General features: G+C 24.0%; 11 protein-coding genes across 11 annotated transcripts; 6 read left to right on the top strand and 5 right to left on the bottom strand.

Moving 5' to 3' along the window:
- Window positions 1–1,714: 1,714 nt before the first annotated feature.
- On the bottom strand, window positions 1,715–2,950 carry LOC128958431 (dehydrogenase/reductase SDR family member 7-like). The gene is made up of 3 exons (XM_054304284.1): window positions 2,340–2,950; window positions 2,196–2,242; window positions 1,715–2,109 (listed from the first exon to the last, which is right to left on the bottom strand). The coding sequence occupies exons 1-3, from the start codon at window positions 2,920–2,922 to the stop codon at window positions 1,738–1,740; spliced, it is 1,002 nt and encodes a 333-aa protein (XP_054160259.1). The 5' UTR covers window positions 2,923–2,950; the 3' UTR covers window positions 1,715–1,737.
- A 2,062-nt stretch (window positions 2,951–5,012) lies between these two features.
- On the bottom strand, window positions 5,013–10,449 carry LOC128958283 (long-chain-fatty-acid--CoA ligase 4-like). The gene is made up of 5 exons (XM_054304098.1): window positions 9,927–10,449; window positions 9,761–9,818; window positions 8,282–8,550; window positions 7,248–8,201; window positions 5,013–5,390 (listed from the first exon to the last, which is right to left on the bottom strand). Exons 1-5 carry the CDS (start codon window positions 10,413–10,415, stop codon window positions 5,013–5,015), a joined length of 2,148 nt encoding a protein of 715 aa, XP_054160073.1. The 5' UTR covers window positions 10,416–10,449.
- Window positions 10,450–12,441: 1,992 nt separating this feature from the next.
- On the top strand, window positions 12,442–15,136 carry LOC128958986 (putative phosphatidate phosphatase). The gene is made up of 5 exons (XM_054304955.1): window positions 12,442–12,637; window positions 12,768–12,919; window positions 13,847–14,263; window positions 14,359–14,716; window positions 15,085–15,136. The coding sequence occupies exons 1-5, from the start codon at window positions 12,556–12,558 to the stop codon at window positions 15,111–15,113; spliced, it is 1,038 nt and encodes a 345-aa protein (XP_054160930.1). The 5' UTR covers window positions 12,442–12,555; the 3' UTR covers window positions 15,114–15,136.
- A 771-nt stretch (window positions 15,137–15,907) lies between these two features.
- LOC128958308 (3-oxoacyl-[acyl-carrier-protein] reductase FabG-like) lies at window positions 15,908–17,246 on the bottom strand. Its single transcript, XM_054304146.1, has 5 exons — window positions 16,987–17,246; window positions 16,500–16,775; window positions 16,333–16,439; window positions 16,228–16,256; window positions 15,908–16,148 (listed from the first exon to the last, which is right to left on the bottom strand). Exons 1-5 carry the CDS (start codon window positions 17,170–17,172, stop codon window positions 15,943–15,945), a joined length of 804 nt encoding a protein of 267 aa, XP_054160121.1. The 5' UTR covers window positions 17,173–17,246; the 3' UTR covers window positions 15,908–15,942.
- A 968-nt stretch (window positions 17,247–18,214) lies between these two features.
- Window positions 18,215–19,940, top strand: LOC128958763 (dipeptidyl peptidase 1-like). The gene is made up of 4 exons (XM_054304688.1): window positions 18,215–18,480; window positions 18,551–18,941; window positions 19,024–19,306; window positions 19,390–19,940. Exons 1-4 carry the CDS (start codon window positions 18,249–18,251, stop codon window positions 19,879–19,881), a joined length of 1,398 nt encoding a protein of 465 aa, XP_054160663.1. The 5' UTR covers window positions 18,215–18,248; the 3' UTR covers window positions 19,882–19,940.
- A 453-nt stretch (window positions 19,941–20,393) lies between these two features.
- On the top strand, window positions 20,394–21,430 carry LOC128958282 (cathepsin C-like). The gene is made up of 3 exons (XM_054304097.1): window positions 20,394–20,653; window positions 20,757–20,875; window positions 20,948–21,430. The coding sequence occupies exons 1-3, from the start codon at window positions 20,422–20,424 to the stop codon at window positions 21,428–21,430; spliced, it is 834 nt and encodes a 277-aa protein (XP_054160072.1). The 5' UTR covers window positions 20,394–20,421.
- Window positions 21,431–22,028: 598 nt separating this feature from the next.
- On the top strand, window positions 22,029–23,805 carry LOC128958569 (dipeptidyl peptidase 1-like). The gene is made up of 5 exons (XM_054304448.1): window positions 22,029–22,306; window positions 22,387–22,768; window positions 22,848–22,966; window positions 23,086–23,249; window positions 23,323–23,805. Exons 1-5 carry the CDS (start codon window positions 22,075–22,077, stop codon window positions 23,803–23,805), a joined length of 1,380 nt encoding a protein of 459 aa, XP_054160423.1. The 5' UTR covers window positions 22,029–22,074.
- A 702-nt stretch (window positions 23,806–24,507) lies between these two features.
- LOC128958568 (dipeptidyl peptidase 1-like) lies at window positions 24,508–26,323 on the top strand. The gene is made up of 5 exons (XM_054304447.1): window positions 24,508–24,750; window positions 24,830–25,217; window positions 25,293–25,411; window positions 25,517–25,680; window positions 25,768–26,323. The coding sequence occupies exons 1-5, from the start codon at window positions 24,513–24,515 to the stop codon at window positions 26,257–26,259; spliced, it is 1,401 nt and encodes a 466-aa protein (XP_054160422.1). The 5' UTR covers window positions 24,508–24,512; the 3' UTR covers window positions 26,260–26,323.
- Window positions 26,324–28,961: 2,638 nt separating this feature from the next.
- On the top strand, window positions 28,962–31,473 carry LOC128958567 (dipeptidyl peptidase 1-like). Its single transcript, XM_054304446.1, has 5 exons — window positions 28,962–29,326; window positions 29,850–30,246; window positions 30,325–30,443; window positions 30,496–30,659; window positions 30,735–31,473. Exons 1-5 carry the CDS (start codon window positions 29,083–29,085, stop codon window positions 31,242–31,244), a joined length of 1,434 nt encoding a protein of 477 aa, XP_054160421.1. The 5' UTR covers window positions 28,962–29,082; the 3' UTR covers window positions 31,245–31,473.
- A 67-nt stretch (window positions 31,474–31,540) lies between these two features.
- LOC128958281 (prolyl 4-hydroxylase subunit alpha-1-like) lies at window positions 31,541–34,094 on the bottom strand. The gene is made up of 4 exons (XM_054304096.1): window positions 34,090–34,094; window positions 32,906–33,258; window positions 32,448–32,842; window positions 31,541–32,359 (listed from the first exon to the last, which is right to left on the bottom strand). The coding sequence occupies exons 1-4, from the start codon at window positions 34,092–34,094 to the stop codon at window positions 31,541–31,543; spliced, it is 1,572 nt and encodes a 523-aa protein (XP_054160071.1).
- Window positions 34,095–51,983: 17,889 nt separating this feature from the next.
- LOC128958279 (tachykinin-like peptides receptor 86C) lies at window positions 51,984–59,644 on the bottom strand. The gene is made up of 6 exons (XM_054304095.1): window positions 59,045–59,644; window positions 57,613–57,644; window positions 53,936–54,151; window positions 53,297–53,469; window positions 52,996–53,170; window positions 51,984–52,353 (listed from the first exon to the last, which is right to left on the bottom strand). The coding sequence occupies exons 1-6, from the start codon at window positions 59,642–59,644 to the stop codon at window positions 52,089–52,091; spliced, it is 1,461 nt and encodes a 486-aa protein (XP_054160070.1). The 3' UTR covers window positions 51,984–52,088.
- Between the last annotated feature and the right edge of the window lie 776 nt (window positions 59,645–60,420).

Raw genomic sequence — 60,420 nt, 5'->3', positions numbered from 1 at the left:
TAAAAAAACGTTTTTATTAATATCTAAACTATAGTATTGTTAAAATATCAAAAATATGTTTATTTACTATTTTGATGACACAGTTGCTCCAAATAATGCCAAATACGATATCTAAGTATTGAGTCGACACCGACTGTCGGCTCATCCAGTAGTAGTAGTTTTGGTGAATGTATTAGTGTTATGGCCAGCGATACTAATCTTTGTTGTCCACCACTCAAACTATCGACTCTTTCATCCAGAGATGGCAATTGAAACAATTGATTTAATTCATTAATACGATTATTAATAGTTTGATTATCCAATTGATATATGAGTCCATAATAATGAATCAGTTGTTTGATATTAAATTCATTGAATAGTGATATTTCTTGCGGCATATATCCCACATCAGGACTACTCGTATTTTCCAATTGATTTCCATACAGTTTCCTATCATTTCTTATAAATATATTACCGGATTGTGGTTTGAGTCGACCTAATATTAGTTTCATTAATGTTGTCTTTCCCGACCCATTACAACCCAATAGGGCTAATATTTGGCCTAAAAAATCACATAAAATAAAGCAAACAAAAAATTTTACTAAATAACATTATAAATTATTATAGATATTTATATTAGAATTATTAATATATTTTTTATGTTTATCAAGTATTTTCTATATAAACAAAAAACAATAATTTATAATAAATATTTTTTTTGATAATTTATTAATATTATTATTAATTTGTGTTTACCTTTTGTTACATTTAATGATAAATTATTTATAACTTTATTTGTTGGACTGTATTCAAACAATACATTTTGAATATCAATTACATTATTCATTATATTTTTCAAATTTGTTTCACTATTATTATATTTAACTTTTCAGTTCAACAGTTTTTTAAAAAACAATTTAACGTTAAGACTTTTTTTCAAAAATATTATTGCATTTATATTATTATTAAGACTATACACTACTGAAGTAATTTGTATTAAGTGAACATTTCTATTAATATTTATTACTTAAGTCATATTAAAACTATAAAAAGAAGTAATATTTTATTTTTTCAAAAAAAACATTAAAATAATTTGAAGATCTTTCTTATCTAACATAACTATAATAAATATTTTGAAAATATAAGAGAAATATATATATATAGTATAAAAGTTAGTAATAGATTATACAAAGATTTTTTTTTCAAATATATATTTATTACTTAATTATTTCATATATAAGAGATTTGTATCGTTATATTTAGTGAAAGTCAGATAACTGGGCAATGACTGGATTATTGGGCCAATAAAGAGATGGTTATAAATGTTTGGGAAAGAAATTATACTAAATAAAAGTGACGGCAGAAAAATCAATTAATACTAAACACAAAATACATTAATTACTGAATAATTACTTTTATTTTTTTTTAAACATTTATAACATCTCTTTATTGGCCCAATAATCCAGTCATTGCCAAGTTATCTGACTTTCACTAAATATAACGATACAAATCTCTTATAAATTATATGAAATAATTAAGTAAGAAATTAAAAAAAATTTGTTAAATAATTTTTAATAGTAATTAAAATAAAAATATTAATTTATATATTTTTTATATCTGCTATTTAATATTACAGATCACACATTAATGTCATTCAAAATAATTAATAATTTATTTATTCAACAATATATCATTTCATAAATATTAATACAATATTATGATACAATGCTAGTTGAGATACAAATGTTAAAATTAAGATTATTTTTCAGAATGATGGCCAGTGGTGCCCTCCCGGTATCTGTCCACTCGTTTTTTGGACATCAATCGGGGCAATATCCTTACTGCCAGTGCCGGCATATACTGGTTAAGATAGTAAAGCGATAGTAACGGCTGGTCACAGATCCAGACTTCCGCTAAACGATTGACAGCAGCAATGGCCATAAGATACGCGCACCGGGAGGTTTCCATACGGTCACTACTACTGCTGTTGTCTGCCATACGGTTAACAGTGATACCCAACCTATTGGTATACATATTTTCTTGTATACGTGACTGTACGGGTCCCGGACAGGCAATTGTTACGCCTATTCCTCGACTGTGAACTTCATTGCGGAGGCAATCAAAATAACCCTTTAAAATTCCCAACAAAAAAATAAACAAATAATTGTAATCAATAATTACTAGTATAATAATGACTGTCCTCATAGCATACATACATGTAATGCATATTTAGATGCTGTATATGAAGCCGAGTTGGGAGCACCTAAAATAAAATCAATAATTAGTAATAATATTATAAAATAATTTTTTTTTGTATAATTTTTTTTAATACATTACTATTATACAATTTATTCAATTACCTAATTTTGCCGCAGCACTGGAGGTTACCACAAACTGGGCGCCAGTAATATTGTTGGCAATAAAATATCTTAAGACAACACGTGCGATCGACACGTGTCCAAACACGTTACAATCAAACATGGCTTTATCGACATCCATATCAATGTCTGCAAAATCAGATCGTTGAGTACGTCCAGCATTTAGAACCAGTATATCAAGTTTTTTATGGTGAACCAACACCTCCTGGAGCTGATGATTGTGTACATCAAAATTGGTAATATCAAAGTCGAGGACTAGTATGTCGTCTGGATCTAACTGTCCAAAAGTCTGGCACCGAGACTTGACTTCGTCGAGTCGCTGCCGGTTAGTACCCGATAGTACCAGTTTGACACCATTGGTGGCTAAGACATAAGCCAATGCTTCGCCAATACCACTGCTGGCACCGGTAATCCAGCAAACCTTACCGCGCAAATCGTGCAACGAGTGACCAAACTTAGAGTAGATGACCAGTTGTAGATCACAGTCCAGTCGGGACAGTAGCCATACGGTCAGTGCTAGGAAAACAATTGTCAGTAATGCTAATCCTATTAACAATTCCCACATTTTCTGTTTGTTTGGTAAATGCAATCAAAGCACCGACTGATTAGTTGATAAATTACATTAATATACTGTAATATAATTATTATTTAATAAATAATAAGCACTTTTAAGTACATTTTTAAGTATACTGTAGATGTAAAGTATTATTTAATTATTATCATTGTATTGTATTATTATAACTAATTTTTGTATTCAACAAAATTTAATTAAAAATAATTATTAAAAAAATAAATCTTATGACTTAGTATAACAATTGACTTATAGTTATAAAAAAATGATGCAAACATTAAATAATATTAAAAATTTTAGTAGACTAGTTGAAAACTACAATAAATATTAAGTAAACTAAAATTATTAAATTGAAATATTATTAGATTTTCTGAATATTATTTTTAAAAATTTATTATTATTTTTATTTTTGCTTTATATTTCTCACAGTGTGACAAATAAAAAATTGAATTTTAGTTTAATTTTTATAAAAATGAAAATTTAGTTGAATCATTTTTTGACATTTAAAAACATATTTCACATTTTACTAATAATATTATAAAAATATAAAATTACATTTAAAAAATAAATAAAAAGCAAATCACTGTTTTACTAGTGATGTTACATCAATGGATGTGTATTTTATTTAATGAGTGAGTGAGTGAGTGAGTGAGTGAGTGAGTGAGTGAGTGAGTGAGTGAGTGAGAGAGAGAACCAGTTTTTCGATTAGACTGTTGATGAAGTTAATCAGGTATTCAAGGATTTAGACAAAATTCATAATAATGTATAAAATTATTTTTATAAACTTTAAATTTTATTATAATAATAATACATTTACTAAAACTGTAGTTAAGTTTATAATATAAATTTTAGAATTGTATTTATTTTTTTTTAATTTTTAGTCATAAATTTATATAAAATATAGTTAAATAAAATTTTGTTTGTGGACATAATAAATATTATACCAAATTACTTACTATAAATTTTTATTATATAAAAGTTATGATTATTATTTACTATTTAATAAAAAATATAAATATAACAATAAAGAAGATTGTTTATACTCAAAAGTAAATTGAAAACTAAATATAGTTAAATGCTTTCAAAACATTTTAGTAGATTTAATTTTATTAAATCATATATTACAGTATAAAAACTTTATATAATATTGTTAATTGCCGTTTAATTTTTAGAAATTAAATATAAATTTATTGTAATTTTTAAATCTATGTAATTTTTGTTGTTTTATTTGTTTTTTAAATTTATAAATTTTAAATAATAATAGTTAGGACATTTAATATTCATCAAGCATAAATACACACTAATTACAATTGTCATTTATTTGAAAATAGGTTTTTTAAAATTTAAAATTCAATTATTTACTTTACTATTTAATTGTAATTTAATTTTTGTTAATTTACTACGAAATTATTTTTAACATATATTTCCTTCAAATGTCTTAAAAACATAATTATAAGCAAAAATAAACAAAAAAATTGCCAAATAATTGATTTAATTAGAAATAAACTTAAATTCGTGATTTAAGTTAATTAAAAAATGATTGCAATTTATTTATTTAAAATAGTACAGTAATATTATAATTATAATATTATAACAGTATAATTATGATAAATCTATTTATACAATGAAACGCTATATAATAAAAAACTTATAGTTAACATTTATTTATAAAAAAAATCAGATTATTCAAATCATTATATATATATATATATAATCAATATAATATATTTTGCCAATGTAATAATTACTAATCAAACCATGTTATTAATCAATAAAATTTATAATCGTGTATTATTGACATTTAAAATTTAAAAACATACTATAAAAATATAGATCAATTATATTATGTATCATATAATTATAATAAATAAAATCCATAAAAATGAGAAAAAATAACATAATCTAATTACTAAAGATTATATAACAGACTATATAACTAAGATATATATTTATAACTTTTTAATTTTTTATATTTATTTTTTAATTATTTTTAACTTTCTGAACGTTATCTATATATACAGCTAATAATAATTAAAAACAAATAATTTATTTTCAACAAAAAAAATCTAAATCTAAACTATTTGTTATAAAACACCAAACATTGTCTCAATATCTTTGGCATATCTGGTGGTAATCTTCAAGCGCTTTAACTTCATGGCTGCAGTCAGCATACCGTTATCGGGTGTCCACTCCTCGGAACAGATCATAATTTTTACGGGTATTTCGCGTTTGTTGAGCTTATACTCGCGACCCGATTCAATTATGTCCCGATGGACGGCATCGACAATCGCACTGTTCGTACAGAGATCAACGTCCGACAGATGAGATAGTTTAAGGTGTTGTGCCAATTGTTGCAATGATTTTTGATTAGGTATGACCAGTGCGATCAGGTAGTCTCTGTAGGCCTTACCTACAATGCATATGTTGTCGACTAGTGTACAGTTTTTCAGACACGACTCAATCTGATAGTAAAAATTTTTTAAAAATAATAATTAATTATTTAATAGAAGAAAAATTAATTTCAATTACTTGTTATTTGTTTAACTAAGTCATCAAAAATTATTGATTTGATTTTTTTTAAAAAGTTTAATTAATTAATTAATTAATAATTATTTCGCACAATTGATTATTACATTTTTGTCTCTCCAATTATTTTTATTTATTTGTGCGAAAACTTTAGTTAAAATAATTAATTAAAACTTTACTAAAACTGTACCATATTTTCTAATAGTAATTATTATTTAGACTAAGCATTACAACATATAATGATAATTAATTTAACAAATAAATTTTTTTATTATTTATAATTTTTGAAATTTGTATGCGCATAATATATGAGAAAATTAAAAATAAAAGTAAAATAAAAATAAAGGTTATTTTCTACATTATTAAATAATTAGAGAAACTTTCAAATCAAATCAAATTATATTTTTGTGTGTGTTTTCATATGGATTATTTGTAACAAAATTTAATTATATAATTTTATTTTATATTTCATCACATAATAAATTTGTATTATTCAAATATTCAAATAAGATAACTAATGATTACATATGATTTATATTTGAATTATTAAATACATGTTTCACTAGAAACTACTGTTTTATTATACTGTATATCATAATACTATTGCAACGATAAAAAAACAAATAAAATACTGTATATAATAAATTGCGATATGATTTCTAACAAATTGAGTCAATATATTTAGTGGAGTTATATTCATTATTCACAACAAAATAGGATTATACTCTACAGTATATATAAATATATATATATACAGTATATTGAATAATATATTCTGATATTATTATATAAAAAGTACGATATATGTGATAAAACAATTACTGTAATGATTAGACTATTTCACAATATGTATGATAAAAAATGATACTGTACTGATTTTTCTATAAATATATATAAATTTATAAATAACAGAAAAAAATTAATCATTTATGCGTCAAAATCAACAACAAATTACTGATTGTATAAAATATTAATGTATTATTGTATTAGAGTAATATTATTTATACTATATATAAATAATACTGTATTAACATTTTTGTAGTGCAATCATTATAATCGGTAATCTAATAGTAAATTACTTTTAATAAATGCAATAAATGTAATCAACAAACATAGCTATTAATTTCCTTTTTAAAAAACATCAAATTTGTTAATATAAAGATTTTTGTTAGATTTTTGCAACAAATAATTTACTACAATTAACTAAAATATCAAACATACACACAAACAGATAACTAATCAATAAAGCTGCGTTCACACGGACAAAATCTAAGTAGACTTGACTTAAGTTTTGGTGTTCACACATTTACTTACTTGAGTTACCTTGACTTAACTCAAGTACAGTAGTGACCCCTTCTTAAGTAAGTTTACTTCATTAAGTACAGTGTGAACACACGAGACTTATAAACTTAGCCAATCAGTGTTAAGTATAATATGTAAATATTATTATGTTTTAAATGCCTGCTTCGCTGTCTAGCAAAAATATTACCTTTAAATTGTTTAATAAATAAAAATTAATTATTTTTTGTCTAATTTTTATAATTAACATCAAAATTAATAAAATAATTTCAATAATTTGATTAATTTTTATAAAATTAAATAAACTTAAGTGTGGCAATGTGAACACATGTTACTTGAAACTTGACTTGAGTACAAGTCAAGTCTACTTGGATAAGCATTAGTGTGAACGCAGCTTAACTATAAAATTTAATCTTAAAAAACTAAAATCAAGCAAAAAAAAATTATTTTTATATCAATATATTTATATAAAATAAAAATATTATATAACTTACTTTTCCCAATGAAAAGTATTCTCCATTTGATAGTTTAATTAAATCTTTTTTGCGGTCAATAATTTTGACGGTTCCGTCGGCAAACACTTCGCCGATATCTCCCGTACGAAACCAGCGGACACTTGAATCGTTGAGATCATCAATAAACGACTCGGTTGTAAGTTTCGGGTTATTGAAGTAGCCGATGGCCACACCACGACTACCGACAATCAACTCGCCGCGCGGATTAGGCTGATCGCTGGCCGTATAGCCACCTTCGGGCCAATCGTCTAGTCGGACGAGAACGTCCTTTAGAGGAGCACCGCATCGATCCCATGACAAGTCTCGATCGTCCATACAGAGGACGGCGCCAAAAGTTTCGGTAGTGCCGTATCCCTGGACAAGGGTTATGTCGAGCGCCGACTTAATCATACGCTGCAAATCGGGCGACAGAGCGGCTCCGCCGACCACCATATGCTCCAGTCGATCACCAAACTGTACCCTTACTTTAGGACACACCAAACTGTTAACAATGGGACAGTCGTAACCTTTTGCTGTCCAATAGCTTTTGTATTTCATTAGAAATGTGAATATAGGGGCTGACACTGGTGTCCGTGCTCTGAGTTTATGGTATATCTCCTTTCGCATGCGATCCAATACTAGCGGAACAGTTACCATAATTGTGGGCTTCAGTAGCTTCAAGTCGCATGTTTCGCCCGGTGCCAGACCCGGTGCTGAATCGTTCAAAGTAAACGGTGTGGCGAAACCGATAGGACAGCCGCCCATAAATGCATACAATTCGATGGACAACTCGAGTGAATGCGATTGCGGCAGATAAGCAATGTATATATGTTTTTCTGGCTCATCCATAAATTTTTCCATCACAGCCGATGCCGATATGCCGGCGCTTACCATCTGTTTGGATGTCATTTGTATGCCTTTCGGTTGGCCAGTAGTTCCCGATGTATAGGATATCTAAATCATTAATACGAAAATGTTTTTAAAAAATAATTTTTTTTTGTATTTTTAAATATAGCAAAAAAATTAAATAATACAATTTGCAACTGATCAGGATCCAGTAGCCAAGTGCTCAGATCCATAGTCAAGTGTAATCCCTGTGCCTGTAATCTGGATATTGGCCATAGTTTGATATGTGATGCAAATTGGGTTTTATTATTTGTGTTAATTGTCTGGGAATTGTTATCAACATATATTACTGTCGAAAGTTTCCGACAATTTTCTAAAAGTTTTCCAACTGTTGGCAGTAAATCATATGTTGTGTATATGTATGAAGCATTGGTCTCATTGATGCAATGAGAGATACCTATTGTAAACAATAATATTATTTGTTGATACAATATTACTTTTACATTTAAATAATAAAAAAATTTAAAGAAAATCTAATTTAAATATTTATAAAATAGATATATAATTTTTTCCAATATTTTATTATATAATTTAAACAGTCTATAAAATACAAATTTTCTTTATAAGTTATTTTAATTAATAAACGAATTGATGTATTAATATTAAATTGTATTGTGTTTTAAAATAATTTAAAACAGTAAAAAAATTTATAATATAATATAGATGTTAAGTTTTCTGAGATAGAAAACTTTATTTATTCACAATAAATAAATAAATTTATGATAAAAATAATAAAAAATAAACAACTAAACTTAAGTTAAATTATAAATAATTTTTTTTTAAATACATTTTATTTCCTATAATAATAATACAGTAACACAACTAACACAATAACTTAATTTATTATTGATTGTCTTTGAAATATTTTTGAGTTTTAGGACAACTAATTGTAAGACAAAAAAATTTGAAATTTTGTTGTTTTATTTAACGTTTTCTGTATTAACTATATATATATGTTATTTTTTTCTGACTAATAGCATTTTTATTTGACACAATTATTTTTTTATTTAAATATATAGCTTTTATCATACAATTATTGTTTTGACAAATAAGACTTTTGATGTAATTAATCATTTTTTCCATTTAAAAATTTACTAAAATTTTGTTATTGTCTATTGTGTTGTCTATTAATTTATAATTCAATATTTGTTTATACATTTACAGTATATTACCAATTGATATATTGTTTTGTTTTATGTTTATGAAATAACGTAAAAACAATAGTTACTAAATAAATATTAAAATACTTAAATACTTAACTATATTTACTTATATACAATTTTTTCAAAAATCTTAAAATTTGTTACTCATTAATCAATTAATCAATAGTATTGAAAAAAAATTATTTACTACTAACTTAGATCATAATTATATTTATTTATAAAAATAATATACTATAAGATTATTAAAATGAAATATTAAACTAAATTATTAATTTTTTAAATATTGTTTTTTTCTAATTAATTAAATATAACTAATTATTGATATTTTAACTAAACTTAATTAGAAATTTTAAAATATCAGTAATCTAGTAAACTAAATAAAATTTATTTTATACAATATATGCTTGATAAGTTTTTAAAAAATATACTGTATATTAAACTTACCATCCTCTCCTAGTGTAGCAAACACTGTAACAATAACTGCACCAATTTTGATGGCCACCTATTATTTTTTATAACAATCAAAAATAATATACAGTATTAATATTAAATATCACAAATTAAAAATTTTACAATAGTAATAATAATAGTTAACAGAAACAAAATGTACCTGATAAAATATCAATGTATCCACACATGTTTCCGTTAGGCATACAATTTTATCTCCTCTTACAACTCCATTAGCTACCAGTGCTTTGGATACACAGTCGACTGTATCGAACACTTCACGATAGGTCATCCATACATATGGACTTAACCGTACTTTTCGCAACACTTTACCGTCCAAACGCATGGCTTGACCGCTACTGTCTCGGCAAACAGTTTCCGCGATAACTGTCCGATAGCCGACACATTGTCTGTCCAGTGGATAGAGTCGGCGCATGAGTTGCATGGCATCGCCAACCGACTCGCTTGTGGTCAACGGATGAAATCGGGTTTCCTGGCACCGGATCCACGGGGAATACGGGTCGTTGGGGTTCAGTTGGACAGCCCGTTGATACTGACATAGCTGTAGTGTTTTGTATGGTTTTTGTAGCACATAGTAAACGGGTAGTGTTAAGTAGGTATAGGTGTGGACACAGAGCCGAAATACAAACATAAATGTTATTTTCAAACACCGCGCTATTGTTGCGGACATTATTTATTATACTTTAATTATTTATTAATATAACAAATATTTATTTTAATTATTATTTTTAGTAAATATTTTATAATTAATTAATACTTGACACACAAACACACACACACATTCATATGGAAAAAATATTTCATACCATATATTATTAATATAATAATAATCCACTAATAAATGTATCAATATTTTATTTTACAATAAACTAAAGTTTGTTTTATTATAATGAAAATACTTTGTAATATTTATTTTATTTAAAAAAAAAAACTATTAGACTATTTGTTAATTACTAATTGATGTACAGTTATTTACCAACTGATCTAATCCAATATCACATGTATATGTTTTTCACAAAACTAGACAAACCACAGATATAACAGTTTTTAGAATACTTAAAAACACCCGAAACTTGTATTTATAATATAAGAGGGACTTTAAAAACATATCTAATGTGAGTGAGTGAGTGAGTGAGTGAGTGAGTGAGTGAGTGAGTGAGTGAGTGAGTGAGAGAGAGAGAGAGAGAGAGAGAGAGAGAGAGAGAGAGAGAGAGAGATTGCATACAAATATATAGGCTATACCTGTTTTTGAGCAAAAATTTTAGTGATATTTTAATAGTATTATTATTGTTATTGGAAATCAAGAAAACTGGTATTTTTTATATTCAGACAAAACTAAAATTTAATAATAAGTAATGTATTTAATGAAAAAAAATTAGTGTAACACTAATTTAAGATACATTATGTAGAATAACTTTGAGATAATTATATATTAATAAATTTAAAGTAAATTATTTAATATTTAAACTATAATTAATATTTAATAGTCTACTCATAACTTAGTTAAGGAGTAATATTAGTTTGACATTGAATTTATATGATTTATAATATTAATATATAATGTTTAATCAAATATTATTGTTGTTCACCTATCATTATTAAATCAAATCTATAAAAAAAATTATTTAAAAAATATAATATTATTAATATTTAACAAAAAAAGCCTTTAAAAAGTGTAATAAAATTTGTAATTTTTAAATATACTGTAATAACGATATTAAAGATGACTTTAATTTAAAAATAAATGTTTATCGCTTAATAAAATAACTATTTTTAATAAATATTTGAAACAAATGTCATTAATCTCATAAATATCTAAAAACAAACAAAAATATATACAATAGTATTAGTTTAGTCTTCTATTTATACAATGTAGTCAAATATTAATAGCATAAAAAATTAAACATAACGTTTATGAATATTTTACTAACCATTAGTATTAATTAATTTAGTAATTGTAATTTTTTGTATTTTAATTTCAATAATTATAGTTTGTTCATTAATTACTAAAGGATAGACAATTAAGAAAACTATTTAATTTAATAAATTACAATATATTGATAAATCAAATTTAATACATGAAAAAATATAATTACCAAAAAAAATGTTAGATGTGTGTTTAGTTATGTAAATATAAAAAAATACAATAATAAACACACATTTTATTGATTAGTATTTAATTTTTTTTTAATAAATATAAAATTTTCAAATAATCCCGCGTTTGGAAAATATTTCAATCAATTTGAAATCATGTGTTAAAATGTATATTATTTCCTATTTTGTGACGTCATTGACAATCTAACCAATCATTGTACAGACAATTTCATATATGTCTAAAATAACAAACATTTATACCATAACTACACTAATATTTATTTATTTTATTTTAGTATTTTTAGTTTTACTATGTACAATTAATAACTAACTAAAAAAAATAATAATGATAATAATTTATTAATTTTAGTAATAATAATAATATTATTATTTTTTAAATTTAATAAATTTACTTGTAAACATTAAATAATGTTATAAAAATTACAATGTCTAATAATTTTTAATTTAACAACAATAACAACAATGTTACCTATCACATTTTAATAATTGTTATCAACAAAAAAAACATTAATCAAAAATTAACATATCACCCTGGTTCAATTAATTAACATCATTTTATTTATTAAATAGTTTTTTTTGATAAAAATAATAATAATTAACAGTTTGTTAATTTTTGTTGTTTAAAAATTAGTAATTAATTAATTAATTTCTTTCTAATGAATTCATTCAACACATACCTGTCCGCTAATAAACGGTGTGTCCGTAAAGTGGGCACCGATTTGTGTGCTATTATTATTTGTAAGTTTTATTTCATATATCATTTTTTATTTTTGTTTGTCAATAAATTTTTAACTAGCTAATTTTTGTTTTTGTTATTTTTTTAAATTTCACACACCCACTCCGCCCCCGTCCTCCCCCCCCCAACTAGTGGGTATACCAGTGTTTGTACTATTCCTGGTGGGACAGCCCTACAAACGTGGCTTCAATTGTGATGATGAGTCCATCCGATACCCGTATAAAGACAATACCATAACTAGTGTTGTCAACTATCTCTACTCGACATTGATTCCCATTATAACAGTTTAGTTATTATTATTATTATTATTAAATATAATTATTTAGTACTAATACTATTGACACCTTTTATTGTCATTTCCTGTTATAACAATAATAATAATAATAGTGAACTACAATACAGTATATATGTATTGAAATATTTGAAAAAATATATAATTGTTACACAAAATCCTTTATTATATAATTTAACTTAAAATTTTAATTTGTAATACTTTTACTAAATTACCAGTAACTCTATATTTAATTTTATCTAACTTTAGATATTGATCTAGTTAATCTTTAATTAGCAATTGTTTAGTCATAAAAATGTCAATGTTATACTTATATTTTATATAGTTTATATTTATTTGAATTTAGATTGATATTGTTAGTAATTTTATCGATAATTTTTTATTAATATCTATTATTACTAAATATACAGACAGTAAATATTTATAATACTAGTTTCCAAGTTACAATGCATTTATATTTGTTTAATTATTTTTTTAAATACTGTATTACAAAAAAATAATTGATAGTTCATTAATTTAATCCTGATTTAATTATTTTTTCTATAAATGAAATAATTATAATTTTATGCTAGATTAATTTTTTAAGAATAATTTAGTTATAAAAAAATTATAAATAATTTCTAAGCGTTTAATTTTTTATATGCCGATAATTATTAATATGTTTCTAATAATTAGCATAATTTATCATATCATAAAATAGCTATAATTTTTTGTTATAGATATAATACCTGTATTACCTGTAATATATGAATTACATTATATAAACAATCTACATGATTAGACAATATGTTATTGATAATTATTAATAAGGTATAAAAATTTTAATAATTTTTATTTTTAAACTACGGTACAAAATTTTGAATGACATATTTATTTATTTTTTTAAATATATCTTACATTTATCTAAAATTTATTACAGATAATCATCGTTGAGATAGTATACCACCGAAAAGCTATCCAAAATTATAATCAAAGTCAGGATCCGGATGATAGCACCGGCCTAAACAAAATGCCCGCCAATACTGACCTGTTATGGCAAATCTATTGCCGATTAGCACCGTTTATTTTTGGTGCACTCATATCCCAGTTGACCACCGACATAGCCAAATACACTATCGGTCGATTGAGGCCACACTTTATCGATGTATGCAAACCGGAAATATCGGACGGCACAAGATTTACCATTCAAACAGGATGTCAGGGTTATGAGTATCGGTATATTACTGACTACCAGTGCACATCAATTGAGTTTAACGATCACCGCAAACGTGATGCACACTTATCTTTTATGTCCGGACATTCATCGTTTGTTGCCTACTGTCTGGTCTATCTTGTGGTCAGTACTAACCGACTCATAAACACATATATATATATATATAGTTTTAAATATATTTATAGATATTTTCTTTTTTTTGTTGTTTTTGTGTATAGATCTATCTCCAGGTGCGCCTTAGATGGTCAGCACTGGGTTTCATTCGTCCCCTGTATCAGACACTGCTAATATATTTGGTGATATATACTGGATTTACCCGTATATCAGACTATAAACATCACTGGAGTGATGTACTTATCGGTCTACTACAGGGACTGGTAGTTGCTATACTCAGTACTGTTTTCATATCTGACTTATTTGCCACCAGAACTCGTATCGTTGGCTGTCCGACAACAGCAGCAGCAGAGTTGACCGATAGCTACGGTACTAATAGTCAAAGCACTGGTATTATTCATCAATCGCCTAAACGTCATCCCAATTATGACAGTTGTAAAGTAGAAATGGATGAAAACCTAAGTAAATAAGTCATAAATAAATTCAATCAATCAATTGTTATATATCGGGTACTTCTAGTATATGTTCATAAGTTTTTGAGTACTTTTTTTTGTTTTATGTAAATTATAGTATTATACCGGTATATACCTGTATGTCATGTTTTGCATTTATTGGTAAGGGTTGTCAAAAATATTGTTTGCATTTTTAACAACCCTTTTGTTGTTAACAAATAATAACATTTATTTTCACTACTAATACTGGTTAATATCGTTTGGTATCTATGTTTACTAATTAATTACTAATTTAAATAACTTTAAATGTTTACCATTTATATGCCTAACATTGCACACGTACCGTATTTTTACACGTTTTCCCCCATTTTTTTCTAGGACTATACGATAATGATATAAACATTTGATAATTTTCGTGGACTAAATTGAATTTCAATATTTTGTTTTTTATTATAATGCGCGAAATATTTAACTATTACAGTATAATAATTATTATTATTATTTTCCAACTATTACGATATTATATAATATATTATCTTTTTACGGAAATGTAAAATTATATCATTTGATTTTGTTTAAAAATTTTCATTATTTCTAATATTTTTATATTTTTTTGAAAAATTGGTTCATATTTAACAAAATTATTTTTTGCTTTGTTTTGATAAATTTCATAATAATATAGCCTAGTCATTGTTTAAATAATTTTTTACAATTTATTTATTTTAAAATACCATAATTAGATTGTAAAAATATTTTTAATCAATTACATTACATTAATTTTATTTTATTTTTTTTATATAAAAAACATTCAATGCCTAAGATTTAATATTTATTAGAAATACAGTACAAACTAATCAATAGATGATTACTATAATTAACAACACTTTTGTCTATATTATTATTTAGTCATTTTTATTAAACACATTAAACCACAAAAAAAGTTATTAGACATTATATAATGGTTTAATTATAATTAATTTAGAAAATATTTAAAAATGATATAACAATAAAAACACACATACAATACACTCATTTCATATTAATAATACTACTGTTAATGAAACTTGAATTATATTTATAAGCAAATTGCAAAGTATTTATATATCAACAACAAAAAATTACAATCAAAATAAATCACTTAAAATTTAGATGAATTGTTATTATTATTATTTGTATGTTTATGTGAATATTATCCGAGTCTTAATGGGAACCGTTAGCATCAAACTGACCGCTTAATTACTGGTCAACAATTCTCAGATCCGACAAATAGGCGCCGCCGTCGGCCGAAAAGTTAACACCCGTGACATAGGAGGCGTCATCGGAGGCCAAATAGGCCACTACGTGGGCAATGTCTTGTGGTGTACCGTACAAACCTAATGGTGACGATTGTTTCAAACTTTCCTCTTGTACTCTCACCATATCCTCAGTAAAACCAATGGCAGCTAAATATATGATTTAATTTTTTTTTTAGAAATGCAAAACTGATAAAATACTATTTGTGTCATTAATTTGTTTGTATACCTAAAAAGTTTGATTTAACTGCACCTGAACTGTGAGAATATAAAAAAAATTTAATTAATTATACAACAAGTAAACAAAAAAATAATAGTTTTTATCATAATTTACTTAATACTATTGACACGTATGCCTTTGGGTCCCAACTCCAGTGACAAACATTTTGTAAACATATCTAACGTGCTTTTGGCCATACAATAGGCAAAAAACGGGCCAATCTATAGGGTTGGCGGAAAAATTTTTAGTGACATTTAAAGTTTTGCTAACTAATTAATTACCGGTTTAAGAGCCACAATACTGGATATGTTTATGATGTTACCGCCTGAGCGCTCCAAATAAGGTACAGCCAGTTGTGTCAATTGGATAACTGACCGCAGGTCCAGATTCATAACGTTTTCGTAGTTTTGTACGACATTCGGGTCGTAGATAGATGTCGTCCACGACTGGCCCGCATTGTTGACCAATATATCCAGTTTGTTGAACGCGCCAATAGTGGTGTCCACCAATCGTTGGACGTCCTCATCGCGGGTTATGTCGGCCACTACTTCTAGTGCCTATTGTTTGCAAATTAATAGGTTTTCAGTTTAGTAGTTATTTTAAGATTAATGTATAATAAAGAAAAACTATAAATATTAACCACAAATAATACAACTAATAATTAAACCACATTATATATTAATATAAGATATATTTTTTTTAATTAATTAATATAATTCAAGTAATTTTAGGTTATTTTTGGGGATAAACTGATATTTTACAACAAACCTTCAGACCTTTGGGTGATATAGTTTGACAAACTTTGGCCACACGGTTAAGGTTAGCGGCATTACGGCCGGTTATGACCACTTGTGCGCCCAATTCGGCCAAATATTTGGCTATACCTTCGCCAATGCCACTGCTGGCACCGGTAACAATAGCTACCTTACCTTTAAAATCCAAACTATTGGTCATTTTGTCACCGATATTATTATTATTATAAATAGTTTGCTTATGATTTTGATTCCCTATTTTGAATAATTTTTAGTTGCAATAAACTGCTGTTTGAAAATATTATTTAAACTAAACATAAGTTATTTTACTCTATTGTAGAGTTTTTCATTTAATAATGTCCTAAAAATTTTAGGTAATATAAAAATTATTATAATAAATAGATATTTTCTTTATATGTTGAAATTATATTAGATAAAAATTAATATATTATTTATAGTGTAAAATATTTTTTTAAATATCAGTTTAAAACATTACAATAATTTAATCGATAAATAAAATATTTTTACAACAAAAATGTTATAATATTTTTTCGGTTAACATTTTTCATCAAAAACTATTAACCTATATATTGTTACTTAAATATTATAATTTAAATATTTTTATGTTTAAATTATCTAAAATATTTTTTTATAGATGTATAAAATTTTAGTAATTTAATTTTTTTAGATTAATAATTTAGGTTTATTTATTAGAATTTTTAAAATTAGAATTTATTATAGCATTTAAAATATATAAGATAATAATTATCAAAAAAACTAACAAAACAAAATAATGATAAATTAATATATATATATATTGTTAAAAAATAATATATAACATATTGTAATTATTATAAACAATATTCTTTAAAAATTATAGCAAATATTATTTTTAATTTAAAAATATTATAGATTTATTATAAACTAATTTAGTTTTATGATTTTAAATATATTTTCAGACAAAATTCACTAGAAATACCTATCAATTTAAATAATAAATTAAATTATATATATATATATATATATAATTGATAAAATATATATTTATTTGTTTTAATTGGCAATTTATAGTAACATCTGTCAAATCACAAGATTAATGCAACAAAAAATGATAATTTTTGACTTCATGTGTGGCAATAGATTATCGCAAAACTTTGTTTTTCACAATTAAAAACTATAAAAAAAATTTTATATAAATTTATATGTATATATATAAATAGGTATATTATTATTATATATTTTTATTTTAAAAAAAATACTTTAATATTATCAATAATAATGAAGTTGTTATTATCAGTAACATTAGCGCTGGTCTGTGTTGCGCACAGTGTTTTGGCCGACACACCGGCCAACTGTACCTATGAAGACATACGCGGTGTTTGGACACTATCCGAATCGGACCGGTCGGCCGAAAAGACTGAAAAATGTGAAGGCACTATACGGGCCGTACATCAAGTAAAGGTAGAGCTCCAGTATCCCAATGTTGCCGTCGACGAGTTTGGCAATAAAGGTATATATCTCATTGGATGATTATATCAATATAATTATGACATACCTGTCCTCTCTCTCTCTCTCTATAGGCACGTGGACTATCATCTATAACCAGGGTTTCGAAGTGGTTGTCAATAATCGTAGATATTTTGCTTTCTCTGACTATAAACAAGAAGGCAGTCGTGTGACCAGTATTTGTCATGAAACCAAACCCGGTTGGTCTCATGATGTGTTGGGTCACAACTGGGCCTGTTTTACGGGACATAAACAGACAAACGGTTCAATGATTGTCAAGACATATACTGTAGATGAACGAGAAGCCAGTCTCAAGACACGTGTGTTCAGACAGAGTGCCGATGCGATCGCCAAAATCAATTCAATGCAAAACCTGTGGACAGCCAAACATTATCCAGAGTTTGAGGGCAAAACCTACGCTGAAATGGAACTGTTGGCCGGCGGACCTAAATCTAAGATTATTGGGTAATTAAAAACAAACAAAACATAATATTCAAAATTAATTGATTGACAAAAACAATAAATTATTTATTTGTTGACACTAAAGTCGTCCCCAACCGGCACCAGTTACCGACGAAGACCGCTATTTAGCCAGTCAGTTGCCCGATGAGTTTGATTGGCGTAACGTTAGCGGTGTTAACTATGTTAGTCCTGTCCGAAATCAAGGAGGTTGTGGCAGTTGTTTTGCATTTGCTTCGGTCCATATGATCGAATCCAGACTCCGACGATTGACCAACAATACCGAACAAGTAGTACTGTCGCCGCAGGACATTGTCAGCTGTTCCGAGTATTCACAGGGATGTGACGGTGGCTTTCCATACCTGACCGCTGTTAGTATATATTTCTATTATTATTATTTCTGTATCTATATGTTTAGTATAGTCTAATAAAATGGTATATATTTGTAACTCAGGGTAAGTACGCTCAAGATTTTGGCCTAACTCTCGAAGCCAACTATCCATACGAAGGCCGAACCACAAAATGTACGCCAAAAAAACAGGGCAATCGTTACTATACTGCTCTATACAATTATATTGGCGGCTTTTATGGCGGTACCAATGAGGAACGTATGCTTGTATCGCTGGTCAACAACGGTCCGTTTGCCATTGGTTTTATGGTTCACGGAGACTTCCAGAGCTATCACTCGGGTATCTATCGGCACACACATGTCACACACGATGAAACGGCTGCACAGTTGGCCCGATTTAATCCGTTTGTTGAGACCAATCACGCGGTCACTGTTGTCGGCTACGGCAAAGACCAAAGCTCAGGGCTTAAGTACTGGACAGTGAAAAACAGTTGGGGCGCCAGTTGGGGTGAACATGGTTATTTTAGGATTCTCCGTGGCACCAATGAGTGCGGTATGGAAAGTATAGCACTTGAGGCCATTCCTATACCTAACTGAGCTGACTATTATAATCAGTACTATAGTTATGATGATAATTTTATAATTATAAAATTCTTAATAACTATAATCAAAAATATTTTTATTTAATAAATAAATAAATAAATATTTTTATTTTATCAATAAATTAAATGATAAATCTAAGTTGTGGTATAATTATAACTAAAATACTAAATAAACTCTAATAATAATTAAAGTAATCCAATAATTTTTAAAACACATTTATAGATAAATTTGTAATACATGTTACAGATAGATATTTTGTGGTAAGATTAGAAAACAATTAAATTTTTTATTAAAAAAATTAAATATTTATATATAATTATATTCATAACATAAACTTGAAAATTTGATTAATTAATTACTACTAAGAATACTATAAGAATAATATAATAAACATATGAAAAAATTCACATTAAATTAGTTGATAATCAAAATATTTTTTACATTTATAAAACTATAAATACAGTATTCATTAATACATTATACTGTTATTAGATATTTCAATTAGTAGGAGTGTATAAACTAAATATATAAATAATGGTTAATAGGGTTGTTATACTAATATCAGTGTTGGTATGTCTATATAGTGTACGATGCGATACACCGGCCAACTGTACCTATGAAGACATACGTGGAGTTTGGTTAGTGTCTGAATCCGAGCGATCGGCAGAAAGGACAGAGAAGTGTGACGGCACTCAACGATCACTCTATAAGGTTAAGATTGAACTCCAGTATCCAAACATAGCAGTGGATGAGTTTGGCAATAAAGGTATGTCTATTAAACAGTATAATTGAGAAAATATTTTTCCTTTTTATAATAATAATATATACGGTATAACTATCCATTGTGTTTGCATCAATGGCACAGTTAGAGTCACGCATACGTGTGTTAACCAAAAACAAAGAACAATTGGTTTTTTCGCCGCAAGACGTGGTCAGCTGTTCCGAGTACTCGCAGGGATGCGCCGGTGGTTTTGCATATTTAACTGCTGTAAGGCACATGTAGTTTAAACTAATCTATATTATACTTTTAATATTTAAAAAAATAAATTACTTTTTATAGGGAAAGTATGCACAAGATTTTGGTGTTACAATAGAAGATAACTTTCCCTATGTGGGCCATAATTCAGAGTGCAAGGCCAAAAAAGTGGGAAACAGATATTACACGGCCAACTATAGCTATGTTGGCGGCTATTACGGTGCCGGCAACGAAGCTCGTATATTGGTATCACTGATCAACAACGGGCCACTGGCTGTTGACTTTCAAGTAGAAAGTGATTTCCAGTCGTATCATAAAGGTATCTATAAACACACTAAGGTATCGGTCGACAATAGTCTGGTCAGATATAACCCGTTCTTTGAGGTCAATCACGCCGTACTGGTGGTAGGCTATGGTGTGGATAAAGAGACAAATACCAAGTATTGGATTGTGAAAAACAGTTGGGGCGCCAATTGGGGTGAAAATGGCTACTTTAGGATAGTGCGCGGAATCAATGAAGTTGGCATTGAAAGTGCCGCTGTCGAGGTCACACCTATACCTAATTAGATGAATAATCTTTTAATAAAATAAAATATTTAATAAAATAATTTTTTTAAATTTTTTCCCCAAAATTACCTAATAATATTTAGTATATACAATATATATTAAATTCAGTTTAGTATTATACAATATATAAAATAAAATTTTATTTATTATATTTATTATTGTATTCAAAATATTTTTTTTTTTTAAAAGATTTATTTCAAACATAACTTATATAATAAAGATTTTTTAAAAAGTAATATTAAATTTACAGTTATTTTATATTAATTTATGAAATTTATTATTAATAAAATATAAAAAATAACCTAGCAAAATTCATGTGATTCTACAAAATATATACAATAATTTTCATATTATAATAATCGTAATAATATTATCGCTAATTAATTTACTAAACATCTGAACCAATATTGTGCCAATACTGTACCAAATAAGCACATTGTTAATGAACTAAATATTATTTTATCTAAAATATATTATTAATGTTAAATCCAATAAATAAATTAATAACATTTGTTATAATTCACAGATAATTATAGAAATTAGTGATTATTTGAAACTAATTGTATATAAAGAATATTTTATAAAATATATCAAAAGTAAATAAAAATATTTTTATTATTAGAAAACAAATAATTCAATTAATAATGAATCAATTATTTATATTTATCGCCACTTTATTGGTATGTCTGCAGAGCGTATTTTGCGATACACCGGCCAACTGTACCTATGAAGACATACGTGGGGTTTGGCTGTTGTCTGAATCGGACCGATCGGCAGAAAGGACAGAGAAGTGTGACGGCACTCAACGATCACTCTATAAGGTCAAGATTGAACTCCAGTACCCAAACATAGCGGTGGATGAGTTTGGCAATAAAGGTATGTCTATTTCTAGCATTATTTATTTAAAAAAACAAATGTTTTTACAATAATAGATATCTGTCCTATTGATTGATTAGGCACATGGACTCTCATCTATAACCAGGGTTTCGAAGTGATTGTTAATAATCGAAAATATTTTGCTTTCTCCGACTATAAACAAGAGGGTAGTCGTGTGACCAGTATTTGTGACCGAACCAAACCCGGTTGGTCTCATGATGTACTCGGACGCAACTGGGCCTGTATTGTAGGTCAAAAACAGGGCAAACCTATACGTAAAGAGTATGTTATTACTGGAGAACCAGATCTAACAGAAAAAGTTTTCCAACAAAATTCCGATGCAATTGAAACCATAAACTCAATGCAATCTCTATGGACTGCCAAACACTACACACAATTTGAAGGAAAGTCATGGCAATACATGGACCGTATGAGTGGTGGACCAAAATCTAGATTTATTGGGTTTGTATTTGTTTTGTGGATTGATTTATTGATTGATATGAAACAAACTGCTAAAATAAATGTATTTTTATTTGTACAGTCGACCATCGCCGGCACCGGTTACTGATGAAGATTTGGATGCCATTAGCCAACTACCCGAACAGTTTGATTGGCGTAACGTTAGTGGCGTTAACTATGTATCACAAGTTAGAAATCAAGGTCTGTTTCATATCAATTAGATAAGATATGCCTAAACATTAACCTTATTATTATTATTACCTCCCGGTGTGTGTGTGTGTGTGTGTGTGTGTGTGTGTGTGGTTATGTGAACTGCACAGGTGGTTGCGGTAGTTGCTATGTATTTGCTTCGTTGGCTATGCTAGAGTCGCGCATACGTATTGCCACCAAAAATACTGAACAATTGGTTTTATCGCCGCAAGACGTGGTCAGCTGTTCCGAGTACTCGCAGGGATGTGCCGGTGGTTTTGCATATTTGATAGCTGTATAGCACTTGTTTTTTTTCATTATATCCAATAGAAAACAAATATTTCTAAATTATATGCTATCCTTTACAGGGAAAGTATGCCCAAGACTTTGGTGTTACACTCGAACAAAATTATCCATATGTTGGCCAAGACTCGGACTGTAAGCCCAGTAAACTGGGAAACAGGTATTATACGGCTAACTATAGCTATGTTGGCGACTATTACGGTGGTAGCAATGAGGCTCGTATGTTGGTATCACTGGTCAATAATGGACCGGTAGCTGTTGGCTTTCAAGTGGAAAGTGATTTTCGGTCGTATCATAAAGGTATCTATAAGCACACTAAGGTATCGGTCGACAATAGTCTGGTCAGATATAACCCGTTCTTTGAGGTCAATCACGCCGTACTGTTGGTGGGCTATGGTGTTGACAAAGAAACAAATACCAAGTATTGGATTGTGAAAAACAGTTGGGGCGACAATTGGGGTGAAAATGGCTACTTTAGGATAGTCCGCGGCAGTAATGAAGTCGGCATTGAAAGTATTGTTTTTGAGGCAACACCTATACCTAATTAGATATTTTTTTATTTAAACAAAATAAAAAATACAGTATTTTAATAAATTAATTTTTCTATTAAAAAATTGATTGCTAATATCTATGGTTCAAAATTTATAGAAATATTATATTAAATAAATAATTTTTAAAATATTGATTTATTATTATTTGCATTATTTTTTTTTTAATATACCAAATAAAATATTTTAACTATTTTATCGTTTTAGATTTACAATAATTAACAGTAAAATAATTATTAAACTAGTTGTAACTCATATATTACTATATTAAACATAAAATACTATATTATTAATTACTATTTATTTATATTATAAATATTAGTCATTTATAACAATAATATTGTACTAACAAATTAAATTATAAATATTTATCATAATCTTATTTATTTAATTATTTCTAATTGAATTAAACCCTACTAAGAAAAAAAACAATTTACCACCAAGGAATAGACAATTAACAAAATAAATTATAATCTCAACTATAATATTTTTAATTTAGCATGATAAACTAATCTAAGCAATGTATAATTCAAGTTAAACAAATAAAGTAACACTATGTGTGTTAAATTTCCCACAAAAAAAACTTTTGTATCATAAAATGATATCTTATGATTGTATACAATAATATATTTTATTATATAAAGTTGAATTAAAAAAAAATTATAATTAGTTTAGTAATTAATTAATTTTATTTTTACAATAAAAATATGTTAGTAATTAAAAATATTGTTTTATTATTAGTATTTACGTCCATTATTTATGGCGTAAGTGCCGACACACCGGCTAACTGTTCCTATGAGGAGATACGAGGTGTTTGGCAGTTTCACGAGTCCGATCGGTCGGCCGATAGGACTGAAAAATGTGAGGGTAGTCAACGATTGGTCAATACTGTTAAAGTTGAGCTCAATTATCCTAATATAGCTGTCGATGAATATGGAAATAATGGTTTGAATTTTCAGTAATTTTATTAAACAATTAAAATAATTTATTTGTATTTAACCAATGATTACATCTATTGATTTAGGAACCTGGACTTTGATCTATAATCAAGGTTTTGAAGTTATTGTCAACAATAGAAAATATTTTGCTTTTTCCAATTATACCCAAAAAGGTAATATAGTCACCAGCTATTGTCATGAAACCCAATACGGCTGGTCTCACGATGTTTTGGGCCATAACTGGGCTTGTTTTAGGGGCGAGAAAGTAGATAGCGGTACGCCCAGTGTTGGCACATATTTTAGATACACTTGGGGCGACGATCTGAACGAACTGTTTGTGCAAAATGTCGACACCATTAACGAGATTAATACAAAACAAAATCTATGGAAAGCCGGCTATAATCGACAGTTTGAGGGAAAGACATTACGTGAGATGTTGTTGATGGCGGGCGGACCCAAATCGACATTATTAAGGTATATATATAATATATATTATCTACAATAGTCATATTTATTGATAAACTAATTGAATTTTATTTACAATAAAAGTCGACCTAAACCGGCACCGGTTACCGATGAAGTTAGCCGATTGGCTGCTCAATTGCCCGACCATTTTGATTGGCGTAACGTTAGTGGTGTTAACTTTGTGACGAGCGTTAAAGATCAACGTAAATTTTTTTTACAATAATTATAACTATTTTATTAATTAATATAGTAATCAATGTTATTATTATTATTATTATTATTATTATCAATCGCATCCGCGGGCACAGGTAGTTGTGGCAGTTGCTATGCATTTGGTGCCATCGGTATGATTGATTCGCGATTGGCAATTGCCTCTAATAATACACTCCGATTGACACTATCGCCACAGGATGTGGTCAGCTGTTCAAACTATGCTCAGGGATGTTCCGGTGGTTTTCCATATTTGATTGCTGTATGAGATGATTAATTTTCATTTTATTAAACAAACAACTGTTTAGATAAATTAATTAATGATTTTTGGGAAACAATTTTTTTAAAGGGTAAATATGGACAGGACTTTGGTCTGACACTGGAAGAAAACTATCCATATGTTGGCAGAGATACCAAATGTGAGCCGAAAAAACTGGGCAATCGATACTATACAGCATCATATAACTATGTGGGCGGTTATTATGGGGGCTGTAATGAGGCACTTATGAGACTATCGTTGGTCAACAACGGACCCCTAGCCGTATCGTACAATGTGACCTCAAATTTCTTTATGTATCAATCGGGTATCTATGTAGAGCCCGAACATTTGACCACTACTAATGATAATACCCGAGTCGATTATAATCCATTTGAGATAACCAATCATGTGGTGGTAATAGTCGGTTACGGTGTGGATGCGGCCACCGGTACCAAGTATTGGATCGTCAAAAACAGTTGGGGCGAAAGTTTTGGCGAAAATGGTTACTTCAGGATCAGGAGGGCTACCGATGAACTAAACATTGAGAGTATAGCTGTCGATGCTTTTCCCATACCTAACTAATATCAATACAGTAAAAAATTTAATGTAATTTTTAAAAAATAAAATAATAAATTTTAGTTTTCAACTATGCTATCTGGTAGTGCATTTTATTTAATGTTGTAAATTTAAAGCAATATAATAATTTTTATATTTTGCATTATTTTTATGTTTAATTTAATATTAGTAAAATAATAAGTTTTCAATATTTGTTATTAAAAAACATAAATAAGTAATTTATAGTTTTAAAGTGTTATAAACATTAATACTTAATAATTTTAATTTATTACAACAATTCACGTGTTTAACAAATAAAAACAAATTCAAACAAACAATTAATAGTTCAACATTAGGTTTGACAACATTTAACATTAGGTTCGTTACGATAATTACAGTATTATTTTAAAATATTTTTGTTGTCGACTAAACAGTTGTCAAAGACTCTTACTATCGAAGAATGAATACAAAGCCAAAAGACTCGTTCGAGCGATTCGGTGATGACTTGACTGAATTGTTGTTAACATATCTGCCATTTGAAGACAAATTCAGATACGAACCGACATCCAGACAATGGCAACGATTGATGTTCAACAAAGTCGATGAACTCATTGTCTTTATAAAACTAAATTCAGTGAACATCAATAGATTTGATCCGTCAATGTATCCCAAACTCTGTTCAGACAATTGGCAGTCAGTGTTCAGAAAGTGTAGAAACATATCGAAAGTTGTGATTCTAATTGCTTACAAATTTGATAAAAAAGTCAATGAAAACATTATCACTGAAAATGACAACATTATTGATGTCAATGAAGAAATGGTAATTAATCAAGAAGTAGATGAGAGTGAAGACAATGAAGACAATGGAGTAGAGATAGACAATGATGACTACGAAATAGATAACTTACTGGATTTGGAACAAATAATCGATGAAGAATTGGTCGAAAATATTAATAAATTTCGTATTGTTTTAGACAAACTCTACGAACAAATGATTGTTTTGGTGGTCAACGAGTGTCGACAGTTGACACACTTTACATCGTATGGTCATTCAGTTAATGAGAAAATCATTAGTAAAATGATCGACAAATTTGGAAGTAAATTGAAATTATTTAACTTTCCATTCGCTTTGAGTCCATTGGATGAACAAATTAAACAATTGTTACCATCGATGCCACGATTGCAAAGAGTCAACGATTGGATTCATATCGATGACATCATTATTATGAATGACGACGATACCGATGAAGATAAAGACACATCCAATCTAATTACAAAACAACTTAAACGCATTCACAGTCACATCGACGATGACTACAGTGTTGAGATGTTGGCATTGTTTGCCAATATTTGCCGCAAACGACAAATAAAATTATTAGATTTTAAACTTTTCATGTGTAATGATAATGTTGTCATCGATAGAGTCGTCGATTGTTTCAAATGTTTCAGTTCACTGATAAATATGTCTATTTATGTGGATCTCAATGAACAACACCTCAGTAGACAACAGTTGAAACAATTGGTAGACAATTGTCCTAAAATGAAACAATTTACCTACAAATCATATGACATTCATATGGACTACAAGACACTTGTCTCGGATATTAACGAAGTGTTTGGCAGCACTCATGTGACGAAAATAGCCATTTCAGGTAAAGGTTTTACCAATAAAAACATTGTACTGACCAGCGATATGTTTAACCGATGTCGACAATTGACTCGATTGACCATTACTGGTGTACAAATTCAGGATCAATTTTTTGACAATCTGGCCGCCAATTTGCCGAAACTTTGCAATTTGAGATTGTGTACAGTCATATTGACCGACCGGGGACTACAATCGCTGTCCAAATTGCAACGATTGATCCGATTGACGGTCAAATTGTCACCCCAGAGCCAATACAGCGAGTCAGAGCTTATGTATCTGGAAACGAGACCCAAATTTAAGCACTTTATTGTTAGAAAATATATTTAGTATATTATAGAGATTTATATAAGGATTGTATACCAAAAAAAAAATATTAATAATAAACAAAGTATTATTAATTAACTATTTTATTAACGTAATATAAAATTTATTTATATATATTTAATAGCCATTTTTAATTAGATAAAATTATTAGCAATTTTAATTGCTTATCAATCAATTGTACTATAATTTATCCAGAAGTTTGTTGTTTGTATTTATTTTATATTCTTAATTACAATTGACATTTAAATTTTATTAATTTTTTTTACTGCTATACTGTATTACATAATTATAATTCAACGTTTTATAATTTAAAGTTTAAACTATACTGTAATATACAGTTATAAATGTATGTTTAATCAGCATTTAATATTTTAATGTTTAGATATCAAACAAAGTAGTCAAACATTGGATGGTGTGATAACTAATTATTAATTTTATAGAAAATAGTAGATAGGATTTAGTAGTATTAGTATATTTTATGAAATCAAAACAAAAATAAAACTTGAATTTATCAAACTATAAATAGTTTACATTACGGTATATCATATTTTAAACTATTTATATATATTATATTATAAATATTACTAAATATTATAAAAATCAGTAATATTTTTACACAAACTTGTTTATCATTTATAATCATAAACAACTAGTGATGATAAATATAGTGAAATCAATCAACAGTTGAGTGTTTATATACTGTATTATTTCATATATGAAAATATTCAATATACTCAGCAAATTTTGTCTAATAAATTGAATATATCATAATTTGTTTGATAGGCAACAAAAATTGTTGTCATATAAAATACTATATACAGTATATATTACTTGTCATTAGAGATTAGATATTTATTTAGTAAATTACTAACTAATAAATGTCAGTCTTAAACAAACTGTTCTCATCGATACTATTGGTGGCCATTATCGGCACTGGCTATACGGTGGCCGACACACCGGCTAACTGTACGTTTGAAGACATACGAGGCGTATGGCTATTCCAGGAGTCGGAGACTACGTCCGATAGTCGGGAAGTCTGTAATGGTTCGCAACCGTTGATCAATAAGCGTAAGATTGCTCTAATGTTTCCCAATATTGCCGTCGATCAGTACGGCAACAAAGGTATAGTATAATAGGTTTAATATATATTTATTTTTTTAAAAAAAATTAGAGACAAAAAATTTATATATAATGTTGTGTAAACATAAACAAAATGTCAAAAAAATATAATAGTTTGCTATTAAAAGTACTGTAAATCTATAAAAAAATAATAATCTGTAAATGTTGATTATCTAAGTAATTAATTATTTTATTTAAAAAAAACTGGTTTAGTAGTAAATCAGAAATTTATTATTTACTGTATTTCATAATTTATTATTATATGTCTTTATAAGCAAATACAAAATTATATTTTAATGAAATACAATATATTCATTCAACAAAATAATTAAACTAATGTTTAGCTTTAGTTTAGTTAAACCATTGAAATTATTATTAATTGAAATATTAATTTATTTAATAGTAACAAATTTTTATATTTTAATAATACAGCAACTATTGAATCACAGTATATAAGTTTAAAATATAAATATAACTTATACTTGCAAACAATGAGTTTTGATTATTAGTTTGTTTGTAATGTCAGGTCACTGGACTATCATCTATAACCAAGGTTTTGAAGTTGTCATTACTGGCCGAAAGTATTTTGCATTTTCCGATTACGAACAACACGGCACTAATGTGACCAGTTATTGTCACCGAACCCGACCCGGTTGGTCTCATGACGTACTCGGCCACAACTGGGCCTGTTATATTGCTCGCCGTATTACCACCGATAGTAGTAGTAGCCGTGAAACCAAAACATACCGAATCCAGCGGCTAATCGGTTCGGAAGAGTCATTGTTCCGACAAAATCCGGAGACTATTCGCACGATTAACACAATACAGAGCTCGTGGACAGCCAAACACTACCATCATTTGGAGGGTCGACCCATGAAAGAGATTTATCGTATGAAAGGCGGTCATAAGTCTAAAATTTTAAGGTCATTATTAATTTGTTTTTTAAAGGACGAAATGTGTTATTTAAAATTAAAACAATAATTTTTATATATTATTATCAGTCCTCCATCAGCGGCACCTGTAACTGAGGAAATTCGACAAATGGCTTCCCAATTGCCCGATAGTTTTGATTGGCGTAACATAAACGGTGTTAGTTTTGTGTCTCCAGTTCGTAATCAAGGTATAGACAACTCAATAAGTATAGACAATATATTGTTTAAAATGATTGATAGGTTCGTGTGGCAGTTGCTATAGTTTCTCGTCGGTCGGTATGATCGAGGCTCGCATACGGGTGCTGACCAACAACACCGAACAGTTGACACTATCGCCACAGGATGTTGTTAGCTGTTCGACGTACGCTCAGGGATGTGAAGGAGGATTTCCTTATCTAATAGCTGTAACAAAACAATTAAACTGTAAAAATAGTTAGTTTATTTAAATTGCTTTTTTGTTTGTCTCGGGATTATATCAGGGAAAGTACGGTCAGGACTACGGGTTTATTCCTGAAGAATGTTTTCCCTATCGGGGCGTCGATGGCCAGTGCAAAGAGAAACAGTGTCGCCGATACTATATCGCCAGTTATGACTATGTCGGCGGTTTTTACGGCGGCTGTAATGAGGAACTAATGCGTCTGTCTCTGGTCAAGAATGGACCGATTTCGGTGTCGTTTGAAGTGTACGACGATTTTATGTCCTACTCGAGTGGTATCTACAGTCATACGGGTGTCAGCCATAGAAGTGGCAGCAATGATATTATGTTAATGGACAGTGTTGTTGGCGTTCGGTACGACCCGTTTGCCATTACTAATCACGCTGTACTGGCCGTCGGCTACGGTGCAGATCCGAAGACTGGCGAGAAATACTGGATAGTGAAGAACAGTTGGGGCAACGGTTGGGGTGAAAACGGATACTTTCGGATCAAACGGGGTAGCAATGAATGCAACATTGAGTCTATTGCCGTCGAGGCATTACCCATACCGTAGATAAATAGTAGATATTTTTAACACTTTTTTTGTTTGACTTATAATTTCTAAAATTTAATTCAATAATCACAGTAATAAAGTTTACGCAAAACTAATGTTATTTACTTTTGAGATTATCGTAATTGTTTGAATTGCACTATTATTTTCGACTATACAATCGTTATGTTGTTTGTTTGTTTTTCTTCAGCAAATATTTAAAAAAATATATGAATATACAGTACATATAAAATTATGAGAAAATAAAAATTAATTGAAAAATTATTTTGTAATAAATAAAGATTTATTATTAAAATAATTCACAGCTTATTATATTCATTGATATCATGAGAACAGGGTTTCGTAAATGTTTGTCCCAATTCAGGTATCCATTTAGTGGCTATCCATTTATGTCCAATTAATACGGGACAGCCTCCGTGATAGGTTTGCAAGTCAACGTGACCCGACTTAAGCAGGTTATGCCACAATAATGCCGCACCTTTTTCAGGCCATACAGTAACCCCTAGATAGGGAAATACAGTGGCACCGCCTGCGGGTACATCATCGAGATAGTTGATCCACGAGGCCACCCGATTCAATTGGTCGCCATATATTTTTGCCGATATTGGCGTGTTTTGCGGTACAAAAACATCATAATGATGGGCATAATAGCCGCCCACTCCGTATTTGATTGCATTGTACTGTTCCGCTTGTCGGACATCCATACCGGTTATGGCGGCAATACGTTTGCTAATCCTGTCGACCACTTGATTTTCCGAGTCGTCCAGCCAACCGCCTTCGGCCACCCGATGTCTGTCTCTGACCTGTTGTTTGGTCTCTGCGTGCACTACAGTCGTACGAAACAGTTTAGGTTTGGCCAACTGTTTGAGAACTTGTGTTTCGGTGTCCGACAAAAAACCATGTATGACAACAATCTGTGGTAAATGATAGAGCAGTTCAACTTTGACACGAATCAATCGTAGCACAGGTATGCGCGCAGTGTTCATGTAATAGCAGTGAAGTGATTGAACTGAAAACTTATTGTTGGTGTTTAACGAAGTGATTCCTTGACACAGGTTTTTGGCCATCAAATACTCGGTATTTATTGGACTTCGGTTATTGCCATCAATAGACATATTCTTGAAAAAAATATTCAATTAATAATAATAATAATAGCATTTTAATAGAAAATAATTATTAACTACTGAATTGTTTTCATATACATACAGTCAATAACTCTTTAATTTCGTCGACATTATCGTGCGGTTCAATAGCCAACGACTTATGCATGTAAACCAGTGCTTGCGATAGATTGCTGGTCCGGGCCTCACAATAGGCCAAATGTTCGTAGGTTTCGGCCAACATTTCCGGACTGGTCTCACTATTTCGCTTATGAACAGCCATTTCAAACCATTCGCGGGCCTGACTGTACTCAAAGTTATCGTACGATTGTTTGCCGATAGCGAAACAATCAAACGAATTTAACTGAACTACCGGTGCTTCTGGTCTTGTGTACCGTTGATTTATACCATACCTGTCCCTATAGCTTACGATACCGTTGGCCATTGATTTAATATCCACACCGTAAATGTTAACTAAATCTCGCATACCGTGAATGCCATCTAAAAAACAAACTTTTATTTTATTACAAAAACAAACATTTATTATAAAATAATTGAATATACCTTTAAATTCTTCATCAGTAATACTATTTAGAAATACTGTTCCTCCAAATATATTGGGACTGTTATCAATGCCAACCAGATTTGTTTGAACCTCTTTAAGCAAACGCTGATTCTCGTCGAGCAAATCATACATATCTTTCCAGTCGATGGCCAGTCGTCTAATAGCCAGATAGACATCAACGGGATGTCCTAATTGGACATCAGGTTTTTTATCATCGCCATTGACTTTCACTGTTACTGAGTTTAATACATTGAAATCGGCGACCAATTGCTTGATATCGGCAATGGTTTCCTCCTGTGTCTCGAGTAATGTATTGATGGCATCAATAGATTGTCTTTCTTTTAGTAAAAGTCTTTCCAATTTTGTGAACTCAATGTTAAAACCCGACACAAATAGTAATAATAAATTTTCATAAATTATAATATTAAATATTGAATATATTGTAAGAAATTTCATATTATTTGAGAATAAATAATAGACAATAATTGTATTTTCTATTGAAAAAATTTATTAATTACTAATATATTTAATAATTACATGAATATTATTTTAGTCAACGTGTAATAAAAGTTTATAAAAGTTTATATATTTTATGAATTACATTTTTTTTTGTCTAATATTGTATGTCTAGAAAATTAAATATTTTATAAAATTTAACAAATGTTTTTCTATTGTTTTGTATTTTTATTTTATTTATATATTGTTTTATACCGATATGAATGTCAATATTTATATAATACTAAAATATTGTTCATTATATTAAACTGTTGAAAATGTGTGCAATTTATTGTTTATTATATAAGGCATTCAAATAGTAATATCATTGATTTTGAAGTTATAGTTTTATTTTTGTTGAACATATTTATATAAATGTTAAATTGAAATAATAATAATTAATTTTTAAAATATTAATATTTTGCATAATATTTATATATAAATTTATCAATATTTAATTTATTATATTTAAAAAAAAAAATTAATTGTCAACTATTAAAATATTGCATTTTAATATAAGTTGAAATAATTTAGTGTAATTGATAAAATAAAATCAAATAATATTTTGATTAAATTAATTGATTAGAAGCTTATGCTTTATTTTTAATGTACTATTTTGATAAATATTTTATATATTAAAAAATAAAAGTTAATTGTGTTATTAATTAAGTTTTATATTTAAAACTACTGCATTTTATAACTCTTTTAATTTAAAATTTTGTACATTATTTATGTCTAGTAAATAATAGACTGTAAATTTATGCATATTATATTGAAATTTGCAATATAATGTATATAAAATAAATATTAATATTAATACAGTTTTATTATTAAATACATGTACAGTATGTTAATCTACTGTACAACTACTATATATTTTTTCGTTAAATGTATAGATATTTTCAATATACTCATAGATTTTCTAATTTATTTTTATATCAACAGTAAAATATCTAATAACTATTTAGTATTTACTAATATTAAACTTTTGAAAATTAAAAAATTAATAATATTAATCTAATTAAAAATTATTTTTAAACAAAATTTATTTAATTTGATTTGATTATAATATAAATTTTACTATACTTATCATAAATAATATTACAATAATTATAATTCTATGATAAGTTATTTTTTTAACAATGTTAAGAGCAATACAATAATATAGATTAGATTACTATAATTATAATACACTGTACTATAATGTACTATAAATAATATTTATTAAATCTTTATATAAAATATACTACATGTATATACATAGTAACATAGTTTCTAAAAATAAATTGCTTGATTATAATTTGTAGATAATTGTTAACATATTGAACAAACAAAATATTATATGATATTAGTATAAGATTTTGTATTAAAAGTTTTAAATTATTTTTATAAATAATAATAATAATAATAATGAGTACATTCAAAGTATATACGCTTTTAAAAATATTAAATAAACAAATAAAATGTTTTCTACGTTTGTTTGTATTGTTTATACAGTTTTATACAATAAAAATAACTAATCAATAATTGTTTGAAATAACTGTTTGAATACAACATTAAATTAATATAATAATTAACATATGATATGATATATCAGTCAATGAAGTCATTCATTAATATCTATAATTGAATGACAATAATAATTATTATATAATTATTTTTTTTTAAAAAAAAAGTTTACCACCGATGATGATAGCATCAGACTTGAGTATATAAGCAATATATCCACACAATTGTCATCTCATCCATAACAACGACGACAACCACAACAACAACAACAATGTCTATACATATGATGACAACAGTGGACAGTGATTGCCAAAGAAGAAGAAGAGGAAGTATAAGTTCAAGAAGACAAAGACAATCGTTTGATCGTTTCGGTGACGACTTGGCTGAACTGTTGCTGTTGTCGAAGTCGTCGACTTATCTGACACTTGAAGACAGGCTAAGACTAAGACGTGTATCAAAACAATGGCATCGAGTAATACTACAGACAGTAACAGTGCTGACAATTAACAAGAAATTGGTTAAGAATAAGACTTTTCAAGCCTTTTGCAGACTTCTACAGTTGTGTCCAAATATTTCGGTAATTGACTTCAAATATAAAATAGATGACTGGATATTGACGGCTATTACCCGAAACTGTCATCATTTGCGGCGAGTTTTGTTCAACAGATTTAGTGTTAAAGTAACCGATGCGACCATCGATGCCTTTTTCGGCCGGTTTGCCAAACAGTTGCTAACTATTCAAAGATATAGCAGTAGTAGTAATGGTCGACAATTGGAAAGAGGTTTGAACAGACATATCATTGATTGTACACAACTATCGGCATTTGATTACCGAAATTCTGGACTTTCAAATGTACAGATGATTACCGATTATCAGTACTTTATTACTGATAAACCAGTGTTTAGTAAACTTCAGAAAATGTCTTTTTATATAAGAAATGACAAAATGATTACAATTTATCAACAGTTTGTTGCAGTCTATGGCAAACAATTGACAGCTTTTCAGTTGAAAATTGAATTCAGTTTTATATTACCGATAGTTATGGATATATTGTCCGGTTTGACACAACTGAGACAATTGACAGATCTTAGTATAGATGTTGAATCGGATAACAGACTAGTGGTCAACGTATTGGCTGAACAGTTGCGTCAAATTGGTCTTAAATGTGGTCACCAATTGAGACGGCTATCGATCAGCGGTAATATGAAGCATACGTTTGTCGGCTACTTTGATCTGTTGACTGCAATGCAAATTGCAAACTATCGGCGCTTAAAACGATTTGAATTTGTATTTATCGGCATTTGGTTGACATCATTGCAGCCGTTGTTTTCGTTGCAACAGTCATTAACACATTTGCGAGTCAGCCGATCGATTGCCGATTCGTTATCCGCTAAAATTATACCGAAAATTGCCTCCAATTTGCCGTGTCTTCAATATCTGGAGATAACTATTCATACAATTGATGATTTGATTTTATTGAAATCGTTGACACAATTAGCAAACATTCAAACAGTTATTTTGAATATTATTTATCCAAATCCCGAATTTCCCGACGATTACATTGTTATTATCAATGAATTTAGAAAAATTAGACAACTTTTTGTGACAAAAGTCAATATAAAAATGGTTTAAATTTTTAAAAAATTTTTTGTTTAGTTTTACTTTTTAATGTTTTATTTTAGCTATGATATAATGATTTAAAAAAAACTATTTATTAAATATCTTAAAAATGTTTAAATTAATTCAGTATTTAAAATTGTTTTTTAGTTTTAATCTTAATTTTTATGCTATGACTTTATAAATGAAATTTTATCTGTGTACATTTGTTAAAAACATTAATTGTTAATTTAAAATAATTATCAGTTTCTAAGTTTTAATATTTAATTATTAACATAAACTGTATCAAGTTTTAACTTACTGTATATAAATATGTTAAATATTTTACTGTTATTTATTTGTTTGCTATTACATTAATAATATCCACTTGTACTGTACTATTAAAAATTTTAAAAAAATTAGACAAAACATTTTTAGATTATAACAAATTATCTATGATATTAGTATATTAAAGTTTAAAGTATTAATGCTAAAACATATTATCAATATACTAATATTTTTTTATTAACTAATTGTGGTGTGAAACTGGTATTAAATTGTAAATGTAATTAAATATATATTTTTAAATTCAGATCTCAGAGACACATTTATTTCAAAATACAATTAAATAACCATTTTATTATAAATTAACAATATTTTTCTAGATTTAAAGATTTAAATAATAATTAAGATTATATTTTTATATATTATGTTTGTGTTTTCGAAAATAAATATTTAAATTACATATATTATAAAATTTAATATTTTAAAAATCATTACTACAATATATAAAGTTTTATTTCAATTATTCATAAATTTTCATTTTAAAAAACTATAATTGTGAATATACAGTACAGTAAATAAATTATACTTTTAGTTAGAAATAAATTTTAAAGTTTTAAGCAAAATATATTACTTTTATCATTATTTCCTGTATTAAAGCATAATATCATATCATTATAATATATTTTTTCAATTTCATTGAATTTCTTTTTTGTATCACAAAAAAAAACGGAAAGACATTTAAATAAAAAAATAAACTGAGAGTTAAAAATAGAGATAAATTTACTAATGATCTGATATTATGTGTTATTTTTTTATATTTATACGTTTTATATTAGTTTTTTTTTTAAAATATAACGGAATAATTATTAAGCTATACTATAGATATTAATTAATTAATTATTTATTAAATAGTAAAATACATTTATAGATAATAAACTAAATATAATTACAGATATTTAATTTTATATAAAAAAAATAATATCTCGTTTATTCACCCATCTATTATACTGTATATAATCTATACATCAATTAGTAATATATTTTTTTGTTGCTTTATTTGAATGATTAATGTAATGAGAGATACAAATGTTATGCCGTGTGGGAATTAATGAACAATAGGGTTGTTTTTATGTTATAAATGTTATATTATTATTATTATATCATATAATAGCAATTTATTATAAATGTATAAAACAATAGATATCTAAAAATATATAGTCGTATAAAAATATAATATTAAAATGACTAATTATTTATTTTTTTCTAGTTTCAGTCTAGTTTAAATCATAAAATATAAATGATTTAACAATAGATAGTATATTAATTTATTAGAAACATGTACAATTAAAAATAACTAACAGAGAGAGAGAGAGAGAGAGAGAGAGAGAGAGAGAGAGAGAGAGAGAGAGAGAGAGAGAGAGTATTTTCTTATATATTTACAAATTTTTTATCATTTTCTATAATATAGATTTTAGTTGATTTAGTTTAGCTATTATACAATTAAATGGATAATATAGATATTTTTCAAATGTATGTATTACTTAATGACAATATACTGTACAAAAATAACTCATTTCAAAATTGGATTATTAACCGATAAAATTGATTAAACTTTTAGATGATTTGTACAATCTATGAATTTAATGGCTAAGTCTAAGCAATATAAATATATATACAATATTTAGTTAGCAAACATCAAATCATTAATTTAAAATTGTAAATACAGTTTATTTGAAAGTTAAAAATAAACTTTAATTACTTATTTTTATATAAAAATAAAGTTAACTTTATATTGTAAATGTTATATAATTTTGTTATTTTTTAATATTATATTTTTTCAACAATAATAACTTTTAGGTTGTTATTGCTTAAAAATTTAATGTATTGTATTATATTATAAGTTATAAATTATAAAATTTTTATTGTACTATGAAAAAAATAATTTAAACTTTTAATGATTAAAAATTTAGTAAATTAAATATTACTATTATAGAATAAAAAAAAAATTATTTTATTAGTTCAAAAATAACAAAAATAGTTTTACTTTACTTAGTTATAAATTAATTGTTTGTAAACCACTAAAATTAATTTGTATAATAAATTTATAATACTAATTATACAGTATAATTGATTCACATTTTAATATTTAGTTATTAATTTTTTATACTATACAATATTAATTTTTTATATGTATAGTATAATATTAAATACTACTAGAGTTACATTAAATTTTAATTATCTTATAACTAATCTATTAGTATATTATTAAAATGTAATAAATATGCAATTATGTGATTAAATCTATGTATAAACATATATGTGTTTGTGTGTGTGTGTGTTATATGATAGTAGATTATTAATCATAAATTAATTATTGCAATTGTTTTTTTTATGTGATACTATTAATAAAGTCATACTATAATTACCTCTATTTGAATATAATTTCTATTAAAAAAAACAAATGTTTTAAATTAATTCATAAATCTATTGCTGAATAACATTATTAAAATGTATTTTTATATATAAATTATATTATGTAATATACTATGCATTAGATCCAACAAAATATAATCAAAAAATATAAGTTTAAAATTAATTAAAATTGTATTATTAATACCATAAAAATGTAATAATTTGAATAATAATAAGCATTTAGTTTTAATATCTCTAAAAATTGTTTTGTTATTTCTTTAATTTTATAAAGCAATTAAATGTAAGATTTTAAAAAAAGTAAAATTTATTTACCAAATAAAATAAAATTTTCATTTAAATGTCACAATCAATATTTGAAATTTCTATTTGTTTGTGTTAAACCAAACACAATAAAATCTATTAATGTTAAAATAAAAATAAAATAAATATTATATTTAGTATAAATTGTTATCAAGTCCATTTGTATTTTGTTCACACATAAAAATAGCTAAAACTGAAATCATATTAGATATTTTATTGGTAATAAAACTATTGGTAATGTAATGTACTAATAGATAAATGGTATGATAAAACAATAATAATAATAAATTATTTATAAATAGTTTTTTTGCGAAATACTCTACAAATAGTTTTCAAAATAAATGTTAATAATTGTAACAATGAGTGTATGTTTGTGTGTGTGTGTGTGTGTGTAAATAATACTTTTAAACAATATARTTTAAATTGTATTTTTTAAACATGTAACAACAAAAAACTTTAATATAATACAATCATATATAATATAAATTTAACTTTTAATTTATTAATAGAAAAACTAATTAATATTATCTGTAACTAATACTTTGTTTTATAAAATAATTTAAATATTGTATTATTTGAAAATTTATTTTTATGTTTTTTTAATGCAAAATTTAGTTTAGTACATAATAAAATAAAATTTAAATAAATTAAAGATCTCTATGGAATTATCACATTATTAGAAAACAAAAATTTTAAAAAAGTCATTAAAATCTAAAAAATAGTAAATTTAAAATGACTTTTTATCAGTTGTATAAAAAATTGATGATAATTTATAAAATTTTTTAAGTAAAAATATAATGATTGAAAAAAAATATTTTGTGTGATATATTTTAAAAAAAGTATTGTACAATAATGTACAATGAATTTCATTGGCATTTATTTCAATATATAAACTACGATTACAGTATAAATATATACAGTATTACTACATCCATACGATTTTGAAAATTAATTATATAAAACTTTTAATAAAAATATATCCTAAAGGAGTTTTTATTGCAATAATAAGAAAAAATAAAAATTTAGACATTATATTACAATATAGTATATAATTTATCTCTTAATAAAAAAAAGTAAAACTTGTATCAATAATATAACTTTATTTTTTATTAATTTTTTAATACTAAATTTAATTAAAACATTTATAGATTTGATATTAAGCATATGCAAAAAAAACTTATTTTTATATTTTAATACTATTAATATAGAAAGTTTCTAATAATTTTCTTGAGAAAGTTTCTAAAAAGTTTCTGAGGAATAAATTTCTATAGAAATATAACTTTATTATTATACTATAGGATCTCCATATCTATAGCTATTGTACTATATATTAATGAGACACAATACTGTACATATAATATTATAATATATATAGTATAATCCCAAATGGGATCCCTATATAAATAATTATAATATTTAATTATTACTTGTAAAAACAATGTTACAAGTTGGCAAATATAGAGAACAAAATTAACATGGTGATCCCATAGATAGAAATTTGTTTTAGAAACTTTCTAGAAATTTCTCTATTATTTTATAAATTTTTTTTACCAACACTATATTAATAGCTAATACAGTAATAAACATAGTTTGTGTGTTTAATGATATATAAATTATATTAATGATATATTATATTATTCAATTTTAGGTTATTTCATATAAAAATAATTGACGAATAATAACAACTAATATGACAATTGAATATTTAATTTATAGATCTATAATACTGTATATTGTTATATACAGTATTCAATAATACAATAATAATGTAAATTAGAAATACTCAAAATGATTGATTTGTTTGCTAATAAATCATAAATATATTGTATAAAAATTTAATATCTGACAATAAAAATTATATATTTATTTAATACGTGATGTCAAATAGATTTTCTACTTAAAATAACTAAATTTTATAATATTAAATAAATATTTATAACATAACTTATTATGTTTATTGTTTGGATATGTTTTTTTGGAAAAAAATAAATTCAATTTATATAATATCGTTATAAATTATATATATATACAATTTTTACCAAGAACATTTTATATAACCAGACATTATTTTATTATATCAATTTATGATATTTTTATTTGTTGATATATATATATTACAAAATTTAATTTATATTCAATGTAATAAATTGAAAGAAACATTGTTTTAAAAAAATAAGATTTCTTACAATTATTTGTATTTTATTATTACAACAACAAAAATCATGTCTAAGATGTTGTAGTATTATTGAAAAATAATTTTATTTTATTTTGTTTTTTTTTGAAATCAATAAATACTTCAAAACAATCAATTGCTGTCATATATCACATATAACTTATATCAATAAATAATAATTTTTAATACATTAAAGTTTATATATAGAGATCACCGGGGAATTAATTGACACTAAAAGATAAAAGCCTTTCATCAACACTTGAAAAATAATAAAAAAAACAACATAAAAAACTTTTATATAGATTATACAATAATACAATGTAATAAATTTTTGTTAATATATTGATTATTGCAGAATCTAAGCGTCAAAATTATATACAATATATACAAAATTAAAAAATAATAAAATAAAATCACTTATGTATTATTCTTAATATTATTTAATAATGTATGCAATATAATAACTTTCAATTGTCATAATATAGCATAATAAACATTCAAAAATGACATTTTGACTTATACTTTATATATAGTATTTTAAATATAACTATTTATGTCAAATTTATTAAAACATGAATCAAACATACCATAAAATTGAATGTAAATGTAGATACAATATTAGTTTATCTATTTGTTAGTTACAGTAAGTCAAACAATATAATGCATAGTTTGATCAATGATTTTATATATGTTGGCATTTATGTATATAAATTTATGTCTATAAGTATACATACATTAGATATAATATATATATATATATATAAGATAAATGAAATTATTGAAGAGCCATAATATTTCTATCCATTTATTTAAGTGCCTAACATTTATTATTATATTATATATACAGTATTAATATATAGTGATATAATATTTATAATTAATTACATATGAATACTAATAATAATGTATAGAAATTTGATGCCATTTGTGTTATTTCCACTTAAATGACATTTTTTATATATAAGTATAACAAATCTAAATTGTTTGCCTTTTAATATAAAAAGTGCTTATAATTGGATAGTGTTTTTTAATAGTAAATTATAGACAAAAATTTTTATAAATAGTACAATTAAATGGATGACAAAATCATTTTTAAAAATAACATTATTTTTTATTGTTATTATTATTATTATTGCAATAACATATTTAGTTGACGTTTTATAGATTTTTAAATTAATAATAACAAACAAATAAAAAATCAATATAATTTATGTATTTTTGCAGTAAATTTAGTAAATCACAATTTAATGCTATAATTTAACTTTATTTGTAAATATGAAATTAATCTTTATATTAAATATTAAGCAATACATAAAATTATTTATACATTTATATAATATTAATTAAAAATTTAATAATTATTTTTTTCCATTTAAATTACTAATCCATATGTTTTGTCAATAATGGACTAAAAGTTATTATAAAAATTTTAATGATTAAAAATTATTTTTAAATAAAATAAAATATTTCAAAGTATTTAATGTAAAACATTATTTGAATATTTTTGTTTGAACATTTGAAAAATTAATTATAATTAAAATATTTGCTAATAATAGCAACATTGTTAATACAATACTAAGATAACATACATTAGCACATACCATATAGTTGTATAATTTATTTTTACGCTGAATTTAATATTAAAATAGATAAACATTAACATGTATTTTGAATAAAATAATAATAATAAATTAATATTATTATATTTTCATTATTTTCTATTATATGCTTCAATTGAAAACACTAAATACTAATAGTAAAAAAACAATAAATGATAAATATATATATATATATTACTGTACAGTATTTTACTAAATATTCTTCAATATACATGTTAGACAACAATAAAATTATCTTATATTCATACTGTTAGATATTACATATAGATATAGCTAAATACTGTATCTATTGTATTATTTAAAACAATAATCTTTATTACTTTTTTTGCATTTTATTATAGAATATTATGTCAACAATATTTATATTTATTGTTATTAACTAGTATTTGTATATTCTGTATGTTATTTTATATATTTAATAAAAATTTCATTGAAAAATATAAAATTTCATTTTTTTATATGCAAATAATATCAAATTACACTTTCAAGTATAATTGAGTAATAAAAATAAAAAAATAGTATCAAATTGTATAATTATTTTTTATAATAATAAAATATACATTATTTAAAAATAAATTAGAACTGTTGAATTTTAAAATATGATATTATGTATTTAATGTTTAATAATTTGAATAACAGCTAATATTGTAGTTTTATTTTATTTTTTAAATTAATCATTTTGCATTTAATTAAAAGTTAACTTTTGTGTTATTTAATATATATAAATATAATAGTATATAACTTATATATATATATATATTAGTAAAATAACACCGAATACACTATATATTCATATATATACCGTATTATGACTTTACAGTGAAAAAAATCAATAATTATTAAAACAATTTTGTTTCAAAAATTATAACAACAAAATAAATAGTTTTTACTATAATATTAATAATACTACTTGATATTTAAGGATCACAATAATTTACAGTTGTATAGAAAATTATAATTAGTTTTTTTCTATTATATACTCATTAATTTAATATTAATAGTAGAGTATTACTAGCTATTACTTATCATTAATTTTTGTTGAACTACAGAATATATGTGTTAATAATATTGTATAACAAATAAATAGAAAATATAATGTTTTTAGTATAACATATGTTTTAAATGATTTTTAGATAATTTTTTTCATATTATGTATGTATGTAAGTGTGTGTGTGTGTGTGTGTGTGTGTGTGTGTGTGTGTGTGTGTGTGTGTGTGTGTGTGTGTGTGTGTGTGATATTAATCATTAGTTTGTCTTATTATTTGTAAAGTGTATATTTGTATTAGACGTGCCAGTATTTCAAACACTTGTATATAGTATACAGTTTTATACTGCTATAAAATTTATAATAAGTATAGTTATAAATATAAATATAGTCAACAACAACAACAACAAAAATAGCAACAAATATTTAATATAAATTTTTTTTAAATGAAAGTTATATAACCGTGTATGATATATTATGTTTTATGTTAAAAGAAAAGTGTATATTATTATTATTATTTATATATTTTTCAAATAAATTTTTTATGTTGTTTTTATGCCATTATTCTTATATATTGATAATATAAATATTTTTGTAATATTCTCTTACAATACATTACTGTAGTTATAGTACTGTATTAAGTAGTTTTATATTGTGTGCAACAATGAAACGAAAAAAAATAAATAAAAAATAAAGATTTTCAGATAAATATAAATTTATATTTATATTAATACAGAAAAGTGGATAGAAAAAATATAAAAAATATAAAAAATCCACAAGATAAAATAATATTCAAAATTATAATACAATACTGTATAGTAAAGTCTATAAAAAAAATTTAAAAGTAAAAACAAATATTATTTTGTTGTTGTAGGTTTTGTCTAATGCTTTTACAAAAATATCTACATTAAGCTAAAAATTTATAAAAGAAATTTTTTTTAATAAAAAAATATTATTTTTAAATATCAATATATTTTTATATTTAGAATAATGCTTTTATAGTCAAACAAAATTTACATTTGTATTATAACTTATAATATATATATATATATATATATATATAAATATTTATCTATTAATTTTAATATAATATAATGCTTTTAATGTAATATATTTATTTAAAAACAATTTTTACATCTATTTTGTTAATGTCATAAAAAATAAATAAATGAAACTTTTGCTAAACGTAATTAGGTATTAATAAAATAACTCTTTATTTTAAGTGCATTTAATATTAAGGTTATAAATTAAAATTATATATATATATATAAATTTGCATTTTAAGTTGTAATTTATTTTAAATTTACGATTCTGCTTAAAAAATATAGTTTTTATAGTTATTATAATTTTATATATTATATATATATACTGTATAATCTGTAGAATATTAATATTTAATTATAATTAATTACTTATCATATACTGTCAAAAAAACTATATTAATATTAGAAATTTTTAGAAATATGACGATTTTTTACAAAAAAAACATCACTTTCATAGTATAATTAAAATAATTTCTAAAATAAATAAGTTCTGTAATTAGTAATAATGCCAAAAAACAAATACAAAATTACTAGCAATGATGTTAATTAAATAAAAATTTACAAAATGCTAAAATTACTTTTTAGAAAAAATATGTTTTATAACAGTTTTATTTAAACAATTTTGTTTAAATACTTTAATTAAATATACTGACGCATTAATAATTTTAAATAAATTTAGTTAAATAAAAAAAATAATATCTTTAAAAAATTATTTTGACTTTATGTTATTTTTTAAAAAAGAAAAAAATTCTTATAATAAACATAACTTTTGTTAACATATTAATATGATTTTAATGTAACATTTTTAAAAAAATATTTTTTTAATTTAATTTTGTAATACATAATTCATAGAATATACTGTATATGTTATATTCAGTTTACAATACAGTATACATTGAAAATTTTATATACTTTAACACATAATGTAAAAATTAACAAAAAATACTATACATACCAGTATATAAATATTTGAAAATTTTGTTTAGTATTTTTAGCACATTTTATTTTCGACAAATTTTTTATCATCTAGGTTAATCTAATTTTTTGTTTTTACATATTAGAAAAGACATCATTACTAATTATTACAAACGTAGACTCACACACACACACACACACACACACACACACACACACTCACAATATTAACTCAATTATTGTATTATTTAATATGTATATATTTATATACAGTATAGAGATTTAATTAAATATATTTTACACAAATTGCAAATAATTTATATCAAACAAAATACCATGTCTATGCAATTAAAATAAATATATAACATTAAACAAATAAAAATTAATAATAATATAATTTTTTTAATAAAACTATTTTATTAATTTTGCTAATTTTATTTTATTTCATTTGCAGTCAATACTATTTTTATGTTATAATTTTGATAATTATTTTTTTCTATTTAGTTGAGTATTACATAAAAATAAAATTGCACTAAAGTAACAAATTGTCACAAAAATACAAAACTGTGGCCAATTGAATAAATAGTAATAATAGTAAAAAAAATAAAATAGTAAAATAAAAATAAATAATACTACACTGATGAAACAGCTTAACATCATTTTTAGTTATCAATATAAAAATAGTGTTATTATATTTTTTTGTGCTAAAACTAAATGTTAGTTTAAAAAATTAATTAAAAAATTTAGTAACTTATTTTTGGTATTATTTTTAATTTTTTATATATCAATTTACTTTAATTTATACTAGTTTAATTGTTGAAATTTTATTTAGACAAAACAAAGCAGTTTATAATATATAGATATCTTATTATTTTATTTGCTATAAAGTCTTACTATAAATAAAAAATTTATTAATAAAACTAGCCGTTAGACAAATATACTGTAATTGTTTGCAATAATATTAATTTATATACAATACATGTCTAACAGTAAATCTAACTTATTATCATATATTTAATGCAAAAAAATATCAGATATTTATTATGACTTATTTTATGATTGATAACATTAAGTATTACTATTATTATTGATAATTAGGTTTTTTCTAGCATTTAGTGTTATTTTTTTCACTACTATGATCGCAGCATATGCTTATTTATTGTATGAAAATTTATTAATGTTGTTAGCAAAACAAAAAATTATTTAATCATTGTAATATATAAATTTAATTAATAAAAAATAAATAAAATTAAATATTAAGAAAATTACTTTTCATATATTTATTGCGTACAAGATATGACAAGAGTTGGCAAAAATTAGAAATTTTCAGAAAGTTTCTAATAGAAAATTCTGTCTATAGAATTTCCATGTTTATTTTGTTATCTCAATATATTTTAGCTTGTAAAAATACATTACAATTTCAAATAAAAACTATAAACAATAATATTAGTATTTTAATTAATATTTGAAGAAAAAAATTTAATCTATTTAATTACATCAAACTAAAAATATATTCAAATGATAAATTTTTATAATAAAAAATTTAATTAAAATTAGATAATTTTACTAATTATATATATAAGAATTTTATTTGTATTATAGTGTTGTGTAGATTATACGTGTATTATATCCCATTAATACAGTATATGTGGATACCATAGTATAATAATAAAGTAAAATTTCTATATAAATTTATTTCCAAGAAATTTACCTAGAAATTTTCTCTGGAAAATTAATTAGAAATTTCTATTTGCAGTATAATTATGTTGTAAAATTTAATGTACAGTACTGTGTGTACTATACAATTGTATTTATATGTACAGTATAATATACATGATCTAAATTAGTTATATAAAATATAATTTATATACTAAATTGATATATATATATACAGTATATATATATATAGTATAAAGTATTAGATAAAATCTAATTGTCAGTAAATACTGTACAATAATGTAACAAATGTAACAAATTGTGTACAAATCAAGACATTCAATTATCATGTCTATTGATTGTGTGAAATAAAAATTAATTATATATAAAATTAAGTTTCTGTTTATAGTATAATATAGAAAGAAAAATTCATTCACTTTTTTCTATCATTTTTTTAAAGACATTAAATTATAGTGTGAATCACAGAAAGTAATGTATTAAAAGTTTTAATAATATTTTCAACGATAAAAAAAATATATCTTATATTTACTAAAAAATTATATCATATTGTTGTTAACAGTAGATGTACAGTAAAATCAGATAAAGTCTAGTAATACTCTGTCTATACTGAAAATTATTTGATATTCAGTATGAGTTAAATAAAAAATTCAATAAAAAAATAGTGCTGACCAGTGATAAAGACCCCCTCAAGTGATCAATGAAAATAGTAGTCATTTATATACTGCTTTAGATATATATAATTTAATTAATGATACCTTTCCCTGGGAGATACTATTTTTTGTTTTCTTTCCACTACAACAATCATTGTCTGTGATATTATTGTCAAATCCCGTTAATTTAATCTTAATTTTGTTTTGTCGTTTTTTATATATATATAATATATTTTATATTAACATTGGCATTATTTTTTTAAATTTAATTTTGTTTTATTTTTGGGTTACTACAATTAACAAACACTATAAATATTGCTTATCCTCTCTCTCTCTCTCTCTCTCTCTCTCTCTCTCTCTCTCTCTCTCTCTCTCTCTCTCTCTCTCTCTCTCTCTCTCTCTCTCTCTCTCTCTCTCTCTCTCTCTCTCTCTCTCTCTCTCTCTCTCTCTCTCTCTCTATTTCTCAATAGGTATTATTATTATTATTACAATAGATACAAAATATATACACTATACTGTACATACTCTCTATACATTATATCATAATTAAATTGTATGTCCAGTTTAACTTAATTGTGTATCAATTGATTTGCTTCGACAATAAAATCAAAACAATAAAATCTATATAACATTTTATTTATTTATTATTTAATGTTTTAGCGATAATCTACTGTACTATAAATAATCATATTTAATAAATATAATATATATATATATGTATACAATATAACCCACAGCATTTATTGAATTTATATTGACATGTTATACATTTATATATGATAAGTATACTGGTAGTGTATTTTTTTGGTACCTTAATAAAGTTATAAGATATTGTATATCAAATAATAAAAATTGACAAATTTACTGATAAAAACTTTTTTTTTATATATATAAGCTATAATCCTATTAAAGTAAAGTTTGTAATGGCATTTCTAAAATCTTGTATTAGTAAAAAAAAAATTATTTTTTCTAAGAAAAAATATCTGTTAAAAGTTTAAAAATAACAAAAACAAATTTCTAGTATTTAATAATCTTAAACTTATAAATAACTGTATATAAAAAAAATTACATGGATTTTCAATTTAATTTTTAAGAAAAATTGTCTAGTATTTTTGCTAAAAAAAATTATTTAAATAACTCTACTCAATATTAATAACATTAGTAATATATTATATAAATTATTATGTAAATAAAATAATATAATTATAATAGAATATTATGTTTAATTTTATTGAAAAAGTTCTAATAAGTTTAAAGTTTTTTTTAAATAATGTAATTTCTATTTCTAATTTTTTTTAATTATTTAATAATAATTTGTTAGCTATAAATAAATGAATACTAAGTAATTAATTTTAAACCATAATAGTCTATATTACTATAAATACTTTCATTAAAAAAATTGATGATTTATTGAGTTATTGATTAAATTATATACAGTATATGTTATAATACTATATGTCATATTAAATATTATAATATAATTTATGATTAGTTTTTAATACTTTATTACAATATTGTATGTATATATTAAACAGAAAATTCTATACTATAAGTTTAGACAATATAAAATAATTTATTGATTTTCATAAATTATACAAGATATTTTTATTTATAACTATAAACAATAAATTGCCAAACATTTTAATATTAATAAATAATAAATCGATAAATAAATATCAGTATTTAAATAGTATAATAAATCTTTTTTACTAAATTTTAACAAAAAATGTATAAATTAATTTGACTAATTTTTTTTAAATGTTTAAATTGAATGTTCAAAATACAAATTATATTATCAAAAACAATGTATTTATAGTTAGTTAGATTTAGTAATTAATAGTTTAAATGTATAAATAAAAAATAAATTTGTTTGAACAGTAAGTTAATTAATTTTATTAGTTACCGAAAAAATTGAAGAAATGTTTTATTTAATTTATTTATTTTTATTTATTTAATTAAATTATTTTTTTAAAAATTTTATTTGCTAATTTTTTAACATTTAGCATAACAATTATTATTGATTTATTTAATCAATAATGTGTACAATTATAATAATTGTCATTATTATTAATAGTATTGTTGTTAACATTACTGTATTGATGACTACTGATTAATTAAAAAACATTAATATAAATCAAATACAGTAGATTGAAATTATTTTAACTAATGATTTTATTTATCATGTATCTGTATTAAATATATTTATATATAAGATTAATTACATAATAAAACATTATATAATATAATATTCAGTCACATTAATAATTTTAATACAATTATAATGATAGTTTTAGTCTCTCTCTCTCTCTCTCTCTCTCTCTCTCTCTCTCTCTCTCTCTCTCTCTCTCTCTCTCTCTCTCTCTCTCTCTCTCTCTACTAAATCATTAAATCTGTTTATCCGACAATAACTAATTTTGTCATCATTTTATTATATAATTAGCATCATCAATTATATAACAATTATTCAATTGATTGTTGACCTATATATACTTACTATTTTTAGCTAAAATCACATATACGATAAATGCTAATACTATAGATACAAATACTGTATTTAAGTGCTATTTTTAATTAATCAATCAATTTTATTGTATCATATATCATATGAAACTAAATAATATTTATTGTCTATTTTCCGTAAAGTTACATAAAAATAAAATGATTTTCTTATTTTATAAATACCCAAAAAGTAAAAACATTTTATAATACATTTAACAAATAAAGATTTTATTATTATTATTATTATTATACATTTAACTTAAATTTATTAATGAAAACAGCAAATAAGTAACATTTTATTTTCTAGAAAGTTTAAACTTACATGAATACAATAGTTTGTTTTTAAAATAAAATAAAATTATATACAATTTAAAACAATTACTAAACTACAATTTAAATATATGAATATCTATTGAGACAAATTTAAAATTATAATAACAAACAAATTATTCATACAATAGTATAATTATTATATATACTGTATATACAGATATATACACATGAAAATATATTGTAAATACAATACATTAAAATAAAATAAAAATTATTTTAAGTAGTCAATTTATTTATTATCTAGGGTTACCACAAATCAAGTCAAGAAAACTTTTTAAAATTTATTGATTATTTGTTCAAAGTTTTTATTTATTTAATTCACTTTAGTATAAAAGTAATTCAACTAATATAGTTAATTATAAAGATATACTGTAATTATGACAAAATCATAATGAATTAAAAATATTTTTTATATTAAAAAAACTAATTTCCTAATGTAAAAATTAAAATTTTATTTAATATTATAATTTATATTTAGAAAATATTTTAGTATATAAGCAAAATTAAAATTTAAAAAAAAAATTCTGAGATTTCAGATTTACAACTAATATTTGAGATGTTTTTGAGAGACAAAACAAGTCATTTTAAATGTTGTGAACTACCGATACAATCGCAATAATCAATAATATTTATCTATTTGTTATCAATGAAAATGATGGGTTCGGGTAATTAAACGGGAACTTCGGCCGCTTTATTATTATCATTGTTACTGCTGTTGCTGTCATTAAACCTACTCTTATCGTTGTTGTAGTTGTGATTGTTTTTTGGCGATTTCGGTAATTTTGGCGATTTCGGTGATTTCGGTGATTTATTTTTTGATGACTTCCGCTGATTGCTGACCCTACTGGACACTACTGACAGACGGCCGTCCAATTGTATGCCACCATTGGTCAGACATTGACAACGCATGTAATATGTTATGCAATATCGGAATCTAAAGTATAGAGTGTAAAGTATTGTGTAATTTATATAAAGTGTGTGTTGAAAATAAAATAAAATAATCTAACATTAAGATAAAGTTTTACATTACAGTACTTATTATTACAGTATAACATTGAGTAATGATTTATATGTAATGATTTTATTTTATTTTATATCACTTGTAATAGTCACGAATAATAGCTCAAATAGTTTTTATAGTAGTTATAAAATTAATATAATGATTATTATTGTTATATCAATATATTGCAAGACACTTTTTGTTGGGATTTACATATAAAAACTATAATTTAAATTTAATATAATAGAAACATGGTGAAATAGTATGTATTTATAAATATTTATATATAATAATTATAATATTTTACTGTACATTATGTACTGTAAAATACTTTAGTTGCGATACATTAATCAATACATTTATTATATAATATTGTAAATATAAATATCATATAACATCTTCTATTTTTGAAATAGTTTAAAGTTATACTATATTTTTATTAAATATATATAAATAATGTAAACATGTTTATTGTTAAAATTATATATATATAAAAAGCAATAACAACAAAACATATTTTGACAAAAAATATTTATATAACACATAAAAAATACAAAACAAATAAAAAAAACATACCTGCGATTCATAACAAACAGTATGATTGGATTGAACAGAGAGTTAGCCATTGCCAACCAATATATAGCCAAATAGATGTGTTTAATTTGTTTTAGTTTAATTATATCGGGCCACATATAGGTGCTCAAAAAATACGAGTGATATGGCAGCCAACATATACCAAACACACTTATTACTGATTTTTAAAAAATAATTTATTATAATAAAAATAATTAGAAATTAAAAATATTAATTAGAAATAATATCAATAATAAAAACAACAAAAATCTTAAACTATATATAAGTGATGACAAATACATACCGCATATCAACATACGGACCACTTTTTGTTTTTGTCGTATGAGTTCAGGTCCGAGATTAGTGTTGAGCTCGTTTTGCTGGGAGTCCCACAATACCTGACCCATACGGGTATAGGCGATAGCCATTGTCAGCATTGGCAATACGTATGTCAACAATAGAAATGCTATATTGTAGCTAAAAAACAAATATTATTTTGTTTAATATTATAATTATTATTAAATTAATATCACATGTATATTATATAATACAACTATTTACCAAATACTGTATAATGTAATAATAGTCAAAAATTATATAAGTATAGTATTGTTTTTTTTTTGGGGGAATATATAAATACAATTTTCTAGATAGAGACTGCTATCAATGTTCATATTATTTATATCCATTAATTAACTTTTAATTAACAGTCATTTGTTATTAAAAAAATAATTTCTAATTATGTTGTAAATAATTATGATAGTAACAAAAAAAATTAATAATATATGAATCATCACATTAATAGAAAATACAAAATTTAATTATATTTTGATTAGTGTTTAATACAAGAAATAAATGACATATAAAATTTCAAAAAAATATTTTTAGTATTTTTATGAATACAATATAATAATAATAATGAATAACTAAATATAATACTAACGCCAAATCAAAATTTGATTGACCCGACAGTCCGTCCGGCCATTCCATGAGACAGAGTAGACGTGTGGTGTGTCCGCCATAGGGAACCACATATATCTTAGAGAAAACAATGGCTGGACTGGCAAAAAATGCTGAACATAACCATATGAGACTTATGTTGACCAGTGCTCGGCATCGGGTCATACGGGGCTTCAATGGATGCACTATTGCTATGTATCTGTAATCATATTTAACAACAATAACAACAAAAATAATTAATTAATTAGAATATCAATATTTTTAAAAATCATTTATTTTAATTAAATTATATAATTTTGTAATTTTATATATAAAATTTAGAAAAAAAATATTATTAATATAAATAACATAAATCAAATATTTTCTAAATAACGTCTAGTTTAAAAAAATTATTGTTAAGTTATTTTTAAAAAATAATTATTATGATTATTATCTTTTATTATAAATTCTATTTCTATGCAAATTTCTATTTTATAAAATATAGTTTTTTTCAACAACAACAACAAAAATTCATAGTAAATAATGCACAACAAAATTCATATTTACATAACTTAATAAATCAGTTATGTTTACATAAACAACTATACAAATAAATATTTTTTTTTAAAAATATAATAATATAAAACTTTATTACAAGAAATTTAACATGAAATTCATTGATAGTAAAATTAAATACTAAAAAAAATGTTTTATTATTATTATATATTAATTATATTTAAATAAAACTTATTAAAAGTTTTTATAGTTATTATGTAATTGTTATTATTGTGAATTTAGCTTATTAAAAAATAACATAATTATTATGATAGACAAACGTGACATTTTTATCAAATTATTTTTAATAACTTCTATATAATTTTACAATCGTTAAATAAAAAAAATACATAAAATATTTCGTATAATTAAATTAAATATTGTTATAATTATTATTTAAATTTATTTAGTTTTAATGATGAAAATATATATTAATGTCTTATCGTATTAATTCAAAATTATAAGATACAGTACTAATATACTACTAATAACATAAAACTTAATTACATACATAATAATTATTTAAAAAATATTTTATTCAGTAGAAAATTTAATTTTATATTTTTACAATTAAAAAATATTTCACTTACGTTATCATAATTTAAAATATTTTAATAATTATTTTTATGGCAACTTTCTAATAATTTCATTTATAAAACTTGTTACATTGTCTACATATAATATTGTAAACTACTGTATATTAACTATTGTTAATAAACTCTATAATTTATATATATAATTTTATATATAAATAGTCTACAGTATATGATTTCATACATTACAAAATACAGTAGTATTACAAAGTAAAAGTGTAATTAAATTTATTATTATGCCTAACGTTAACCCTAATTATATACAACTAAAGTATAGTTAGTTAAAGTCACAATAAATAAACAACATAATTAATTAATAATAAAAGTTTATATTAAACTTCGCTTTTATTAAATAATTATAAAAATAATAAATAAGTTTAATGTTATAATAATAATTTCATTTTTAATTATTTAATATATTTCAATATTGCTGTCAAATATAATATTATACTTATGAATTAAAATTGAATAAAAACTCAAGTAAAATTTGTTGCTGGTTGTTTTTAAAAATTATTATATATTTATAGATAATATTCAGTAACTCAAATATTATAATTCAAGTACATAATAATTAAATCTATACTAATTACAAAAATACTCAATTTAATATAATAAACATTTAATATAAATTTTTTTTTAGTATAATTATACTTTAAATAATATCAAATAATATATTACATTATAATTTGTTTTGTTTTGTTTGTTTCATTTTTACTATATAGTATATTTGTCAGTTATATTATTAACAAATATAGTAAACATGCTAGATAAAAAAAACATTTTACTAAATTTAACTAGTACGTATACACATAAATATACGTGTACACAAATTATATAAGCTAAGTAATAATAATAATAATAATAATAATATTGCTTAACATGATAATTCACTGAGGCTTATAATGTCAATTTCGTTGGTATTATCATGGCAAATTTTTTATTTTTATTACTCTCTCTCTCTCTATATATATATATATATATATATATATATACTTATAATTTTACTATAATTTTGCTCAGCTAATAATAAAACCATATGATAGTTTGTTAGCTTAACTCGATAGGATTTAATATTGAAAAGGTTAAAACATACTTAACACACACACACACACACACACACACACACACACTACATACACATATATATACATATAAACTAATTTACACAAATACAGTTAGCTATATATTGGAAAAATGTAATATTTTTTTTAGCTTGAAAATCTAATTTATTTATTTTTTTTTTCGGTTAAAAATTATTCTATCAATCAATAATGAAATTTTTACAAATTGTTTAATGCATTGGAAAATTTTATAAAAATTTGATTTATATAAATATTAATAGATATTTTTTCGCAGAATTTTTTTTAAAAATATAACAATTTATATATAAATTATTTTTTAATAGATAAGTCAATTAAATATAAGCAGAATGTAAGTAATTATTGTTTATTATTACTGTATATTTATTAAAAATTTTAAAATATTAATAATTTATTATTTTGTTTAATAGCATATTTTATGTTACGTTAATATTGTATTAATAATTGTAATTATAGTTTATTAATGTGCAACTTGAGTTTTTTTATATATTGCTATAAATTATTTACTATTTATAAATTTAGTATTTTATATAATATTACTGAATTAATTGTGTATAAATTTTATATTGTTGCTATATTAGTATAGTAAATATTAAAATTTTATATTTTTTAAACTGTTGGTAACATAATATTATTTATATAATTGAATAGATTATATTGTTAATACAATTTTATATTGTATTTATCATATTTATTTTGTAAACCAATCATTGCTTCAAAATAATACGCTTTGCTTATTATGTATTATAATAATATTAGGTTTACAATAAAGATTAAATTTAAAAATATAAATATTTATTGCTAATAACAATGTATTTATGCCAATATTATATAAATCAGATTACATTGAATTCAATTAATGCATTTATAAGTCATTTAATTTTTTATATAATTATTAAAGCAGATTTTTTTGTAATTATTATTTAATCTGATTATTTTAATTCATATAACAACAAATATACTGTACGTCATATGTAATACTAAATTTTTAAAATAAAAATTTTATTTTTTCATAAATTTATGTTTCCAGTTAATGTCAAGTATATTATTATGTGTGATTGTTATCATTTACAATTTTAAAACATTAAGTTAAATGTTAAAGATTTTTATTTGTTTTTATTTATAATCTCAAACACCCAGATTTTTTTATATACAGTTTATTTACTATATATTCTTAAATGTTTTGAGCTTATAAATACAACTATCATAACTATATTTTTATAATTTATATCATATCATAATACATAAAGTTTACAGTATTATATAAATTATTTTCTATATTATTTTATTATACTTATATGCAGTATATATATAGAAAAACCATTATTTATTATTAGATTATTATTGTATATATTTATTTATTATTATTTGCAAAGATATACTATATATGTGGTGTGGAAAGGGATGACAACAACAACAACAAAAAAACTTACCGATCAATACTCATGACGGTTGCGGTGAATACCTGTTAAATCATATAAATAAGATATAATTTATATACAATAAAATCCAATGTAAATATACTATCAATATATATAAAAAATATATTAATTAAATTATATATATATATAATATTAATAATAATAATAAATGGTATATTTTGTTTAATAGATACTATCATTAGCAATCATTATCAATATTTAATTTATTTGATCATTAATTATTGTTGTTGTTGTTGTTGTTAATATTGGTTTAAATATGTATAACAGTTTGACATTTAATGAAAATCCCATTTTAACAAAAATATTTAATTAATTGGTATTGTTAACAAGTTTTATCTTGCTAAATAATAAAAGAAAAATAACAACAACAATAAAACTTAGACTATTTTAATCTTCTACTTTATACAGTATCTAAAAACAAGTTTTTATAGTATAAACTGTATATTTATAATTTTAGATACAAAAATTTTTTAAAAATATTAAAATCAGAAAATTTGTCATTTTTATTATATTTTTGTCACTAAAAAGTCATTTAATTTTTATTATAAAAATAAAAACAAAATAAAAAAAACAAATTTAATTTATGATTAATGTATGTAAACAATATAATAAATATATACCTAATTAGACAATAATGTTTATATAAAAGTTTTCTATACTGCTTTAGTTTATTTTGTTTTTATTGATATCATTTTCGGTATAATAATAATAATAATAATAGTGATAATAATAAACATAAGAAAAAATATTCTATATATCATATCATATGTCATATATTTACAAAACACGACTAATAAATAAACGATACATCATATGGTATAGTATTGTATACATAATTTGTTAACTAAAATGCATTTATATTATCTTAAATATTAAATTTATGTCAATTAATATAGTATGTTATTTATATAATTTAAGTACTCAAAAATAATATTTAAGTTATATAATATACAATGATTTAGTATATTATATAAAATTGTGTTTTTTTAGTTTTATTTTTGTTTAATAATAAGTTTTCTTTTTATTTAGCAATTAGGTATAATTACTTCCTATTAGTCTACATAATAATAATGATAAATTTGTATTGAATATTTCTATAGTATTTTGATTATGAAATTTTAAATAACTTTACAATAATAATAATTATTATTATTATCAACACTAACAACAACATTATAATCGTAAACAAAATATAACAATAAATAATAATTATATAATATAAAATAATGTTTATAAAGTAAATATTATTTTCATAGTAAATATAATAATTAAAAGTAAGATTCCAATAGATAAACAAGCATATGATATATAAACAAAATATATTAGAAAAAAACAATATATATATAGAAATATATTAATCATTTTTACAATAATAATAATAATCTAATAATAATATTAATATTAATAATAATTAATAACATACGGATGAGGCAATCGTCAAATTGGTAACAAAATTGTTGATCACACAGTACACTGCGGTAAATGGCCAGTGGCCGGTCAGCATAAACACAAAGTTAAACGTTGCGTTCAACGATACGGTTAACAGATCCGATAGGGTTAGGTTTAATAGAAAAATATTAATGACTGTCCGCATAATTTTTTGGCTCAATATAATCCATATTATCATCGAATTGCCAATAATGGCCAACATTACCATCAAACAGAATATTACTGACCATAGAAACACAACATACCAGTGCTCGACAAGCGGCTGATCACTGGAGCCGTTGTTGTTGTCCAGATCGTCAACAATGGTTAGATTAGACGGCGATGTTATATTCCAGTACTGGTTGAATATTTCTGTAACCATCGACTCGTTGATTGTACGCAAATAGTCTATACAGTCGACTCGTGTCGACAGTTCGGGAATCGGTATATAATAATACCGGTCCTCATGACTGCTACGCAATACACGTAAACAGTTGACAATCAGTTTTGTTGAAACTGGTAAAAGTCTTGAGGCAACTATCGATGAATTATTGTTTAGAAACAAATTGTTATTTTGTTTTATATGACTTTCCATTGTTAGTGAAAGAGAGAGAGAGAAAAAAAACTAATAATTTCACAAAAACTTAATGATAATGAAAATAAATATATAGTTTTCTCAAACTATTTTTTGTTGTTGTTTTTGCTTTATTAAAGATTTTATTTTTTTTTTATAAAAATCAAACTTTTATTAATACTTGTTGTTCGTATAAATCTACTAAATATATATAAATTAATATTAAAGTTAATACAGTATAGGAAAGATAGAAAAATTTTATTTTTTTAAATTGAAAAAATATAATGTATTTCAATTTGATGAAAACAATTGCAAAAATATAAAGTTTTTTATTATCTTTAGTATTGCTTTTTCTATTAAGTAATGCTGTTGTTTGTTAAATAATAGATATTTTATTTATTTATTACTATTATTTTGATGTTATATTAATAAAAACTATAATGTTCAATATATATATAATAGATATATACACACAAAATTATTTATTAATAGTTGAATATATAATATTCTGTATAATAGCCACGTAACATGAATTAATTATAATGTCAATATAAATTTATTTATTAAATATTTACAAATGTTTCACCAATTTTGTTGTTGTCTTTTTCTTATTTATTTATTATTAATACTAACAGTTTAATTATATTAATATTTTATTATTGACAGGAATAACATATAAAGTATATGATATATTCAAGAATAAAAATTTTTATTTATTATATTAAACTATAAATAGGTTAATATAGTATCAAAAATAAATAATAAAAATTCATTATATTTATCTCTATTATTAAGTA

The sequence above is a fragment of the Oppia nitens genome, unplaced genomic scaffold (genome assembly GCF_028296485.1).
Source record: "Oppia nitens isolate AA-2021 unplaced genomic scaffold, nextdenovo-longstitch-racon4-pilon3 scaffold3_pilon_pilon_pilon, whole genome shotgun sequence".
Classification (NCBI taxonomy): Eukaryota; Metazoa; Arthropoda; class Arachnida; order Sarcoptiformes; family Oppiidae; genus Oppia; species Oppia nitens.
The sequence above is the reverse complement of the archived record's forward strand: the minus strand, read 5'-3'. Positions and strand labels throughout refer to the sequence as shown.

Excerpts from the sequence above, each read along its gene's own strand:
- LOC128958279 (XM_054304095.1), bottom strand. The coding sequence starts at position 59,644 with ATGGAAAGTCATATAAAACAAAATAACAATTTGTTTCTAAACAATAAT. Across the intron at positions 54,152-57,612 it reads ACCGTCATGAGTATTGATCG|ATACATAGCAATAGTGCATC; the intron begins GTAAGTTTTTTT and ends ATATGATTACAG. Across the intron at positions 53,171-53,296 it reads GGTCCGTATGTTGATATGCG|TAATAAGTGTGTTTGGTATA; the intron begins GTATGTATTTGT and ends TTTAAAAATCAG.
- LOC128958281 (XM_054304096.1), bottom strand. Across the intron at positions 32,843-32,905 it reads TACTGATGAAGAATTTAAAG|ATGGCATTCACGGTATGCGA; the intron begins GTATATTCAATT and ends TTTGTTTTTTAG. Across the intron at positions 32,360-32,447 it reads AAATTAAAGAGTTATTGACT|AATATGTCTATTGATGGCAA; the intron begins GTATGTATATGA and ends ATTTTTTTCAAG.
- LOC128958568 (XM_054304447.1), top strand. The coding sequence starts at position 24,513 with ATGTTAGTAATTAAAAATATTGTTTTATTATTAGTATTTACGTCCATT. Across the intron at positions 25,412-25,516 it reads GACGAGCGTTAAAGATCAAC|GTAGTTGTGGCAGTTGCTAT; the intron begins GTAAATTTTTTT and ends CCGCGGGCACAG. Across the intron at positions 25,681-25,767 it reads GTTTTCCATATTTGATTGCT|GGTAAATATGGACAGGACTT; the intron begins GTATGAGATGAT and ends ATTTTTTTAAAG.
- LOC128958567 (XM_054304446.1), top strand. The coding sequence starts at position 29,083 with ATGTCAGTCTTAAACAAACTGTTCTCATCGATACTATTGGTGGCCATT. Across the intron at positions 30,247-30,324 it reads CATAAGTCTAAAATTTTAAG|TCCTCCATCAGCGGCACCTG; the intron begins GTCATTATTAAT and ends TATTATTATCAG. Across the intron at positions 30,660-30,734 it reads GATTTCCTTATCTAATAGCT|GGAAAGTACGGTCAGGACTA; the intron begins GTAACAAAACAA and ends GGATTATATCAG.
- LOC128958763 (XM_054304688.1), top strand. The coding sequence starts at position 18,249 with ATGAAGTTGTTATTATCAGTAACATTAGCGCTGGTCTGTGTTGCGCAC. Across the intron at positions 18,942-19,023 it reads CCTAAATCTAAGATTATTGG|TCGTCCCCAACCGGCACCAG; the intron begins GTAATTAAAAAC and ends TTGACACTAAAG. Across the intron at positions 19,307-19,389 it reads GCTTTCCATACCTGACCGCT|GGTAAGTACGCTCAAGATTT; the intron begins GTTAGTATATAT and ends TTTGTAACTCAG.
- LOC128958283 (XM_054304098.1), bottom strand. The coding sequence starts at position 10,415 with ATGTTTGTATTTCGGCTCTGTGTCCACACCTATACCTACTTAACACTA. Across the intron at positions 9,819-9,926 it reads ATACATTGATATTTTATCAG|GTGGCCATCAAAATTGGTGC; the intron begins GTACATTTTGTT and ends AAAAAATAATAG. Across the intron at positions 5,391-7,247 it reads AATACTTTTCATTGGGAAAA|ATTGAGTCGTGTCTGAAAAA; the intron begins GTAAGTTATATA and ends TTTTACTATCAG.
- LOC128958308 (XM_054304146.1), bottom strand. The coding sequence starts at position 17,172 with ATGACCAATAGTTTGGATTTTAAAGGTAAGGTAGCTATTGTTACCGGT. Across the intron at positions 16,440-16,499 it reads GTATTGTGGCTCTTAAACCG|ATTGGCCCGTTTTTTGCCTA; the intron begins GTAATTAATTAG and ends CCAACCCTATAG. Across the intron at positions 16,149-16,227 it reads AGTTAAATCAAACTTTTTAG|CTGCCATTGGTTTTACTGAG; the intron begins GTATACAAACAA and ends TCATATATTTAG.
- LOC128958986 (XM_054304955.1), top strand. The coding sequence starts at position 12,556 with ATGAATTCATTCAACACATACCTGTCCGCTAATAAACGGTGTGTCCGT. Across the intron at positions 12,638-12,767 it reads TTTGTGTGCTATTATTATTT|TGGGTATACCAGTGTTTGTA; the intron begins GTAAGTTTTATT and ends CCCCCCAACTAG. Across the intron at positions 14,264-14,358 it reads ACTGTCTGGTCTATCTTGTG|ATCTATCTCCAGGTGCGCCT; the intron begins GTCAGTACTAAC and ends TTTTGTGTATAG.
- LOC128958282 (XM_054304097.1), top strand. The coding sequence starts at position 20,422 with ATGGTTAATAGGGTTGTTATACTAATATCAGTGTTGGTATGTCTATAT. Across the intron at positions 20,654-20,756 it reads GGATGAGTTTGGCAATAAAG|AGTCACGCATACGTGTGTTA; the intron begins GTATGTCTATTA and ends TGGCACAGTTAG. Across the intron at positions 20,876-20,947 it reads GTTTTGCATATTTAACTGCT|GGAAAGTATGCACAAGATTT; the intron begins GTAAGGCACATG and ends TACTTTTTATAG.
- LOC128958431 (XM_054304284.1), bottom strand. The coding sequence starts at position 2,922 with ATGTGGGAATTGTTAATAGGATTAGCATTACTGACAATTGTTTTCCTA. Across the intron at positions 2,243-2,339 it reads CAGTGCTGCGGCAAAATTAG|GTGCTCCCAACTCGGCTTCA; the intron begins GTAATTGAATAA and ends ATTTTATTTTAG. Across the intron at positions 2,110-2,195 it reads CATCTAAATATGCATTACAT|GGTTATTTTGATTGCCTCCG; the intron begins GTATGTATGCTA and ends GGAATTTTAAAG.
- LOC128958569 (XM_054304448.1), top strand. The coding sequence starts at position 22,075 with ATGAATCAATTATTTATATTTATCGCCACTTTATTGGTATGTCTGCAG. Across the intron at positions 22,967-23,085 it reads ATCACAAGTTAGAAATCAAG|GTGGTTGCGGTAGTTGCTAT; the intron begins GTCTGTTTCATA and ends TGAACTGCACAG. Across the intron at positions 23,250-23,322 it reads GTTTTGCATATTTGATAGCT|GGAAAGTATGCCCAAGACTT; the intron begins GTATAGCACTTG and ends TATCCTTTACAG.